At 37.1% G+C, this 72,089-nt stretch overlaps 2 protein-coding genes across 6 annotated transcripts; both read right to left on the reverse strand.

Moving 5' to 3' along the window:
* Window positions 1-9,004: 9,004 nt before the first annotated feature.
* On the reverse strand, window positions 9,005-28,098 carry gpr4 (G protein-coupled receptor 4). Of its 2 annotated transcripts, none has more exons than XM_084419523.1 (2): window positions 27,910-28,098; window positions 9,005-11,928 (listed from the first exon to the last, which is right to left on the reverse strand). In XM_084419523.1, the coding sequence occupies exon 2, from the start codon at window positions 11,520-11,522 to the stop codon at window positions 10,428-10,430; it is 1,095 nt and encodes a 364-aa protein (XP_084275649.1). In that variant the 5' UTR covers window positions 11,523-11,928; window positions 27,910-28,098; the 3' UTR covers window positions 9,005-10,427. The 2 variants fall into 2 exon arrangements, with proteins under 2 accessions (XP_084275649.1, XP_084275648.1); XM_084419522.1 differs by lacking the exon at window positions 27,910-28,098 and adding an exon at window positions 27,170-27,456.
* A 7,727-nt stretch (window positions 28,099-35,825) lies between these two features.
* eml2 (EMAP like 2) lies at window positions 35,826-59,312 on the reverse strand. 4 transcript variants are annotated; one of them, XM_084419514.1, is made up of 23 exons: window positions 58,997-59,312; window positions 57,823-58,066; window positions 51,707-51,892; window positions 51,266-51,392; window positions 50,670-50,774; window positions 46,838-46,866; window positions 45,913-46,042; window positions 45,079-45,228; window positions 43,237-43,306; window positions 42,651-42,761; window positions 42,385-42,480; window positions 41,706-41,840; window positions 41,421-41,520; window positions 41,068-41,222; window positions 40,679-40,804; window positions 40,027-40,158; window positions 39,385-39,452; window positions 39,058-39,146; window positions 37,776-37,873; window positions 37,574-37,661; window positions 37,387-37,482; window positions 37,079-37,209; window positions 35,826-36,464 (listed from the first exon to the last, which is right to left on the reverse strand). In XM_084419514.1, the coding sequence occupies exons 2-23, from the start codon at window positions 57,890-57,892 to the stop codon at window positions 36,339-36,341; spliced, it is 2,418 nt and encodes an 805-aa protein (XP_084275640.1). In that variant the 5' UTR covers window positions 57,893-58,066; window positions 58,997-59,312; the 3' UTR covers window positions 35,826-36,338. The 4 variants fall into 4 exon arrangements, with proteins under 4 accessions (XP_084275640.1, XP_084275639.1, XP_084275641.1 ...); XM_084419513.1 differs by having other exon boundaries at window positions 57,823-58,063; window positions 58,997-59,293; XM_084419515.1 differs by lacking the exons at window positions 57,823-58,066; window positions 58,997-59,312 and adding an exon at window positions 53,463-53,484.
* Window positions 59,313-72,089: the final 12,777 nt, after the last annotated feature.

The raw sequence follows: 72,089 nt of genomic DNA on the forward strand, positions 1-72,089 counted from the left end.
TATATATATATATATATATATATATATATACTGTATATATATATATATATTTGGTTGTAATAATTGTGGTATATTTCTGGTGTCTGAATAATTTTTGTTTTGACTGCATGTGTATTTATACAGAGAGAGAGAGAGAGAGAGAGAGAGGGAGGCTATATATATACACTACTGGTCAAAAGTTTTAGATTGGTAACATTTTTTATGTCTTTAAAAGAAGTCTCTTCTGCTCACCAAGGCTGCATTTATTTGATAAAAAAAAAAAAAAAACAGTAATATTGTGAAATATTATGACGATTTAAAATGACTGTTTTCTATTTTAATATATTTTAAAATGTAATTTATTCCTCAGATGAGAGCTGAATTTTCAGCATCATTAATCCAGTCTTCAGTGTCACATGATCCTTCAGAAATCATTCTAATATGCTGATTTTATGCTCAAAAAAAGTTGAAATGTTGAAAACAGTTGTGTACAAATTTTTTTTTCTAAATTCTTTGGTGAATAGAAAGTTCAAAAGAACAGCATTTATTTAAAATAGAATATTTTCTAACATTATAAATGTCTTTACTGTAACTTTTGATCAGTTTAACTCAGCCTTGATGAATAAAAGTATTCATTTATTTTATTTCTTTCCCCAAAAAATAACATTTAAATTCTTACTGACCCCAAACTTTTGAAGGGTAGTGTTTAATGTTACATAAGCTTTATATTTCAGATAAATGCTGTTCTTTTGAACTTTCTATTCATCATAGCATCATGAAATAAAAATGTAAAAAACTGTTTTCAACATTGATAATAATCATAAATGTTTCTTGAGCATCAAATCATCATATTAGAATGATTTCTGAAGGATCATGTGACACTGAAGACTGGAGTAATGATGCTGAAAATTCATCTCTCATCTGAGGAATAAATTAAATTTTAAAATATATTAAAATAGAAAACAGTCATTTTAAATTGTCATAATATTTCACAATATTAATGTTTTTGTTTGTATTTTTAATCAAATAAATGCAGCCTTGGTGAGCAGATGATACTTCTTTTAAAAACATAAAAAATCTTACCGATCTAAAACTTTTGACCGGTAGTGTACATATATATACAGTCAACCCAAAAATTAGTCAGGCACCAGATATCATTTTTGAGGGTTTTTTTTACTAGTGGGTGCAGGACACTATAGTTAATTCATGAAAGTGAGGATAGCAAGGTGTCTGAATAAATTTTGGTTTGTCTGTATATATGAAGAGTTCAGATGCAAAAGCCTCTAAGTGCCATCTGAAATTTTCTTCTAGAATGATCATTTTTATCAAGCTCGCATATTTAAGTTCAGTAATTTCACTTAAATGACAATTAATAGGTCATTTTCATTGCCATTTAAGTGAAATTACTGAACTTAAATATACGACCTTGATAAAAATTCTAGAAGAACATTTCAGGTGGCACTTAGAGGCTTTTGCATCTGAACTCTTCATAATATAATCAGCTCATGTTTTAAATTAATGGCAATGTAATGCCATCCAGACTTGAAGTAGAACATTTAGGACCTCGATCCCAGTGAGAACTGGAACATTCTGACATTATCTAGACTGGGAAGCACAGCCAGACGACGAGGTGCTTGGTCTGTGGTTACTTCCCATCTTGGGTTAGTGTTGCTCTTACAAGGGGTTATTCACTTAGGGGATGGGAACATGGGAAAATCAACCACATCCCGCCTCGCTTCCTCCATCCCTCTGGACCCACAGCAGTCCAGTCAACTGGGAGCGCGTCATTCCACTGACCCTCTGTCTCGTCCTGGACCCCCAGCAGACGCCATGACATCAGCATTACAGCAGACGAGGCCTGCTAGCGGTTATCTTGCACCTCGCGTCCTCAAACCACCCCGTTCCCCTCACTATGAGGTGTTTGATACTCATCACATGGTAGAGAGGGCAGAAACTATATTCCTTGTGTCAGACATTGTTATACAATAATAAATGATTATTAATAGTGTAATTATTATTATCAATAATACTTTGAATATGCATACATTTGTGTAATATTTATAAGTACGCTAACTTTCAAAAGTTTGGGGTCAGTAAGATTCTGTAATGTTTTTGAAAGACGCCTCTTATGCTCACCAAGGCTGCATTTATTGATCAAAAAAATACACTAAAAACAGTAATTTTGTGATTTTTTAAATAACTGTTTTCTATTTTAATAATTTCTTCCTGTGATGGTAAAGCTGAATTTTCAGCATCATTACTCCAGTCTTCAGTGTCACATGATCATTCAGAAATGATTCTAATACGCTGATTTGCTGCTCAAGAAACATTTCCTATTATTATGTAGACAGTTGTGCTGCATAATATTTTTGTGGAAACCATGAAAGTTCAAATGAACAGATTTTTAATTGCATTATAAATGTTTTTCGTGTTACTCAGTAAAAGTATTAATGTCCTTAAAAAAATCTTACTGACCCCTACATTTCTGAATGGTAGTGTATATTTAAATAGATATATATATATATACACACATACACAGATATAATGCAATGTAACCTGTTACAGTATGAGGCAGATTGAGTTCGGTCTAATACACACAACACAGCTGAAGGTGGACACAAGGTCAAATCGGTGAACCGTGATACAAAGTCCCAAAAAAATCACTTTACCATTGTTTAAAGTGCAGTGAAACACATTTTGATTATAGTTCTCAGCCTTTCAAGCATGAATATGAAAAGAACAAAAAAATCTCTTTGTACACACTGATGCCTTTTCTCGGAATACATCATCTTACGCTTTTCCTAACAACATAAGCCAGACCTCATGCATTTAAAATGCCACAGTACGTTGGCGAGATATACAGTGTTTAACAAATGCATCACCGCTTCGGCCGTTCTCTTGCAATTTAAATGACACTCAACCAATTACATGTTTTAGTGCTGCAAATGTGTCTGCTTCGGTCCTCTTTGCTTAAGTATTCCTCATGAGGATGTCAGTGAGTGGGAGAGAATCTCTCGTGGAAAATAAGGGCTTTGTCTCCCAATTTGCTCTGCTGATTACCAACACGCAAAAGCAAGCAAATACATCATACTGTGAGACTTGTAATGCGCAGATTACACAAGTGCATAAAGTGGGTTCTTGAGGTTTTTATTTTGTATCTACAGCCATTTTTTTGTGCATGGCAAGTGCTTTCTTAAAGGCACAATATGTAACTTTTTTGCTTTAAAAATAGCAAAAATCACTATATCTATGTTATATATATTTTTTTTTAGTTGTATACTTACATTATCCCGACTGTTTCCAACAACTTTCAAACCAGGAGAAATTTGTAATTTAATTCGAAGACACGTCCCGTTTCTTTATTTCCGTTTTGTCGCCGTCAATGGCGTCATATCCGCGTTGTCCCTGGTTTCCGCTCGTACTGCCATAGCAACCAGAGAGCCCTCTGATAGTAACCAAGGCGACAGACGTGGACAACTGTGTAGTTCGCAATGTCTATTTGCAAGCTGTTGTTGTTTCGTTCAAACATTATGGACCATGGCAAGCAGACTTTGGATTAAAAAGGAGAACTAAAACGAGAATCAATATCAGCGCAGTGTTTTCGAGATGCCTAGAGCTCCCATAGACAGTATATAAACGAGAGCTCCACGTCCGAGACTTCGACCGCTACATGTACTTTATTAAACAGGGGAGCACATTTACATAAAACTAATCAATGTTATATAGTTCAACAATGATAAAATGTTAGAATATGATCTGTATGTTATTTTAATGTTGATCTAGCTTACTGCTAGTCTCATACAGACAAACTAACACATACATTTCAACACATTCAAATGCAGTTTAGTGTGCTAGTGTAATGTTAGACCAAGTGAAACAGCGCTGCGTTACCTCACAAGTTTAATTTGTCTAATAAACTGACCTGTGAGTTGTAATTCTGCACTTGTGTGTAGTTCGGTAGAATGAAATGTCCATATTCCTTTTATATCTGCGGGACTCGCGTCGCGTGTGGAGCTGATAGCTGTCTCTTAGCAATCCCGAACTGCTTCATATCACAGTCATGAGAAAAACATCGATGTATTCAGTCATCCATAAACATTATTAGATCGGTCGGCTTGACGCTGTCGACAAGATCCATAATTCTTAGCAAATGTTGCGTCATCAAACTACGCCTTTGTTATTGTAAAGAGGTTAGCGACCCCTAGCGGCGAAAAGTTCCATATTGTACGTTTAAAGGGTTAGTTCACCCCCCCCAAAAAAAAAAATCAATTACTCACCCTCATGTAGTTCCAAACCTGTAAGACTTTCATTCATCTTCGAAACGCATATGAAGATATTTTAAATAAAATCTGAGACCCTGTCCCAAATGGAGCCCTAAGCCCTTGCAATCGTCTTCTGAGTCCACAATCCTTTGTTCGTGACGTAACACCACTTTGACTGCTGGGGAGAAGTTTGCTATGGAGTTCGCAGGCTTGCATAAACCGAACTTGTGTATCACATGAGAACGAACCTCATTGGTTCTCGCACGACAAGCGAACATGTTTGAGCTTCCGTTTACCACAACTGAGGGTATTCCAGAAAGCAAGGTTAACTTACCGTCACATATACCCTGAACTCTCAGTTAATTAACCTAAACCTTGCATACTTGAAGTATGCAGGTTCCAAAACCAAGTTCAGTGATCCTGGAGTATGAAACTCAAGAGTTAACGCTGACCACACAAAGACATTTCTCAACCGAGCGCTGAATCCAGGAGTCACCATGGAAATGGACGCTAAGGAGGCGCTTCTTCTTTTGTTTAAAGGCGATTTACATTCTTTACATTCCACCTACTGGGTGGTTTTGCTATCTTTTTTTAATCTTATCTTTTAATCTATCATTAATCTTTTTTTTATTACTGTGAACAAGAATTATATTGTTTGTTAATATATTATTGTGTGACATCTGTTATGCTCACTGGAGCCTCATCATGTGCTGAACACCTCTGAAGTAAACTAACCCTGGAACAGATCCTGTTATGTTCAGAGAGTAAGTTGCTGTGGCTTCATACCCTGAAAGTTACCTCTGATTTTGGAACTGAAAATTTAGTTTAACTGCAAACGTTATATAACCTGTTTTCTGGAATACCCCCAGATGTGTGTTAAAGAATGTTTATATGTAAAAAAAAGCCTACATTAAATCTGTTTATCATATAAAGCGATTGAGTCTCTCCAGAACATTTTGACTAAAACGCTCAGTTTATATGGATTAGTTTTACTATCTCTTTATGAAATAATTGAAGTGTCAAAGTGATAGTTGTGTAGACTGTCATTAGAGGGACAGAAATGTTTCATTTAAAAGATCTTCATTTGTGTTCCAAAGATGAATGAAAGTCTTACAGGTTTGGAAAGACATGAGGGTGAGTTTTGGGGTGAACTATAAACTTTAAATTACATTGTTTTAGATGATGGTTCATGAAGAAGCCTGTATTTCTGTATGGTCCAATACAGTCTATTGTTACGAAAATGTAATAAATTACAGATGGCATCATACACATTATAATGTTCCAGTGAGAACTTGACCTTTGCCTAGAGAGACACACAATACAGTTCAAGTAGCCTACTTCAACCTCTGCACTCAGTGAGCATTGCATTTATCTGGGAAAAGTCAGTGCAAACATCTGTTATATATCAAGATATTGTCTAATTTATTCATATAGAAGATCCATCACACGAAAATGTTATGTAGACTGGCTGCAAAACATCATTACATCTATATAGTTACAACCAACAACATACCTGCACCACTGCACCAATATTTAAATTAGTAAATTAAAAATTAAAATATAATAATAAAAATGTAATATAATTTGAATGAACGTTTTCTTTCACATAAATGGAAGGTCAAAATCTTTACACTTATATAGTGACAAAACAAACAACAAAGTGCAATTACCTTTATCAGCACTAGTAGTCCAGGCAAAATAGCGTTTTATGACAGACTAATTGTAAAATAATTTTTTGCAGCTTAGATCATTTCTATGAGGTGTCCAGAACAACATACTAAAACTCCTAAGAAATCCTAGTTGAGGAAATATGTTAAATTCTCCTCAATCCGAGATGTGTGCCAATAAGGCCAGGCAACAATACATCCCATGGGGCTATTTTTTTCCTTTACTCCTATCAAAATGAAACTTTACACATGTTTTAATTACAGTCTTATAAACTTACATTGTTTGAAAATATTGCTTTATAAAGGAAATGTTCCTAATTCTGAGTAGGCCTATCTGAATTTTTGTGTAGGCTAGTCCACTGGTAGTGTACATAGGAATTTACTTTTTGAAATAGTCCTAGTTATCGTTCTTGGCCTTACGTTTCAAAAGAAATATGCTTTAACTTCTAATTTCATCTGACATTACCTAGACTATTAACTCTTTCCCCGCCGTGGAATGAATTTTCTCAAGTATAGGTCTCTGCAGGAGAGTAATAGGAGTTACCAGATCAGTGGATCCATGTTTTACTGTTATATGGTAGGGGGCGCTATTACGCGTCTTCTAGTACAGATTAGAATCTCCGGATCAAAAGACAGGTGAACATTGTTGCCAGACGTACATTAAAGGATTAGTTCACCCCAAAATGAAAATTTCCTAATAATTTACTCACCCCAATGCCATCCAAGATATCCACGTCTTTCTTTCCTCAGAGGGAGAGAAATTATGTTTTTTGAGGAAAACATTTCTGGATTTTTCTTCTAACAATGGACTTCATTGGTTACCATCGTTATTAAGTCCAAATCAATGCAGTTTCAAAAGTCTTTGAAGTGTTTAAACGGGCTGTACGCAATCACAGCTGAAGAAGAGGTTGTTATCTAGCGAAACGATAGGTCATTTAAAAAAAAAAAAAAAATGATTTATAGACTTTTTACCTTCAATAGTTCGGATTGAGCTGATCAACAAACGGACAGGGAACTACGTCATCACGTTGAAAGGTCACGCATAATAAAGGTCCCCATATATAAATGTTATGTTCACTTAAAGGTGAACTAAGTAACTTTTTTACCTTAACTGAACAGCTTCGGAGTCATTGGAATGGTTATATTACTTATTTCGGGTTGAATGGTGGTCGTTTCGCACCCCCCTGGTGCCCGTGAGCGGAAAATACGCACTTGCAACTTTGGGGTGGCGGGCTGCCGGCCGCCGCGTCAGGAAGTCTCGCGTGACATCAGGTCTCGCGATGTAAACAATTGCTTTACGGCCAAAAGAAATCTGCTAAAATGCCGTCATTATTGCGCTCCCTCACACTGTTCAAACCCGAATGAAGAAGACGTTTTAAAGAATGTCCCATCTGCTTTGATGTCGTTGATCTACTAGCCTCTGGTGTCTGAGAATAGCCAACGAGTTTTTACAACAGTGTTGTCAAATATCTATTCCGAAGCTGTGGGGGAGCTCTAGAGAGAAACCTGCGAGCAAAAAGCGAGAATACAGCGAAGAAATCCCGAAGTTACTGAATGCAGCTTTAAAGAAATCTTATTAGTATACTTGCAGTATAAAACTACTAGTATACTTATAAGTTCACTTGCAGTACAGATGCAGTACAAACGAGAAACGTAGTTGGGAACTAGTTGTGCACTTAAAGTTTACTACTGTTACACTAACACTGAAACGTATACTTTTATATACTAAAAAGTGGGCCAATTTAGTCCCAAGCAGTATTGAAATAGTACACAAGTTTACTACTAGTACATTGATATTAGTATACTTACTACTTAAAGTACTTAAGTATAGGCTACTTCATAAAATGAACTTGAATTACTTTTTTTTCATAAGGGTAGTGACAATCAACAATATACATATGCCTGCATCACAATTGCACCAATATTTAAATGATTAAAATTAAATATAATTACAAATATAATTGTAATAGTACAAATAATAATTTTAAATAATTTTGATGAATAATTTCTTCCTCTTAAATGGAATGTCAAAATATTGTCAAGGAGCAGTATGCCGACACGTTTGTCCTGTCTGACACTTTCAGATAAGAACCCATTGGCATTACTCCTTTCCAGGTCACTGGACAGCCACACCGCACCGACAAAGAGCTGAAGTGCCAAGACATTGTGTTTCACTCAGGAGGAACGTGACCCAGTGAACACTGACCTTGGACAGATGGGCAGTGTGCTGCAGTACATTGTTGAATGAAGGAGCGTGAAGACATGACTTCAGTCACAGATGTTGAAAGGTAAAAGTAAATGCTGGCATGGCACGTGCTATTGAACATGTCTATTAATAAACACACAGGCCATGCAGCTTAAAGACGATTTCGCATTTTTGCATAAAGACTGTTTTGCATTGTTCTTGTTTTAAATGACATGACAGTGAATAAAATAGTTTTTTATTCAATCTTTATTCCCCTTTTTATTCTTTTTTCTTTTTAACTTAAACAATTTTATTAGGGATGGCTAAAGCACTTAAAGTTTATGTCTTAACAAATAATTGTAATATTTAACACTACCGAGACAGAAAAACAGATTCCAAGTGCAGAAAGATTTAACTTTCTTGTGTACAACACGATGGAATTAGCAGACTTAGCATACATAAATATTTTGGAGATAAAGTCTTGTGTTTACAGACTATGTTAGAATTCCCCCCTGAGCATTTTACTGGCAGCTCAGTTCTGCTCTATTAATCAGCTGACACACAGCTTGAGTCTTCTTTACAGTGACTGGTGGGAATCAGAATGACTCATCTTCACGTGAATGGTCAACGTTGACACATTTGTGACTTTCCTTAACGTTGTATAGTTTTTTTCCACTGAACTATATACGTGACCTTTATAACTTCAGGTTATAAAGCTAAGTGTCAGTGCCCTTGATCACACATAATGTCATCCCAACTAATAGTTCTGTCAAGGTTTTCTCAAAGTTATATATATAACTTTGACTTTTTTATTTACATATCACTCTTATTTCCATTTACAACATCTCTTGCCAAAGAAAGAATTTAACAGAACTATTTAAAGCAAATACCTGCGCAATACACAACAGAAAAATGACTGACATGTGTTTTATTTTGGCATAACAGCAAATCCAGTACATTGCACTTTCTCACTGCTGACATTCAGGACTTACAGTTTGGTAGGCTGAAACAGGGCACCTGGAGACCTAATGAAGAAAAAAATGTAAACAACAGCAAAGCCCATTGTTTGGAAACTGTTTCCATTTTGGGTATCTGTGGGCCACTGTACATAAAGTATATCAAACAAGAGAAACTTGCTCCTCCAGACAGGGTTTTGTTAAAGAATCTTAAGACTTTATACAGCGTATGAAGATGCATATTAAGACATGTCACCAAAAATAGCCTGGCCATTATTTTTGTTAACTGTGGCATTATTGGACTTGCTTAAAATGACCAATCATTTCAAAATAGGGATAGTAGAGTATATTTCCTGCAAAATCTATAAAAACAGACACAAATGGCAGGCATGTATACATATAAAACATTCAAGAGGAGAAGGGATTCTGACATCAACACATCGCTAACATCAGTAATCCTCATCATAAGACAGCGTTTCTGGGTGAAACTTGAGGTACACATAGGTGTTGGTATGGTTATCTTCAGAAAGCGCACCTTCATGTACAGCGGCCCCAAAAAGTATTTACACTTAAAGGGATAGTTCGCCCAAAAATGAAAATTCTATCATCATTTAATCACCCTCATGTTGTTTCACTTTTCTTTTCTTTAGTGAAACACACAAAAAAAGGTAGTTTAAGAAATGCGTCAATTGTTTTTGTCTGAAATTTTGGTTTTGTATGGTTTGTAATGAAAGTAAATGGGGTCCAAAACAACACCATGGACCCCATCGAATTCCATTGTATGGACAAAAACAAAAAACAAAACACAGAGACATTGTACAAAGTACCTTCTTTTATGCTCCACAGAACCTGTTGGTTAAGCCAAAAGTATACTTCAGTTTTTACACGTACACTAGGGTATGTGTATAGTGTGCGTGCCATAAATCATCAGCATAGTATATGCGTATAGGCTATACGCGTAGCAATGTGTACTCTGTATGTGCAGCTTGAACATGAATTTTTTTGCAGTATTTAGTTTTTCCACAAGGTAGCGACACTGCCCCTTTGTTTCACAGTTGAAAAAAAAAAGATGAGACATAACAACAAACTACTGGAGACGACAACAACAATATACGACCACATTGACAAGAGCTTGGTGAGGGGTTTAAGAGATACATGCAATAAACAACATTTTAAAAGACATTTTTATCGGCCATAACTTCTGGAGAGAAATAGCACAGACACTGGACAAAGATGAAACTTTCTAGTGCACATGTGTAGACTAGTGTACACATACGAGATGTGTTCATGTCAAAACTGAAGTATTCTTTGGGCTTCAAAATTGCACTTGGTTTAATATTTTGCTATTGACATTGACATTTACAATTGACATTTAACTTCACTTTTTAACACTGAGAATGGTCATTTGAAAGCACTCGTCTTTGAGTACTTCAATGTCAGTTTTATAGGCATTCGTTTTGACTTCACTGTAGAAATCAGGCTTCTTCATGGCCAGGGGCGTCTCTACGGTGAGGGATGCCCCCATAAGCGCCTCTGGGCTTTGGCCCCGCTGGAAGAGACCCAAGAGGGTGGCCAGGGCCTGGCCCACGTCGTGACGGGCGCCTTCGTTGACAAAGCAGTAGAGGATTGGGTCCGCCACGCAATTGAGGCTGGTGAGCGCCAGAGTCACGTGATAAGCACCAAACAAGTTCTCCTCGGCGCCACAGTCGCAGGGGTTGCTGAGGAAGAGCACGCTGCGCCACAACAAGAGGACGTGGTAGGGAGCGAAGCAGAGGAGGACGATGAGGATCAAACTGAGGGCCAGCCTCTTGATTTTGGCCTTCTCCTGTCGCTCAGTGGAGACGTTACCACGCACGGCTCTCAGGATGCCTCTGTACGCTGCCAGCATCACACCCCAAGGCACCAAGAAGCCGAGAAAAATGCGGTAAAGGTTCATCCCGGCCACCCAGTCCTGCATGGGATACTTCTCGAAGCAGAAGGTGTGGTTGAATCGGTCCTTGAAAAGTTCGTCGTGGAAGAGAGGCGCAGAGTTAGCCACTACTTCGGTTATCCATACAACCGCGCTGACCAGTAAGGCTGTTTTGACCCTGCGGACTTTAGCGAATTTCAAGGGATGAGCCACCGCCAAGTAACGATCCACAGATATGCAGCAGAGGAAGGCGATGCTGACATAGATGTTGGTGTAGAAGATGAAACCGAATAGCTTGCAGGTCTCTTGCCCGTGGATCCAGTTGTCATGGTGAACGAAATAGTCGATCCAAAGTGGCAAAGTGGCTATATACAAGAGGTCAGCCACCGAGAGGTTCATCAAGTAGATCCCCAGCTCGTTCTTCTGCCTGACCTGCATATACGCGGCCCACAGGGCCATGCAGTTGGTGGGTAAGCCAAGGACGATGACTATAATATACAGCGCCGGCTGAAAGAACTGGTCTATGTTCGAGGCAACATTGCACGAGGTTGAGATGTTACACATGGTCTCTTGCTTCCTCAGAGACTTATATAATCATTGAAATTGGCTGAGGTTTCTACGGTCCAAACTCAAGCCATGTTTAAAAATGAGACTAAAAAGTCAAAAGGTTTCCATTTTGCTTTCATGTATTGTATAGGGAGAGTAACACTGTAGCCCACTCTGGTCTAGCATGGTGGGCCTGACATGTCACATGTCTCTACCACATTTCATGGCTAGTGTTTTAACCTCTCGGAGGGCTCAGAGGTCAAATACATGACCACAAGAGAACATGCCATTAATCCTTGTGAAATGATCACCTTGGAGAGGTCTCTGGTAGGGTCAGGGTTTTTTCAGCAGAATGAAATGGTCAACTCCATCTCTGAAGGTCGTACAATGACTAATCTTCTTTGGTCTGTCCAATAACATCAATCTGCAAAAGAGGAAAAAGAGCAATTATGTGAGGTTTAGAAGTCACGCTTCATTATTTATGAGTCGCTGAAAATTTTCTGCGATCTTTGTTGTTGAGAAATGTTCTCTGCAGGGCAGTGTTGTGTATTTGGTAGATTAGATTTGCTCTGTGATACAATGAGCGTATGTTTTCCTATTCCCACCTCTAACCTTGGTCATCCTCGCATTAGCATCTGTTTGTTTGTAGTTCAACTGAATTAACATTTATTACAAAGCTCCATCTTGTTTTTCAAGGTTTGTATCTGCTAGTACAAAATCTCCAGGAGGTTTCTTTCTGTACAGGCATTTGTGTAGGTCTTGGAGGTACCAAGGAGGTATTTTCTCTCCTTAGATCAAGCAGATTATGGGCCCTATTTTAACGATCTGAAACGCAAGTGTCAAAGCGCAAAGCGCAAGTAACTTTGTGGGCGGGTCTCGGCGCTGTTGCTATTTTCCCGGCGGGATAAATGACTCTTGCGCCGGGCGCAAATCTAAAAGGGGTTGGTCTGAAGTAGCTTCATTATTCATAGGTGTGGTTTGGGCGTAACGTGAAATAAACCAATCAGAGCATCATCTCACATTCCCTTTAAGAGCAGACGCACTTTTTCCTTGGCGTATTGCTATTATAACGGCGGATTTGCCAGGCGCGCGTCAAGAGCGGTTCACAGCCGAGGAGAGCAACGCTCTCTTCACGGCCGTAAAAGAGAGAGAAGTGACATTGGGGATGGGAGAAACACACCCAAATTAGCTTCGGCTAAACAGGCATATAATAATGTGGGTAAATGTGTAAGCTAGATGTATGCTTTTATAATAAATTATTATATTTATAATAAATTATCTATCTATCTATCTATCTATCTATCTATCTATCTATCTATCTATCTATCTATCTATCTATCTATCTATCTATCTATCTATCTATCTATCTATCGTTTGTAATAATATGATTTGCAAAAATGAAAACTGCTGCTTCTGTGTAGATTAGAGAATCACAGTGTATGAGCGTTTGTGCACTCTATACATTATGGTCAAGCATGCGCCCTTAAAATGATAATGAACAACGCGCAACGCGCCACTGACTTTAGACTAGGTTTTTTCTGGCCAGTGGCGCAATTGTTTTATGGAACAGTAAAATAGCACCAGGGAACGTTTGCGCCAAAACACGCCTCCTTTTTTGCGCTGAACCGCCCAGAGAGCGCAAGTTCATTCCCTAGTTTAGCGACGTGCTTCTGTGGAGGGAAAAGCGCGCTTTGCGCGGGTGCAAAATAGGAATGAAACATGCGTCGGTGTACAAAGTCAATTGCGCTGGGTGCAAGATAGGGCCCAAAATGTACCTGCTAGCATGAGGAAATTATGCAGAACATTATGACTTGACAGGTGACCAATATGCTCCTTGCACATGCAAGCCTTTTTTACAAAACCTTTCAGTTTATACAGTATTTCTGAGAAAAGCGCCTCAACAATAAGGATTTTTCTGCTTGCCTACCAAACAAACAAAAATATATAAATTATTCATATTTTATGAATTTAAAGTAATAATCTATATGTTACCATTTATCTTTTAAATGTACAATTTTACATTTATTATCTTTTTTTTTATTATGTCATATTTGTTACAAATACTTCACTTTCACTTCCATAATTTGTCACATGTAAAGCACTCATCATGGAAAGTTAAATAATAACTGGTACAAATGGTACAAGGTAAATGGTGTTGTTGTTAAACCACAGTGATGTGGCACAGCTACAGTGTCTGGAGTGAAACCGATTGTTTATAGATTCACATAAAAATTGGCTGTGCATAAGAGATAAATGAGAGATGCTATAGTGTGCAAACTAACTGGGTATCTCAGACAAAAGAGATGTGCATCTCTTAGCATCCATATAACAAAAAAGACTGCACAATATTATTTCACAAACACATAAAAGAACCGAATATTCCCACAAAATGATTCTAGTGAAATTTTAGGTCTTTACTCTTAAAGTAAATGTAACTAATTTTATAACTTCAAAGCAGGTCAGTGTTCAGACTCAAAGGAAATAGCTGAACAATGTGAAGAAATGACTCAATGTGATTCAGGCTCTAGGGATAACGGTCAACGTTCCTAAACCATAAAACATCAGTTTTTTCTGAACTAAAATAATTGTCGTTCTGAAACGTCTCATCCTACGGTTTCCATTTCAGAATACCTAAGATTTAAAGACTGAGTCTTGATGACAACTTGAACTCAGAACTCGGAACTCACAACCTGAACTAATTGCATTATTTAGTTACTTTTTATGGAAAGTAATGCATTACATTTCTTTGCGTTACTTTTTTCCCACCTAGGCTGGGGTTGCGTGGTTTTTTTTAATGACAAAAAAACTAAAACAAACAAAAGTTCTATTTTGGCAAATGTAAAGGTCCTTTCACACCAAAAGTGAAATGAATAGGTTTTAGGCTTAAGGAAATGCAAATTCACACAGGTCTGTACAGCAGAGAGCATAGCTCAAACAAAAGTAAAGTAATTTTATCTTATTCATATGGTTGAATTGGATCATCAAAAGTCAGCAGCAAAGACATTGTTTAATAAAGTGAGATTAAATACATAAAGTATATTTGCATAATTTACAGTGTAATTATTGCAGGTTTGCGTAGTATTCAAAGTTTGCATTTCACTGTTTTTATTATGCATGCTTATATTTAGTCTACATGCTCATTATTTATAACTACAATAAGCATCATGTTATCACAGATCACACAACGCCTCTGCACTTAGTCCTGATTTCTGTCAACATGAGGACTGGACAGCTGTCAGTCAATAATTGGGAAAATAACTTGCATTACTTATTTAAAAAAGTAACTCAGATATTTTGTTGTAAATTTAAAAGTAATGCGTTAAAGTTATTTAAAAAAGTTATATGATTACGTAACTTGCTTTACTTGTAATGCTGCTCATGAATAATAAGTTCAAAATATTTGCATGTATTTTTTCACAAATTAACCATACAATGCTCCTGTGCTTTTAAAATAATGAGTATTAAAATATTTAAAGATTTTAAAAGTATTATAATACTATATTAAATATTTTAATATACTTAACCCTTTAGGCAGGTACCATTGCATCATTTCAGTGATACAAAGCAGAAAAAGATTTTATTTCAGTTGTTCCAGAAATGTCAATTAAACAATCGAGTACAATTTTTTACTCTAGAGAGGTTTGAGATTGAATTCTCTTTCAATGTGGTAAAAACACCTTATCATGTCTTTAACCGACCATCAAAAACAGTGAAACAAACAGATCAGGTACCAGAGAGCTTTCCTAGTGTGTCACCAGTTTTAAGATATTGCTTATGAGCCTGATGCTTTTCAATCAGTAGGAAATATGAGATAACAGCAGAGGACCGCTACCCTGCCTGGGGCCAGAAACGGTGACCGATACGCCAACAGGGGTTTAAAAATCCCTGACCTAATCCAATCTGTCATTCTGCTTCAATATCAATATCTCACAGTGGCAGATAACAATGTATCCTTTAATAGAGAAAAACAGAAAGCACTACAGGGTGAGAAAGATTTAAAGATGATGGAATGTAAACTACTGGAAAGTTGTCAACCCGACTTCATTTTCATTCAGGTTGGGAGATAAAAAGCAAGGGGGGGGGGGCAGAACTGGCTCGTACGATGAAGAAAAAAAAAGAGATCTCTCAGATTTAAATACAGTTTGTGTGCATTTACAACTCTTGATAATATCAAAGTTTGCATTACACAAAAGGAGAAGATCTTTTAACACAGTGTAAACAAATATCTCTGGCCTTTGTCCATGATCACTAAAGCAACATAAAGCACAAAATAAAGACCTGTTTCTCTATTTTCCCTCTATAGGCAGGTAGAGATTATGAACAAAACAGTGAGACGTCAGTCCCAATAACTCTGAAAATGAGGCCATGAATAATCAGGGACACCTGCACAAAGGAAGTGGTCAGTGATACTATCACACTCGTCTCAATATTGACACTCTAAAGTAAAAGAATTGTCCCTATTGTCTCTAATGAGACAAGAAAATGCATCATGGAGTGTCATGGTGGAGTCATTAAAAAAACATATTGCTCAATAGAACTGGAATGATGTCTGGAAAAAACCCCACTGGATACAAGTTAGACTGTGGTTTACAGCTACGACAATTATGTAATCAGGAAAAGTGTTGATTACAGCATTCCATTTCAGGTTACTACCATTGCATAATGGCCGATCAGGGCTGTTTAAATGAGCCTTTACCTATCAGTAATGATAACCGTTCCTATAAGTGTTTTTTATATTTCTTTTGGATTTGTGGTGGCACAAAAAAATAAACAAACTGAAATGCAGGACTCAAACATTTGTGTGAAACTCTACTAATGAAACAGAAGTGTTCTAATAGGGTTGCGTTGTTGGCTTTCTCTAATTTACACAAAATTTGAATAACGTCATAACCTGAAACCTGTTGCACTATGTGTGTTAGACCACCAGAGCGAATACGTTTCCATTGTAACAACGGCCATGGCTCGCAGCTAAAGCTCACAAACAATTTATGGGTCATTTCTTGTACTCACTTTTTAAAGATCTCAAATTATTGGCTCTCCATAAGTTACTCATTAGTTTATGGCTGTAAGCGTGGGCCTGAGTTGAGGGAGGCAAAAAGACAAAAATGTCAGAAGACAGTAGATTCTCCATTCTGTTTGATAGATATGTAATCCAGCAGATACTTGACACTTCTTTAAAATAAATTGAAGCTGTATGGATTCAAATATAACAATATAAGGCATGATTAATGCAGAAGAAACTCTTCTTTTCAGCAAATGATCAGCGAAAGGAGGTGTTTGATTCAACGGAGGGTCTATTATAAAGTAGGGAGGGCTTTATTGTCCCAATAAGACGGCATCCATTTAATGATTTTATTAAATATAAACATTTATACTTATGTTGTAAACATTATATATATGTTGTTATTATTGCATACTGTTTTAAGGTATACATTGCCTGTATCTGCCACTATTTAAACTAAGTATAAATTGCATCTAATAACTTTACACTTACTCCAAAGAACTAACTACTATTTAGTGCAAAGTAAATATTGCTATTTTCACTTAGTGTAAATAGCCGCTGCCATAAATAATTCAAACTCAAACCTTGGGACATGTGTCCAACATGTGATTTGTACAACTATGGCACACTGAGTGTACGATATTTCTGCCAACTGTCAGCATCAGTAACTACACACTTGCATCATATTTTCACCAGAAATAGAGGGACAGTTCACCCAGAAAATGAAACTTCTGTCATCATTAACTCACCCTCATGTCATTCTAAAAAATATGTTTGTTTGTTTTTTTCTGTGGAAGATAGATAGATAGACTGGAATAGTTCATATGTAAATTACTGACAAATACAAAAGCTGCCTTCCCAGGCAAAGATTAAGCAGTAATGTTGAAGGTACAGAACATACAGAACTTATTTAATGACAAAAGTTTCTGATCTATTAGGACACACTGCCCAAGGGTAAAGCATGTTGCATAAGAAACATTAAGTGTGGGCAGTCACCAACTATTGCTATTTCAAAAAAAGTATCTATTACAAAAGCTAGGCAGAATAATATGGTTTTCCTCCATACATAAAAAATGCTAATTAATTCTTGCAAAATGTGATCACGTTCCGAGAAAGCCTGTTTTATAGGTTCAATTTTAAGTGTTTCTAAATACGGTAATTATCTTAATCAAATCAGCCTTATTCCCACCGGCTAAAATGTCAATTTTGTCATCCGCTCCTGTGGATACAGTTTTCGATTTGTTGTGTGAAACACACTTTTTTTGTGTGTGACAGACTGGTACGTGCAGGGAAAATTAATAGGAAAAGGAAGGCTTTGGACACTTGACCCCTGAATGACCTGGTCTCCCAAGGCACTGGCTCTGTCATGAAATGACAAATGTTGTTATTGTCCAGTTCGAAGAATAAATTGAAGGTTTCTGTAAAGAAGCATGCGGAAATACGTTCTGAAACAAACAGTTGCATACATGATGTAACGACTTGCATTTTTCGGTGCGCGAGCATAACTAAGAGTGACAAACTAGTTTTGGACGCTGCCAGATGGATCTTGTCAGAGCTATTAACAGCTTTATGTTTTGTGACAGTCGTCCCTGTGGTTCGCCCTGTGGGGTCGTACTAAATAATGAGTGTAAACACAATGGCCTTAACAAGACCCTTCTTGCCTCAAATCTCCCCCCTTCCTGGTCTGATGGGAAAGACCCCAATGTTATCACAGCACCCTCACAATAACAAATACAGTTAGTATTTGAAGAGGAGAGCCGGCAGCTTTCCAATCAGGAGGTGCTGAGAGACGGGTCTTTCCGCTATTTCTTAATGAAAGAGCTGGAGAGAGACGGGGAGAGGGAGGAAGAGAAAGACAGGGCGAGAGAGAGGCATCCAGAAAAAAAGGCTGAATCTAAAATAGAAACGACTGATTATTCATTTATTCACTCATTAGTGGGAGATCAGATCACGGATACAACAGCCAGGCCTGGCAAAACTCCTGGACGCACAACAGACACCGGGGTCAAATAAGGTTCATTAAAATGTCCACGGGAAGGACAAAAGGACAACTAGATCTAAAGCTAGATAAAACCCTATATGAAGCCCATATCAAAGGTGACAACAGATGTACCCAAGTTTATAGATGCACAACGACACAAATTTCCAATAATACCTGTTATAAGGTTTGTGCAGCTGTGGTACAAGGAAACACCAGAAAATGACCTGTATTCCATGAAAGTGAAAAGTTCTACAACAGGCTGAGTGAATGATTCGACATTGTTCCTGAAATCGCCCAGCAGCAAGAGCTCAGTCAAGAGCAGAGCTCAGAAACCTTATTTTTTAAGAAAAATCATCTTATTAAACCTTAAAAGTCCTCTCCAGTTCTCACTCAAGGCTTACAATCACAAGTCTAACAGGTTGTTTCACCACAGTTATTGCATGCCACATTACGAGGGGAAAAAACACACGTGAAAAATGCAAATGAAGAAATGCAGGTGAGAACTAGCATGAGCGCACGATAGACCGATATATTGCATTTTCAGTGGAAAATAAATCATTCCTGCTTTCACCTTTTTAGTGAATTTTGAGTAAGTAGAGTCAAATAAGTGCTCATTTGTCCAATATGTGTACATCTTATTTGCTGTCATTAGACAGTATGACATACATCAATATATTTACATCTCTATAGATATTGGTATCGGCGTCAACCATTGCAAAAACCCATTTTGGTCAACTATATATAATAAATATGCATACAGTTCAGAAAAGAAGCACATTTGTCCTGTCCTTTAAGACTAATGGATTCACTGCTGTCATATCAGGTTCATGCCTAGCCCTGGAGAATACAGCAAAAGGCGAGGTCAAGTCCTGTGGTTAACTGCTTTTTCTAGATTGTTGACTAGTGAGATTTGACACCTTTCCCTGCTGGTATTCAACCAATTTCTTCATCCTTTGTAACACGGATACATTTCAAAGAAATAAAAATCTCTTCTTGGTAACACACACACACACACACACACACACACACACACACACACACGCACACACTCATGTTGTGTTTTCATGTTTTATATGGACTTTCCATAGACATAATGATTTTTATATTGTACAAACGGTATATTCTATCCCCTTACGCTAACCTTACCCCTAAACATACCCATCACAGAAAACTTTCTGCATTTACATTTTCAAAAAACATCGCTTAGTGTGATGATTTATAAGCTGTTTTCCTCATGGGGACAAAAAAATGTAACTTTTAAAAATGTAGTAAATCTTATGTCATTGAAATATCTACACTATTTGTGATTTATCATAATTTACATACTATTCAATTTAAAACTATTTCAAACAGCACTTTTATAACTATTATTTTCTATGCAATCAGATTTTGTGACCTACATGGAATATATTTACTAAACATTAATTTGTCACATCGCAAAATAAATAAAGATAAAGATGATTAAAAAGATCACTTATCCTTATACATTCATATCACACACCTTTGTGACGAATTAATTTTTTTTAGTGAAACGTTATTTATCTAATAATTTATTTCAGACAATTATTATTAGATAATAGTTTCCTCTCTATTTAAAGATGCTATAATAAAGTATGTCACAAAGCAACTTATATTAAATATATAATATATTTTTTGTAATTTATGATAGACATCACACACAAAGCACAGAGTAAGTTTGCTGTCAACTTATATTTTCCTACTCAAGCTTTCAAAATGAAGCCATGCATTCTGAACTTTTGTAACACCATTCAGATCTGGTTTAGCACCTGCTATGTATTTCCTCAGATATAAAGGATGTAACTACAAAGGCCATAACGGTCGTATACATGTTATGAAACCGAAAAAAAAAAGGAACAGGGACTGTCTATGCTCTGCCAGTACACTTTAAACTAATTTAATAACACACACACACAAACTCGAATAAAAGAAAATCAACTATTGCAAAACGGGTCAATGTGTCAGAATTATATTTAGCGATTAGTCTAGAACAGAACAGCTGAATATATTCCTGATGTTATCCAGACATATTTTCCCTCCAGCAGTCTTTCCTGTCCTAGAGTGAAGTTTTAGTGGAAAAAACGGAATCATTCAAAGATAAATGTAATTACAGACTTACAGCATTCTGGTCCTGCGGTCTGCATTATCCAATAGTACAAAAGAGCTGATGAAGGTGTCATTACCAGTGATGAATAATATGGTCATTTTCTTTGAAACCTGGCTCCTTTAAGTGTGACATGATGACTTCAGTATGATGATAGTGGTGCAAGAAGCCCAACTAAACTTTTTTTACTGCCAGGACCCACCTGGCTGTTTAAACAGCAGAGGCTTTTAACACGAGAACATTGGGCAACTGAAAGGGAACTAATTCAATTGGGTCTCAGACTGCTCGGCATGATGAATAAGCAGGTAGCTAGGCAGGACACAAACTCATGGTGTCTACCTGAGGGCATAACCAGATCATTCAACGCACCATGCTGCCATCTGACAGTTTGAAAACGCTTTCCAATTCAGCAATGGTGTTTGTTGTTCACAGATGCACAACAAGATTGATCGAACTGAAAAATCAAGCTGATCAACTTAAATAGCTCAGTGAGCACAAGGCCAGGCCGCAAACACTAAAATACCTATTATTAATTCATTAACACAATGCTTCAATATTATACATAATGGCATGAGAGTGATAGAATCACTTATTGACCTTGCCTGTGTACATTTAGTCATTTATCCAAAGCGACTTACAAATGAGGACTGAATTAAGCGAGTCATCGTGGCAAAAACAACGCAAGAAGTGCTCAAAATACAAAGTTCAGGCATTGCTCAGAGTAGCATAAGCTAGACAAAGGAAAGGAAAGGAATCCAAAATGGTTCTTCTATCTTCTCTTTATTTTTTAGAGTGTAGGAAAGGAGAAAGTACCCACAAGCAATCACATACATTACCAGAAATGTACAAATGACCTTTTTGCTTGAGGACAAAATGACAGTAAACATTATATCAGTTATGGGCTTCATTTGAATATGCTTTTGTGACAATGTTGTGAGTCTAGAAGCAGATTTTTATTTTTTTCGTGGTGATTTTCAACTCTTTTTCCCTATCCTGACCCTACTAAACTATTTGGCCACTTCACTGTCACATAAACTAATGCATGCAATACTGTAGTTACATCAAATGTTTTCAACTCCAGAAAGGGAACATTTACACGCAACACACTCCACCCACATTATGTTTGTAGTAATAAACTAGAAGTACATGTACCTAGAAAAGTAGTCCCACGTGAAAAAGGATGATTTAGACAACTTTACAGTCAAAATAAATACATAACCAGGGCTTTACTAAATGATTAATTCAAGTGCTTTAACAAAATGTGTGCTTCACATTTCAACTTTTAAACCCTCTGGAATGCCGGCTCGCTATAAATCCATTGTAGTCGCGTTACTGTAACAGTTATTGAAGGATATGGTTTGCCTCCAACAATGAAACATAAGTGGAAAGCACACAATGACCAGGAACTGTCAAGCTCCAAAAAGGACAGCAAAAAAATTGGTTTATAGTACTCATGTGCTATTTATGTCTTCTGAAGCCATTATGATTTATATCCTTTATGCGAGGAACAGACCAAAATTCAACTTCCTTTTCTCAACAGCTCTCAAATGTCACTCCTGCATGCATGGTTTCAAACATAATAGTTATCATGCGTCTCATCACTGCAGCAATTTTTATAATGTGCAAACGAGAGTGAGATTTTTGTGCTGCTGTATATGGGGAGAATTTCAGTAAATAACAATTTCTGTCTTCACTCAAATCTGTCATATAGCTTCAATTTTTTTTATAAAAATAACACATCATTCATCATGGGCTTCTTTATTATATTAAATGGCCTTTTTATGTGTCTTTAAAGAAAAATCTGACTCAAACCTTTTCAACAGTAGTGTATATAAATAAATTTGGATATTGTGAATATCTCTTTTTGTGGATGAACAATCCCTTTTACTTAAGTTATATAGTTATTACATAAGCAAAGAAAAAAAAACTCAACTGACTTCCTTATATGTCTGTTTCTATACAGACGTGCACATATGCACACACACACACATAAGCAATATGCAAACATTCAGAGATAGGCCTACACAAAATGAAACTTCTTAACCTTTGAATTACACACAAATGAACCTGCTTGAGGTCATGATGACTATAAACATCAGTTATGGGCTTCATTTAAACAACTTCTGTGAAAATGTCAGGTTTTTCATTCATATTAATTGAACTAATTAATAGATTAAATTCTGATTTTGCCAAATCGGATCACTACTCACTTCAACCGTTAAATTAAGCGATACTTAACAAAATCTTCCTTTGTAACCACCGATCATTGGTCCTTTTTATTTGTTCTTGTATAAAAGAGAGGGGCAATGTGCTTTACAAGGAACGGTCCATTATATCAGTACACAGCGACCACATAGCAGAATGACCATGGCAGGTGAGCTGAGTAAGAACTGCCTGTCTCCCTTGGTATTGATTCAGGGTAGGTATTTAATCCTTTCCTAACTGTGTTTTATGCTCCATTGGAGAGGCGGCCGTGTGTCTCTAGAGAGACCAGGGCAGGCATCCTGCAAGGCGAATTAATGACTTCAATAAAAGTGCCACATTTTCCACTCAAGTCCCCAGTCAAGAGTTTTATTGGTGAGGTTTAATTTGGCTTAAACTGGTCGGCTGCTTTAGGCACGGTCACAAATGCTAATCACCTTTACCCCGAATCACAATTAGAAGAGGTATCAACATGACGATATGTTTTCTGAAGACAGAAAACATGAAGAACAGGGAGAAACAGAGCGAGAGAGAGTTCAACACTGGCTTCATGCTGTTTTTTTGATAAAGCTCAGAGGAAACACCTCCACATCTCATCTGGTGCATCTGGTCCACTTCTGCTATTGTTCTGTTTAATCTGCGATTGTGTTGACAGGCTGTAACTTGGCAGCAATGTAGCAAAGACGAGGAAATTGCTGGCACCTGCTTAGCAAAAAAACCAAAGCGATGTTTAAAAGGAAACTAGATGCAGTGTCATGCTGAGAAAAACTTCAAAGCAGAGACGGATTAGTTTATGTGACAGTGAAGTGGCCAAATAGTTTAGTAGGGTCAGGATAGGGTAAAGAGTTGAAAATCACCACGAAAAAGAGAGGAGAACTTCAAGAAAAATCTGCTTCAAGACTCACAACATTGTCACAAAAGTGTATTCAAATGAAGCCTGATAGAATGTTTACTGTCATTATGTCCTCAAGCAAAAAGGTCATTTGTACATTTCTGGTAATGTGCTTTGATTGCTTGTGCGTACTTTCTCCCTTCCTACACTCCAAAAAATAAAGAGAAGATAGAAGAACCATTTTGGATTCCTTTCTTTTCCCTTGTCTGGCTTATGCTACTCTGAGCAATGCCTGAACTTTGTATTTTGAGCACTTCTTGCGTTGTTTTTGCCATTTTGGATTCCTCAAAGAACCTTTCAGTGTACAGTTCTTAAAAATGAGGCATGGTCACATTTATCGTTGCTTGGCAAAATTCTGGTGCCAAAATCCAGTCATTTGAATAGGAAACCCCATGATTAATTTTCACATGATGGCAAGTTTTGTTCGCGTTCAAGTTGGTCATGCAAATTTGTGGTGCTGACCAACCGAAAGCTTCTTGGTATGAAAATGACCCTGTGACCCTGTGCTTCATGCATCGCTACCCTGTTGACAATGGACCTTTTTTGGTCAAGAAATGTTACAGAAATTTTGCTAATGCGACTTTGCCTTTAGTGTGAAGAACATTTCAATAATGTAAATAACATTTTTTTCCACTATAAAGAACCTTTTGTGCAATGGAAAAGTTAAAAATGGATGTTAAAAGTTCTTTATAGAACCATAGATGCCATTTTTTTGTTGTTTTTTAAACTATTTTTATGAATGCTGATAATTAATAGACAGGGTTGAGTCCTCCCAAACGTAAAGACACACTTCATTCATTATGTTCTAATAAAAGTCTAATAATAAAAGCTTAATAGGTCCTTCAAAAGTCCTTGTTGATAACAATGCTGATAATGAACATGAACTTGACAATAATTAACTGGAACGTGCATGTGAGAGGAAAATAGGACTAAACAACTTCTGAACCTGAAAAGAACATGCAGACAACAGCATCCTTATTTAAAAATTGTGAATTACACATATAGTTTTAGAAGCTTATCTTATCAATCATCTGCTATCGACGAAAGCCTGATAAAAGCTGTAGTTGTAAGTGCCAAAGGAAAGGTATAAACCCTTTTGTTCTGAGCCATCTAAACTGTCGACGGTGACCTAACCTCCGTATTTTATTCTCACACGTCAATACTGCCAGAAGTGAGTACACCAATAGCTTCACTAAAAGCTTCTACTTTTATCCAGAGGACCACAAGGGGCTGAAGATTACAGCCAATACAGAACGTGTTGAGTTACACCGTCTAATGTGGAGAGAGACAAACAACAATGTGCTTCATCGGAGACCCGCTGGACTGTTAGCGTTTTCACTTTTTACATAACCCATTTGACATGGTGGGAATGTTTGCACAGGATTCTACTGATCCAGCCATTCAAAAATTCAGCCGTGTTAATCATGATCCTGATCGAGCCTCCGGTTCTGAGAAGTGAGATGGGCATGCAAGATAACAAGCATAATGTCCGATGCTGTAATATGATATAACTTTACATGTGGCATGTTTCTGCTGAAGTCAGTCAGGTTGCTAAACAGATCAAAGCGCTCAATAGAACTCACTGATACGCTTAGCACACTGCGCACTTTACATCAGAGTTAGCTTTTTCCATGAAACTGCATTGCATTTATGGTAGGTGAGGGAAAAAAGACTGACCACATAAAGCCTTATACATGCGTATTGTTGAGGCAGTCATTAACCTCAGCCTTCGCTGTGAACTGTTGGCGCAATAAAATCTGCCACTACTGTAGATGTTTCAAACTACAAATTACTCCACATATTTAATTATACACTTAAATGTTATGAGTTCATTAGTAAGTTTGAAAACAGCCACTTGTGGGGCCACCATGCCACTGGGTTATTGCTTTCCTCACACAATCTGGTGCTCAAACCAGACATTACCCTCACAAACACTCTTATTAGCTCAGGCGGGTGGCACTGGAGCAGACACCTCATTGGTTCACGGGAAGATTACTCTTCTCTTCTAGTCATGCTTTTAATGTTAGTTCTTATCTCGCATCCCAAAGAGGGCAATTACTGTTTGCTTAAAAGGACTGATTAAATGTTGCGTTTGTTTCCTAACAAAACCGAGAGGGAGACACCATATCGGCCAAGACATTCCAGAAAACTGTTTCACGTGCCACATGCCCTTTGCCTCTAAAAGACCAGCCACGCGCTGGAGAGAACAAGATGCTGCGCGAAACAAAGTCAGCCACAAATTACAGCAAGGAGGAGAAGAGAATACACACATCTCAATGCAGAGCCACTGTATTGAATTCATATTGTATTACATCTACAGCTACTGAGCTGAAATGAGATATGAAACGCAACTGCTGTGGTGTCATCATTTGCTGCCAAAAAGGGAAATGCAATGACTGTTTACCTGATCCTTTCCTATCACAAATGTGAATGAAAATATATTGCATTGTACACAATACAACTGACTTGCTGTAAACACTGCCAAAGGCATTTTATTGCTTGTTAAATTGCTTGTTAAATCGTGAGAAATGGAGCATGCCATTGCACACAGTGTAACCCACATGTTTAACAGAGGAATTCAGTGGAAAGAACACTCGAGCATCAAACTAAATGTATTAATACATAAGCTATTATAACTACAGCATGACTGTTGTCATTTAAAAATGACCCCTTATTGAAAAGGTTAAATTTATGGCTCATGGAAAACATTTGAAGTTTGCAGTAGCCAACACACTGTAAATAAGTCATTCTACGAAAAAGGTGTCTTTTGTGTCTCTCATGAATAATGACTTTAACAATGAAAAGCTGACACCTGCTTTTACTGTGTGTTATTTTGGGTACTTTAAACAAAAATCCATTAAATGAAGATGCCATTGTGGCCTGTTGCACCCTTTAGCACTTATGTCAATCTTAAATAGTCTTCACTGTAATGATGGTTTTGTACAGTAAGCAATTGCTTACCAAAACCTTGAAATATGTAGAAATATCAGCATTTAATTCTCTTTTTAATAGACCTACTGTAAATACCCTGTAGTAAGCTCACCTCACAAGGCTTTTAATGACTAGCCTAAATGAACTGTAAAACTGTCAACACTGGTGCCATCAACCGTTACTACGTTTCTATTTCCCCATCATATTTTAAAATGTTTACAAAATGGAAAAGGCACCTTGTAGAATCACCCCAATAACTTTTATTATGTCTATGCAATATCAGCCTATAATGTCCATATAGCACACGCCTAAATTACATAATTTTAGATCTGGAGGCATATTAAGACGTGGCAATAAGGCAAAAGTACAATTGTGTTGTAAAGTTGTTAGGTATTGGAACAGTATATAGGTATTGGAACACTTATTTTAAGTAATTATTAAAGAAAACAAGATTTAATAGATTATAGCCTATATAACATAACCATTTATCATAAGACTTACATAACACAAGAAAAATCTAAATGATGACACTTACATGATAGTGTTTCCGTAGATCAATCACTTTACTGACAGTGACAGAGGTGATGTTTTCTGCATCTCCAAACAGCACGCGCAGCGATAAAACCAACACAACTCTCGCTTCCCTAACCAAAATGAAGATCCGGACAAACTCCGAGAACTAGATGCATTAAAGGATCATTATCTTCACATCACACCAGCGAAAAAGCAGAGACAACCGCAAAGTTGCAAAGCGCAAACTGAAAGTGAGCAGCTCGCAGGAGGTTGAGGAGAAATGTGACGTGCGTTGCGTTATCCAACACTGACCGTCCCATTGAAATACTGGCTGGCCATTTGAGATGGGATGCCACTAAACCAAAAGACAACCTGATATTATGAAGCTGTTATCTTACGTTTATCGTTTGCTTTATCGATCCATATCAGTTCATTTAACGTTACTGTTCCTGGCTAAATAACAGTCTACATTTGGCAGGTTCGTAGGCTACTAGCCTAGGCTATATAGGCTATAAAACAAATAGCTCTATAAAATAATATTATAATGTAAAATATGACTAAACATTTCTATGTATTTTAAATACCTGGACACTTGTTTCAGTGGTGATTTTAAGGGAACTGACTCATTTTAACAAACATTTGAAGTTCGTCTCGCTTGCCTGTGATGACGCGTTTTAACGGTCACACACACAAAAAAGCTAGTTAGCACTGCTGTGAATGTGTTTCTAATACAGCGTCTATGGGAGTGATGGTAAAACTTACATATTTCTCTCTTCTGGCTGCCATCATCAATCTCTCTCTATTTTTTGACTCCTTTTGAAAGTTGTGATAACACCACGGTGGAGTTTTCCCTTTGCTATTTGAGCAAATAGGAACACAAAAATAAGTATATTTAATGTAGTCTCTATTCACCGAAGTTTACATGACGACTTCTAAGAAACCCGGAAATGTGAAAAGGGTCAAACAGTGTGTTAGAGTGTAGCCAACAATGCGAGAAGGATAGGGGAGACCGGGGCACAACCTAACGCGCGGGGCTAGTTGTAATAACACCCTTGTTTTTGATACTTCCACACATGCCAGCATGATGAAACTTAGCCTATTTACTAGTTGCCATATCAACACTATATATAGAGAAAAAAATTGCGCCAAAATTCAGAAATCTTTGGAAGATATCACTGACTGAACATTTTATTTAACCATAGCAAAAGTAAATTTCTTACTTATGTTGATTTTTCATCTCTATTTTTGGTGTTTATTTTAAATTAGACAAGTCTCCAATCATTTTTATCTCCAAATTTAACAGTGGAGATAGTTCTTTAATGCTGATCTGACCACCTGAAGACACTCGGGGTAGGCCTATATCAAGAAAAAAGTATACACTTTATTAATAAAACAAAACCACATAATTGTTGTAGACTTGTGGGAAATTAATGTGGGAAAAAATAAAAACTCTGAACCCTAAGTAGATTTACACAAATTGAGAAAGTCAAAAAGCGTTAGGTTGTGTCCCGCTCTCCCCCTACGGCCAGCACTGTTGTTATGTATGTATCTCCTGCAGGCCAACGTGACTTTATCACGAGCTTGTTTTAGTAGCAGATTGGTTTGGTTATGTTAAGAAGTGCATAAAAGTAGGCTATATGTAGCCTACTTTTTTAACAGAATTACAGTAGATGCAAAATGTTCAACAGTATGCGCTTCATCAATGAGAAAAGTAATGTGAAGAGCAAAGTGCTTGTCTTACATCCAACCAACACTAATACGACCATATAATAAATTAATAAAAATCCCTTACATGGAGACCTCAACTATTTTTACTTCAACCACAAAAAGAGAAATAATCAAATGGCCATATTAATAGAGGAAAAAACTCATCCAGACATCACAAGAAACATTGCTAAATTTGACAAAATCCACAACACAAAGGTCAAACAATTCAATCATATTAATATTCATGCCAAGTGCATGCTGGAAATGGGGCAAACAAAATCATTTTTATGGGGAAAAAATATATTGTAAGACACAATTGTGTTTTAAAGTTTGAACATAAATACAGTCGAGTAAATCTTTGATTGTTTTTTGTCAGTATTATTTACTTGAATTAAGAATTATTTTTACCATGCAAAAACATTATGGAATTCCTAATAATCGTAACACAAAATTGTTGTAGCTAATAATTTAACTTTAACTGCTTATAGCATAAACTCACTTAATACAGAACTTACCTGCAAATAGGACTGAATCACCTGCATGTACTTTACATCATGATGGTTTTCCCCAGGGTCAAACAAACACATTAGAGTCCATTAAAACTCAAGCCCTCCCCTAACTGCACTCTCTTGTAGAAAATATGATTAGAGGTATCACAGAGTAAAAAAAAAAAAAATCATGTGCTTGAGTATAAAAGCAGTTTGATTGTTTGATGAACAAACAAAGAATGCATCACTCTCAGGGCGTTGTCAGTCTTGGAAACAGTCATGGAAAATTCACTTGTTTGAGATAACCCATGCATTTTGCTTTGATGACAGTTATTTAGAGAAATAATAATGTTTATATAGTTATTAAATAGCAGTAATGAGCATTTGAAAGCATTAAGAATGTTAGGCTCCATAATCCACAGTCACATAAGGTCACAATAACTCTGTAATGAGGCAGTGCTGCATCAAGCCAACCTACAGTTGTGACAAATGGTGTTTCAAATGCATTGCACAAACAAGTCTGATAAACAAAGCCAGTAAAATCTCCAAGGGGATGAGAGCAACAGAATTAGTATTTGACAGCTTGAAAGAGGAGATGGATTCATTGCACTGGCCTGGTTTAAACTCAAACACATCTGGACCTTGCAGTGGACCTTCCTACTCAATACTTGTATTGTTCAATGACTGCAAATTAGAAAGAGCTAAATTCACCTGCAGAATTAAATTGGTCGTAGCAGAGATAGTTTCCAAACCATAGCCTCTTAATGCTCTTACCTTGACACAGACATAGCCTCAAGTAATTCTTTAAAATGCAAGTTCTGTGAAATGTTCTTAATGTTAATTCCCTTCACAACTATCTATCTGTCTGTCTGTCTGTCTCTGTCTCTGTCTGTCTGTCTGTTCGTCCGTCCTTTTTTTAGGCCAACATTCAAAGCTTGTCGTGCCAAACTTTGCTTTAGTTCAAAATGACATTTGCATGAATTCTTTTGAATTTCCATTTATTTTCATTTTACTTTCTAATCTTCAGTACTGCATCCTCAGTTGAGATTAAGGAACTGAATTGGCAATGATAAGGCATTCTCAATTCAATTCTGAATGGCACACAACCCTGTGGTCTGGTGCATGAAATCCAAACAGCACACGCTCTGTTGTGAGCCGTCGTATTGTTTTCACATATTTTCACCCATTCCATTAATATTTCTGAAAATATCAGTGAAAATCTCACCACTCTGACTTGAATCTATAGTGTAACATCAATCAGCACTGATGTGCTGAAGGCATGCTGTGAAGAAATCCAATTACAATATTATCAACCCTCAGTGTCACATCCATAAAGTATCTGCAGTGTTCAGGCAAAATGCATGAGCAAAAGAATGGTGGTCAATGCCAGCATGGGATGGATTTACATTTTCAGCTATAAGTTGATGAAATCAGGGAGAAAATAACTGTGGTGTCAGCATATCTTTTACAACATATATAAATCAGCATTGGGAATAGGGGAAGTGGAATGTATATCTGCGAAGTGGTCAGAACCCATTACACACTTGCATTAGGACACTGTTCTGCAGCATGTTTAGGGACATCTAGAATTCCCTTCCTCCCTGACGCTGACTTGCAATCCCAGATGACAGCATTGCTTATTTTCTGTTCTGTCACCTCGTCTCCAAGGAGCAGACTGAAAACTGGGTTCAGGATGAGACAAGCCTGGAATGTCAGGTCACAAATTGGAGTCTGGGTGGCTACAACAGTCCATAACAGAAGCCAGTATTCCAGAAACGGAACACATTATATAGTGATTATATTATATTTTATGCCGAACAGACAACAGATCACTAAAAATATTTGAATTATATCTGATATCTAAACACAAGATAACAAAGTAATCCAAATGTTCCTGATATATTAATAAAGCAGCGCTGATACAAAAGATTATATGAAAATTACTTTCTACACCCCTAGCCCTCCTCTCTGTTGATAAACAGACTGAATGCTGCTTTGTTCTGCCTCTATAATGTAAACAGCATGAACAGCGAGGCACAAAGATGGCATGTAATTTATTTAACCCAATAGTCATAAAATTTTTAATGAACATCGTTACTGCTCTTAATGCTAATATAAAGGAAGAGTGTCAACTTACAGTGGGTTCCGATCCGAATGCAAGGAGTCTATTACCATATAATTATATTAGATTGCTTTACACAGAATGCATTTTCGCATTCCACTGCACTGCTTTTACCTTGTATTTATATTCATATGTAAACATGATGGACTCTAGATGGACGTGTTTGACCATTGCGCTCTCATCTCGCAAATAAGTTTAACTTTTTGGCTACAAAAAAAAATCTTCCACATTCCACTGCCCACATCTTGCGTTTTTTTAACACAAAAATGTGTTCTGTGTGAATGGCACCTTAGTATGAATAATTCCAAACCAAACAACAACTTTAGGAAAATCTTTTAGGAAAAAAAGAAAAAAGCTTAAAAAAAAAATAAGTATCACTTTACCCAGTTTTCTGTTTAAAGACTATTCTTATTTTATATGGAATATTGCAGTATTTATTATAAATAACTGGTCCATGTAAATCGTTATTTTGGTTACAATTTTTATTTAAATTGATGTGTCCTAATCGTCTAATCAATGCCACTGATACTGTGAATATGCAAATGAGGATGTTAATCAAGGGATTAGTAGCATAATGTTCAGTGTGAAACATCAGTTTATGAGTAGGCTACCCAATATTAATAAATGTTAACCCACTTTAAAGTATGAGCAGTGTGAAACATGAAGCAAGATATCTCAGGGTTGCGTGGTATTTTTCCCCAAACTCTGCACAGCCAATTCTGAAAATTTCATTTGTCATGTCAATTACAGTGCTGACTGCCCACAGCAAACACTAATCCCTAACCCTATCCGTAGCCAAACCTTAACCAATTAAATTAGCCTAGTAATTACTGAGTAATTCCCAAATGGGGGTATACATTCCCAAGAGGGGACGTGAGCAGGTTCCATGGGGTAGGTACGCAAAAAGATATTGATATTGCTTGGTTTGTTATGCTTAGGCGGATCCAAATTTTTAGCACTTTTTACAGTACCAGTCTATTTTAATCAGAGGTGGACAAAGTACACAACTTCCCTACTTGAGTGAAAGTACAGATACTACTAGTCAAATATTACTCCATTACAAGTAAAAGTTGTAAAGACTGATTTTTACTTACGTAAAAGTACTTGTTTTTAAAAGTACTTATATCAGGAAAATGTCGCCGACATGTGCGCGCCAGTATGAGTGTTGTATGTACGGGGCAGCAGATCTGGAACGGGACTGATGATGGCCTCAAGGTGTTGCCCTCTATCTCCAACTTCAAAAGACAACTAAAAAATCATTTCATATTAACCTATATCTAATATAAAACTGTTTTCTCATGGACTACTGGGATGTATGTGTGTGATTGTGTGTGTATGTAATGTTACGTATGTCCTGGTGCGCTTTTGCGTGCATTTACTCATCATCATCTGGTTACAGGTGGTAACTGTGTATACCTTTATATGTACCACTACCCTTTCATAAACTATGGTCCCCCACCTATAAGCTTTCTTAGCTTCCTTGGGGTACCCATTCACTCTAGCCAATTGATTTTGTGCCCCCAACTGTATTATTGTAATGTTTTGAAATGGTATTGTGAATAAACTCAAACTGAAAACTGAAGTACTTAAGTATCAAAAGTAAAAAGTAAATGTCAATGCATTGTTTTATTATTATTGCATAGTTGTAATACTTACAGTACCTTATGCCTCTGAATATATGCCGCCTACCTACCCTCATAACAATATCAAATTTATTTCTATAACACAATTCCAGTAGTGTGATTGAATGCGAGATTGAATAAGTGCACTCAATAACGTCCACAATGGTTTCGGACACCCAAATGTCTGTTTCCTCAAATAGTGCCTTATTTAAAGTTTTTGGGCTTTTAGCATGAATAGGCTATGTTAGCCTTGCTGCTATAAGCTAGTGTGCTCCAAAACAATGACAAAATTTGCATTTAGAAGACCAAACCAAACGTTGGAAATGAAAATCAGATTGATGTCAGAATCCAACATCAGATTGACGTTAATCTCCAACGTTGGACGGACGTTGTATTGTGGTTGAAAATCGTGTTGACGTCAGAAACCAACATCAGTCGGGTTCTAACCCGACTTTCATTTCCAACCAAAATCCAACGTCTGTCCGACGTAATCTGACGTCGGGTTCTGACATCGGGTGCTGACTTCAACTCGACTTTGATTTCCAACCAAAATGCAACCCCTGCAACCAAAAACATCCCCTGACCGATGTTACTACTTTCTACTTGAGGACCTTGACAGAAATGTAGTGGAGTAAAAAGTACGATATTTGTCTTTCAAATGTTGTGAAGTTAAAGTAAAATGTTTCCAGACAAAATAATACTCAAGTAAAGTACAGTACTCAAGTAAATGTACTTTGTTACTGTCCACCTCTGATTTTTATGAACCACTGAGCTTAGCATATAGGACAATTCACACTGAGCAGCATATTGCGCTATCAGCCCATTTCACGACACGGTTTCTAGGCCGCAACAGAGGATGTTATTGCGGACTTAAGACCTTGATAAGAGATAGGCCTACTGCCCAACATAATCCAAATTTTGAGCAAATAGATCTCTATTAATTTATGCGCATCCATACTCTCGTTTTGTTCATAGTAAGATGGTGACGCACAAAGGAAATAGGTTATAGTATAGGCCTACATAAACCGGAATTTGTAACATGCAAGTAAGTGCGCAAAAGGTTCCTGTGCGCACGCACATTTTTTCTTGTGCACACAAGAAAGTCTGTATATTTTTTATTTGTTGCAAAGATCCTTTTAGGGCTCCGTAATATTCGAAAGCAAAACATGAAAAAAAAAATATATAAGAGCTAATCTGCCACCATCTACTGGTTGTAGTGGTAATTTGACTTTTTTTTTACTTTTTTTTTTTATAAAAGTGTTGAAATAATTAAAAAATATTGAAATTTAGAATGTCTATTTTGCCCAGTCTTTTTTACCCACAACATTGATTATTTGGTTTAATTTCGATGAAGGAGTTGCTACTTGAGCATTACTGATGGGGTTGTGAGGGTACTTAAGGTTAAAAAGTTTGGGAACCACTGTTCTAGAGCCGTTAATATCCTAATAAAACCAATCAAGTTTTGATTTGACTGATTAACGTTTGACATCTTGGGACAAAATTTATTTCTATCAATATAAAGGGCAAAAGGGGATAGAACTAGGCGCAACACATTTATTGGACAGATGCCTCAATTTTTCATGACTTAAAAGCAGGTCTATTTTGAGCTTCCATTGGCTTTAATCTTGGGCTGAAAACACTTGACGTAGCTGCTCATCACAAGCAGTAGAGCAAGCTCCATCCGGCTAATTCTTCTCAAGAAGTGTTTGTCTAAAAAGAAGAGAGAACAGCTTTTCATTCCACTAAGAAGCAGATATTATTTCCCCCTCCATTCAGGAGCTGGAGAGCTGTAGATTAGAGCTCCCACACACAAGCGTTTTAAAAGCCAATATCTACTGTGTCGTTGCTGAGCAACCAATTATCCAAGATTTGCACTTCCTCTCTTTGAATGTTGTTTGCTATTAATGTTAGGAATATATTTTGTTTATTCTAAGGCACTGACTGTGAAGTATGTCGAGATGAAGAAAAGCCAGCTTGTTGCACAGCGGACATCAGATAATTTGATTGCTGCAATGCTCAATTAATTATTAATCGTCAGATAAAACCTTTGATTAAAAGACAGAGGCATTTTCACAGTGTAAACTAATGCCAGAACTCACTCTGCCTCAGTTATGTGCTCAGCTATAACAACGTAGAAAATGGTGGATGGGTGTAACGAATATTGCTAAAACACTTTCCCCATTCAATTCCGACGACACTTACAGAATGATTAGAGAGAAGGAAGGAAGTAATGAAAGGGCAGATGTTCTGCAATTTCATAATTTGCCACTGAAGCAAGCAATTCATGCTTCAAGGAATTACTAGGACAGTCTATTCATGTACCCACACACATACTGAATAAGACTTTGCATGAGGAAAAAGTATGAAATACTTTAATTAACACCAAATAACTATTATTTGCCCAAAATATGGCCAGATATACACATTGCATAAGTTATGTTCTGGCCTGGATGTCAACACTTGAAACTGTAGATGGTGCAGGTGGCTGTTTATGTTGTAAAGTTTTAACCGATGACCTTTCCGACAGTCTCCGTGTAAATGTTGGCTGTAAATACAGAACATATTCCTAAATAAGCCTCAACTAGGAGATAGAAAAGCAAAGCCATGACTAAAGAAACAGCAACAGAGCTTTACTCGTCATTTTGTTAATAGGTCATAGCAGTTATTATGGTATATATATATATAATAGAAACTACTATAGCTTGATATATTTTTTTTAAGACACATTTTAGGAGTAAATTCATTGCTATATGGCAAACTTTATTAACAAATAAAAGGCAAAGCACAGCTTAAGTTCTCCCCTAGATATGCATCAAAAGCCAAGTGCCACAGCATTATGTATTTCCAATATTAAAATACAACCTCCACTAAGTGACAGCATTATATATTTCTATAGGCTTCAGCAACACAGATAAACGTCTTTAAATAGGCTTAAATAGTGTCAACAGTAGATAACATGCTTCTTCTGCACCAGAGCTCCTTCTAGTGGTGATTCAGCAAAGCGTACACTTGACTTTAGAGTTCGCCAATTATCACCAATTTAAGCTCAGCCTCAACCCCTCAAACAATCATGGTAATTACACCCCGACAAGAGAGAAAACTGACTCTGTACCAGCACTTAATGGAAAACCTAATAAAATAGTACACCGTACAGGCAAACAGGACAGCAGGAAAGGGAATTAGGCACAGCAGTGCTGCCCTCTAGTGGGCAGGAGTCTACAGTGAGGTTGCAGCAGGACGGCTCAGATGTGACTAAGCGAGCACCCATTGAAGAATGCTGGTGTCTTTCCCACCAGTAGAAATAAGATGACTGTCATCATGGAGAAAGGCAACGTTGGTCACATGGCTGCTATGCCCACCATAGACATGGCTGGGAGCCTGTGGAAGAAGGGAAAAAATGTTTTACAGAGTATGATTTGATTGTAGGGGTGTAACAATATATCGTGTCACAATATATCACAATACAAAAACGTAACAATATGTATCGTGGATAGTTCACCCAAAATAAAAATTACTGTTTGAGTTTTAGCGTCAGTACTATATTAAACTATTATATATAATGTTGAATATAATTAATAATAATGCAATGGGGGAATATTTGTGGGTCCTGATAATGCCAAATGTCTTATGTTACCAGTAAAAAGTGGCCTACATTATTTTAAATATATCTAGTGAGTGACAAGCATTTTCGTCTAAAATAATTCTGTATTTTCAGCTTCAGAATCATGAATATTTTTTATTCTGGTGTCATCATGGTCCTGTGCATCAGCACAAAGTCCAACCCTATTCATTTACACCCACAATGTAAAACCAAATTAGGCATTTTAATCAACAGTACATTTTTGGGTAACCTTTCATCATATGTCTTGGAGTATCGCAATAATATAGTATCATGAGTTCAGTATCGTGATATGTATCGAATCGTGACATGAGGGTATCTTTACAGCCCTATTTGACTGAGTGACAAATTTAGCAAAAAAGGAAAAACTCACCCTTGGCTGGGAACAGGGGTTAGAGAACAAGTGCACTTTGCCAAAATCATCAGCTGAGGCAAGGAGGTTATTGTCATGTGATCTGCATACAGCATTAATGTCTGTGCCATCAGCACCCTCTGGCCAGATCCCTTAAAATAAAACAAAGCAACAAAATATCATAAAATAAAAAGGAAAGGGACGAGAAGAGGAAAAAGTGTTAATGTGACAATATCCCCAAACTATTATTTCACAGCCATTTCCAGGAAAATAATTAAATGGAAGCTGATCTTTTTTTTCTTTTCTTTTATGTGTACGGTGTGACTTACCAAACACATTGAAACCCAGCACACAGGTGGAGGTGGCCCACTCTAGATTACGCACTGCATCTGCACTAGTTACATGCTTCCCACTGGATGCTTCCCCTTTTCAACAGGAAACATGACACCAGCCATTAAAACAATGACATCTGAGCTCCATTCGCTGACAAAGCTGTTAGCTGAGACAACAACTCACAGTATAAGATCTCATAGTCGCCTGAGTTGGTTACAATGAACTGGCTGTCGGTGGACCAGTCGAGATGAGTGACAAAGCTGGAGTGTCCCTACGGATGCAAGACATGGTATTAAATGAGTGCTAATGGTCCCTAATTGATTACCATTGAAATTTCAGAGAGATTTTTGAAGAGATGCTGAAGTAATTTCTCTCTTAAACTCACAGTGCATTTGCCAACACGGCTGTATTTCCTGCCATTCTCAGTAACGGAGTAGATGTAAACAAAGTTGTCATGGGAACCCACGGCCAGGTACGCCCCATCTGTGAGATAGAGGATGTCAGAGGTGATAAAAAATAAATAAAAAGTATTTCAAAGGTGACAGTTAAGACATTTTTAATGTCAAATAAATGCAGTTCCTTTGAACTTTCCATTTATTAAAGAATCCTGAAAAAAAGTATGACCGTTTCCACAAAAATATTAAACAGCAAAACTGTTTTCAACATTGACAGTAATAGGAAATGCAACCGGTTTTTTTTTTTTTTTTTTTTTGATGGGTGTTCTTAAGTCCCTTGTTTGTCCTGAGCAGTTAAACTGCCCAATGTTCTTCAGAAAACTCCTTCAGGTCCTGCAAAATCTTCAGGTTTCCAGCATCTTTTGCATATTTGAAACCTTTCCAGCAGTGACTTTATGATTTTGAGAACCATCTTTTCACGCTGAGGACAATTGAGGGACTCAAACACAAATCACAACTATTAAAAAAGGTTCAAACATTTACTGATGCTCCATAAGGAGAAACAATGCATTAAGAGCCGGGGGGTGAAAACTTTTTAACAGGATGAAGATGTCCACATTTTTCTTATTTTTGTTTAAATGTGTGTGTATATATATATATATATATATATATATATTTTTTTTTTTTTTTTTACATGTTTCCTGGAAGACCAATTAAGTACAATTTACCTTGATCTTCAAATTAAAAAAAGTTTTCACCCCCTGGGTCTTAATGCATCATGTCTCTCTCTGGAGCATCAGTGAATGTTTGAACTTTTTCAATAGTTGTGTTTGAGTCCCTCAATTGTCCTCAGTGTGAAAAGATAGATATCAAAATCATACAGAATAACCATCACAAAACAAAAAACAGTCGTGGATCACCCAGGTAACGACGACACACAGTATTAAGAATCAAGGGTATGTAAACATTTGAACGAGGTCATTTTTATAAATGCAGCTTTTTTTGGTCTTGTGGACTATATGTAAACATCTTTTATATAAAATATCTATTCAGGACAGTACTAAATAAAAAACAACATATGTATGATCCCTCTTATTTTGTTAAAATTAACATTTCGCAGATTCTGCAAGTTTTATGCAGCTAAACTTTGAGCATGACTGTATGTTTCATATATATGCATGTATTTCGCTAGAGTGAAAATAGGTTTAAGAGCCAAGAAACAGTGAATGAGGAATAGTTGTGACTAATGGCTAAAAGCACAAAAGATCACACCTGGAGAATATTTAACAACGGAGATGATTTCATTGCCGTCTGTATGCATAGAGACGAGATCACGGGTGTCAGTGTCCAGCACTAACCACCTGTAAGATGAAAAGAAAAAGAAAAAAAAAACAGGTTTGAATACTGATGCATCAAATAAGTCAGAATTACAAATATTTTTTAATTAAATGTACAGTTGAGGGAAAAAAACATCCTAATTTGAAAACAGACTTGTTAAATATTAGTTGTTTTTTTTTTGTTGTTGTTGTTGAAAATCAGCTGATTGACATGTAAAGTAAGTAAAAAAAATCATTTTAAAGTTCCCATATGCAACCATACCTTCCTGTCATGGTGCCCACAGCAAGCACAGGGCCATTGGGATGAAATCCAATGGTACGCCCAGGGTCCTAAAATAAAAATAAATCAATCAATAAAAATACATATATATTTATATTTTTATAATTTAATATTTTAATATCAGTATTAAACAATAAAAATAAATACATATTAAAAATATATTTTACATAATGTAAACAAATTAAATTAAATTTTATATTATGATTTATTATATTGGTTTTTAATATTGTAATATGTATTAAAATAAATATTTTACATAATGTAAACAAATAAAATGACATTTTATATTTTGATTTATTATATTGTTTTTTAAATATAATATATATTAAACAAAACTAAATATCAAAAATATATATTTTATACAATGTAAAAAAATATTACATTTGATATTATATGCAGTATTGTAATATAATTTAATTTGCAATATTTTAATATATTAATATTAAACGATACAAATCTAAAATCAATATGCATAACAGCACATTCTAACAACATCTAAAACAAACATTTGTTCCTTAAATTGAACATACAGTATACAAACTAAATCATGCAAAGCAGATGAGATTATTTTTTATTATGATTACATATCACTGGAATATAAGAGTAAAACAGTTTCATACAAACCTCAATGGTCTTGCTCCATAGAGGCAGATGAGAAGATGTGTCCCAGAGATAGACTTGCTTGTCTTGACCACATGTCACAAACTGCTCAGTACTGGGATGCACATCCAAGCCCCACAACTCATCAGTGTGACCCTTTCACAGATGGAAAACATAGAGACCAGGGTAAGAATGGCAACAATGCCCTGTGCTTATTACTTTTGGACAGGTAGAACTGATTATTGGCACCATCCATTTCAGATAAATACCCATCAGGCATGTAAACACACATATCTGTAGTTGGTTGCTTTACATCTGGTCTCTTCCTGTACAAAGCATGTGTTTTTTTGGCCAGTATAAACTACAATATGGTCCAGGGCCTAGACCGTCCTTAGGGGGGTGCAATCGATGCGACTGTACCGGGCCCGCGCTTTAGGGGGCCTCGGCGAACCGCGACGAAACACGTCCACAACCCCCCCACCTACTGAACGGACTGAGGGGGGGGGGCAGTGCGAGTTAGCAGAATGCTTGGGACGGCCCTGTCCATGGCATATGCTGTTTTTAATCTGAGGTCTGACTACATGAGGCTGAGAAAAAATGATCTTGTTGACTTTTGGCAAAGATATAAGGCCAAAAGGCATCTAAACACAAGGTAATATAATCTGACAACTAATACCTGAACAATAGGAGTGAGGGAACCAGAAAAAGAGCCCCGTAGAACAGCGTTTCGGGTTGTTCCCACAAACAGCTCGTCCTGTTTTCCTTCAGCTAGAGTGCGGACGGGGCCGAAAGCCTCAGGAACCTGATTACAGAGAAACTATGTTAACGTGTAATCTGTACATCTCAGCTAAAACATGATTTTAACTGAAGTTAACTCAGTGCTGAAGTAGCTGAATCTAATAAATAAAATGCCTGGATTACATTTCGATACTAGGAATACGATAACATCATAACAATAAAAGTATTTTTTTAGGGTATATGGTGATCATTAAAAATACGTATCCATCTCTGCATTTCATTATGAAAGTCAGTAAAATTTTAATTAGAACAAGACAACAACTTCACCTCAATCTCGCTCTTTTTGCGGTAGTCGTGGTCCCACTGCAGCACCCTGCGGTCTTTCCCTCCTCCTGACACCAGCGTTCCATCCTTCAGCACACACAGAGAGAAGATCCCACCCTCATGGGCTCCCGAAACCACCTGGCTGATCTTGTTCCCCCCTTTAAATCAGAGTTCATCATCAAATCATAGGCTGCACTGAGGGAATATCTCCACTAATAACAGTCACACAGATGAAGGTGCTGTTTTTCTAACTGCCGTTACATAAATAGATGGATTAAATACAATTTATTACTTAAAAATGTGGCATTTGGACAATTATTTTGGCAGAGCAATTAATGGCATAATTATTTGCTGACCTTTAGCCCAGATGTAGATGTTTCCACTAGAATCTCCAGTGATTGCATCACCATTCTCAGCAAAAGCGATGCAGAGAACATACTTGGGTTTTTCATGTTTCTGAAAGTATACCAAAAATATGAATACATTAAATAAAATCATCATAAATGTTTCTCGATTTCTGTGCTATGGGGATTTTGAATGCAAAATAAAATAAAATTTCACATGCAGGCAATAAACTCAAAGATATCACTTAATGCGGATATTTCTCTATTAGTAATACTGAAAAGTAAATGCAACAAAACCTCAAACAGTCCCTGGCGTTTTGTAAGAGTACTCCCTTCCATTGTCCAAAAGTTGATGTGAGACTTCGCGCAGGTGACAATAAGGTTGGCCTCCATGGGGTGGAAGACAGCGCCCAGCACTGAGTCATTGGAACACTGCAAAATTGTGAATGGATATTTGACACAAATCAAGATGCATTCTTTCTTAGTCTAAGCACATATATATTTCACAGGACATCAGTGACCAATGCACACAATTACAATATGTTAAATTTGTGAGCAAACGTGATCATTTTAGCATTTTAAACATTTAAATACATTCAAATCTACCTGAAACAGCTTGAAACAGAATATTCCAAGTAAAAAAAAAACTTGATTTGATACATCACAAAGTTGTTTAATTGTGGAAAGTGGGTGGGAAGGGGTTAAAAATATAAAGACGGATTGTTGATGTAAGGAAAGTAATTTCATAGGCCGCACAAGTCATTGCATTACAAGATTAAGAGGACAAACGTGACATTTTCCAGATGAAAATGCACACGTCAAAAAGATGTCATGGTGATGACTGTACATGTGCGGTCAGGGCTTTAAACCACCTGGTCTGTGAACACTCAGGTTTCATAATCACACAAGACACACTATGCAAGGAAATTGTACAGCGGGTCTAGTATCGCTGCTTTAATACAGGATGCCACCTCACCTTAACCTCCGCCAGCTGCTTTTCTTTCTGCCAGTCCCAAACAGACAAAATGTGATCATTTGCATCGTCAACCACACACAAATGAGCACCACCATTCTGTGAAGAGAAGAGGTATTATATTCATGTAAATACCATTGTTCATTCAGCCATTCATCACTGTTCAAATATTCATTGCCTATACCTATTGTGCACTTTTCTCATTGATCACATGGCATCAAAGCACACAGATTGTTTTATCAAGAACTTAAAAAAGAAAGTTGGCTTACCGACTTTGAGAAGGCAACACAGGTGGCGGCTCGGTCGAACACACCTGCTCCGATCACATGAAGAGTGTTCAGACTGACCGAGTCCCAGACACGGACATGAGGCTGCAAAAGCTGATGGGGAAACAAAGATTCACTTATTATATGCATATGAATGGAGCATCTTTAAATCAGATTAAAGGAATAGTTCATAGTTTTAAAAATGTTCTCTTCTGCTCACCAAGGCCGCACTTATTTGATCAAAAATACAGTAACTTGCAATGTGAAATAACTGTTTTCTATTTAAATATAATTTAAAATGTTATTTTTTTCCTGTGATGGATACCAAGCATTTATTTGAAACAGAAATCTTTTGTAACATTATAAATGTCTTTTCTGTTACTTTTGATCAATTTAATGCATCCTTGCTGAATAAAAGTATATTACTTTAAGGTTAATATACAATGCTAATATACTTTGCAAACTGCTAAAACACTGATGTAAACTGTTATGAGCACAGTAGTTTCGTTCCTGAGCACACAGAAGGCAGGATTAAGCCAAAAGATTAACAAATCTTTAGGCTGCCACACAATTTTAAATGTGAACTAACTTTGCCATCTTTGGATGTTCCAGCAACTTGTCCTGTTGCTATAGTGACCATGTCTGGATGGATGGCCAAACTGCAAAGAGAACATTGTCAGGATCAGTGCTTGTCAGAAAAGATTTCCCATCTCTCTCTCTCTCTGGAACAGTAAATGAATGCAGTCTGATCCCAGAAAAAACAGTAAACAGGTTGCAACAGTTTTGCAAGCAGGGATTTTGACAGTCACAGAGAAAGCATTCCAGTGTTATTTTAATTAGCGACAAATATTAAATAACAACATTTTTGACAAGAGACAGCATGTTGTCGCTCAGTTACACCTGTTTTTTTTTTTTTGGCAACCAAACAGCATAAAAACACCACAAGGCAGAAGAGATCTAGTTTGATTGCAGGTATATTTGAATATACTGCTGGATTCGCTTATCTTGTAGATAAGAGTCTGTTAAGCCAAGCAAGATCTGGTACTAAAAATGCAAATTTGCTCAGAAACTAGCAACACTTCCTGAGTACATTGGCTCTTTTTGTTGAATGATGGCGATACAGTGGTACAATATATTTGTTCATGAAGCTGATAAGCACAATGATAACATCTTTTGGACCTTTGAACAATGACCTAGTTTGAGAATAATCTGCAGGAAATGGGAAATGCTTTTTTCTCAGTATGACATCAACGCTAGACTGATTTCTCTCCCGCAGTAGTTCCACCAGTGCTGTTAATCTTCATTAACTGTAGAGTAAATGAGCAAAAGTATGTAGAAACCATAAAATCAATATACAGGGTGGGCCATTTATATGGATACACCGTAATAACATGGGAACATGGTTGGTGATATTAAAGTCCTGATTGTGGCACATTAGTATATGTGAGGGGGCAAACTGGTGACCATGGTGGCCATTTAGAAGTCGGCCATCTTGGATACAACTTTTGTTTTTTCAATAGGAAGAGGGCCATGTGACACATCAAACTTATTGGTAATGTCACAAGAAAAACAATGGTGTGCTTGGTTTCAACGTAACTTTATTCGTTCATGAGTTATTTACAAGTTTCTGACCACTTATAAAATGTGTTCAATGTGCTGCCCATTGTGTTGGATTGTCAATGCAACCCTGTTCTCCCACTCTTCACACACTGATAGCAACACCGCAGGAGAAATGCCAGCACAGGCATCCAGTATCCGTAGTTTCAGGTGCTGCACATCTCGTATCTTCACACCATAGACAATTGCCTTCAGATGAACCCAAATATAAAAGTCTAAGGGGGTCAGATCGGGAGACCTTGGGGGCCATTCAACTGGCCCACGACGACCAATCCACTTTCCAGGAAACTGTTCATCTAGGAATGCTCGGACCTGGCACCCATAATGTGGTGGTGCACCATCTTGCTGGAAAAATACGATACGAGATGTGCAGCACCTGAAACTACGGATACTGGATGCCTGTGCTGGCATTTCTCCTGCGGTGTTGCTATCAGTGTGTGAAGAGTGGGAGAACAGGGTTGCATTGACAATCCAACACAATGGGCAGCACATTGAACACATTTTATAAGTGGTCAGAAACTTGTAAATAACTCATGAATGAATAAAGTTACGTTGAAACCAAGCACACCATTGTTTTTCTTGTGAGATTACCAATAAGTTTGATGTGTCACATGGCCCTCTTCCTATTGAAAAAAACAAAAGTTGTATCCAAGATGGCCGACTTCTAAATGGCCACCATGGTCACCACCCATCTTGAGGAGTTTGCCCCCTCACATATACTAATGTGCCACAAACAGGACTTTAATATCACCAACCATTCTCATGTTATTACGGTGTATCCATATAAATGGCCCACCCTGTATATTTAACTTACCACTTGACATCATCATTATGGCCTAGATAGTGTCTTTGTTGCTGCTCTTCTACGTTGTATAGCACCACTACCGAAGCATTGAAGTACACGATCTCCCCCGTCGGCAACAGGTAGAGGTTGGAACGGCAGTCTCTTCCCCTATAGCCGTAACTAATGAAGTGTGTTAAGAAATGAAAAGCTTTTTCATTGATACATACTTTTAAAGCTGCAGTCTGTAACTTTTGGCGCTCTAGGGGTTAATAAACAGAAGTGCACGCGTCTTGTTTATGTCTATGACGAGTCACGCAGGTACTGGGCTTCTCCGCAGCGGTACGACAGGAACCAGTCTAAAAACACTTATTATAGGTGTACCGTAGTGATTCAGGATAAGACAAAAACACGGTTTGGAAAATGAATTCATGATGTTCTCACTTATTATAAGTTACAAAGTAAAGATCCGCACACCGGAGAGCTCCCATTCACAAATTATGTGAGTATATTTTATTACTCCCTCACTTATTATACACATTTAGTAAATTTTGAACACAAAAAAAAGGACTGTAGCTTTAAATTAGCACTTTTGTGTCACATTTCAAATGGGTTAATTTGCATTTAATTTCAAACTATTTATGAAATAATCTGAAATTTAATTGAAAATCAGTGATGCGCTTTAATTATTAATTGTACTTGAAATGTTGACAGCCATTAATTAAATTATTGTCAAATAATAAGAATAAAATATACATAAACAACTTCACAATGATCTATCAAAATACATCATTATTCATTAGAATGTCTGCACAATTCACTTTAGTAACATTATAAAATAATTTTCAGCTAAATCACAAAGGATACACCCACTGAAGTTTTAGCTTGCGCTCTGGTAGCGCCACCTTGTGGTCAAGGTTGTAGGCTTCCTTCCGCTGGTCTGGAATATGCATGGTGATTGGACGTCCACGTATGAACATCCTAACGTAACCATCATCTGTTCAAGAAGGACAGAAATGTTGGCGGCCAAACAGAAACAAGCAGTAAACATGGTTTGTTAAGGATGATTTGTCAAATTACCCTGGCCCTACTGACAGAAATATGTTCACTTAGAAACCAACTTGCCCATTACAGAATGAGACTGGCTGAAAGCATTAAGTCGATCCATAATAGTTTTTATCTGTAATGCACACGATAATGGGATCAAGTCAGGCTAATATATAATTTCACATAACACAGGGCTCAGTCTCTCCCTGCACTGCTAGTTAAACATAGCTAAACAAATATTACATGCATTTATATATGAAAAAAAAACAATGAAAAAAAAAAAAACCACATTATTTTTCCTCCACTGGAAAAGGAAACACTGTAATGGAATAAAAGGTTTGTTGTATAGGCCTTTAGTATTATTTATATACTATTTAATAATATTTTGAATTAGGTTTTATTTTTATACTTTTTATTTTAATTTTTATAATTTTATTATACAATTTTGTCGTTTTATTATTCTTTTCTAGATTTCTATGTAGCTTCAATTTATTTTTATATCAGTTTTAGTAATTATGAGTACCTAAGCTTAAACTTAATCATGCAGCATTTTTAATTTAATTTTCTAATACAAGTTTTTCATCATATTTAGATTTTATTTCAGCTTTATTTCAGTTAACAGTTGACACATAAAGCACTAAAGGCAATACCAAACAGCTATTGATTTCTCGCTCAATATAAAAAAGGTCTTTTGTTTTTATTGGGCGATATTCATCATATGACTTCAAAATAGATGAAAACTTACCAGCATTGAAGGAGCACTCTTTGGTTTTGCTGAAAGACCAAAAGAGAAAGAGGTCAGTCATTCATTCATACCTTCACAGACAACAAGCCAGACAAAAACAGCGCCATAAGTTAAACAAAAACTTTCTAAAATCATTTCTGAAAAGTTTTGTTTGCTGTCTTTGACTTGTGTTTTGTATGAGGATGACTAATTCATTGAGCTCATCCATTAATACTGACCCAGCTTTCATGTGGCCTCTCAAAGATCTGTGCAATGGAGAGAACACTGAGCTAAAGCGACAGGAGGAGAGGGGCACCCAAAACTGCTTTCAACTAAATACAGGAAATTTCAGAGCTTGTTTACATGACTAAACACATTTGGTGGGGTGCCAGCACTGGTGGTGATTTTGCTTTGAAAACGAACATGGACAAAATTGTTCTAAATGTCGAGGCCTTGATATATATATATAAAAAAAGATTAAATGTTCAATTTGTGTCTGCGTGTGCATTTTGTAGCTGCTTTTCCAAACCACACAGTTTTCCACTTCCTCTGTGCTGATGCAAGACTGTCATGACTGACAGCCTGTCTTAGACATCTGAAAGTAATAAATTAGACCCATCAATCCAGCATTATTTGCTGGAATACGTTTGCAGAACTCAGGGATCCTCAGAATGGACAGCAAACAGTTTACAAAATTAAATGTTATGTAAAGGGAAGACAGAAGGATCGTGGGTGCCGTCGAAAAAAAAACGCTCCCACAATGATCTGTTTGTGTCCAGGCATGCAGAAACCATCCAAACACTTCATTAAAGCAAAGACTGAACCAAAGCAGGCCACACCAAAGCCAGCAATATTTCAATTAGCCAGTGTGGTGGCAATATATATATATATATAAAAATGGAAATATTGTTCAAATGCACAATAATTATATATAATTATTGTGCATTTGCAGCCTTTGAAAATATATATTTTTTAGGAAAATATGTGAAGAATGTGATGAATAGTTCATATCATTTGGATCCACATAGGGTGTGTTAATTTGTTTTTCTCAGCAAGCATGCTGTTGATTTTAAGCAATTTATGTTGTTTATGGACATTTATGGAACATTTCAGTGCTACACCACACACCTGATTTTAGGTGATGGCACACAAAATGGCAGCTACTGGCAACATTTTCTCAAAAGCACATCCCGGAAAAATCTATTTTACCAGTAATGACCCTAGGCTGTGTAGCAACCAAACTCAATATAATGCAGTGAGTATGCACCACTAATGTGCGCGACCTCATACTAATGCACTGACTATGCACACACCCATCCATACCACAGTGCGGGTGACGATTTATGGATTTTAGACATGAAAATCACCACAGTGTCTTTACAGATACATGCACGCACAGTATCTTTACAGAATAAATCAAATCTCTAAAGGAAGTGATTCACTAAAAACTTCTGTTGAAGTTCTCTGGACATGATGTCCTTCAAACCATGTTATTTCCTGATGTAGAGCACTCACTCTAATTTGCCTTCAAAGAGCTGCGTGTGAGTGTGTCTGTGTGCGTGTGAGTGTGTCTGTGTGCGTGTGAGTGTGTCTGTGTGTGGCTTTCATGTTTAATACATACAGCTGAGCAGCAGTAACAATCAATATCTAACTCAAATTGCCAGCTAAGCAATGCACTAAAGCAATTAGTAAAATGTATGCATTATATATATTACATTACTTGAATGGGAGTTGAATGGATAACAAGGATTCAGCCTGACAATACCAGATGGAAACAAGCAATCAAAACCAGATGGAAACATTAAAATTTTTGCTAAATGACTCACAAAATGATGCAAAATTGCCACAAAACAACAAAACTGAAGGCTTGCAACAGCAAAGTAAAATGCATAAGCAAAAGTTGTCAGATTCCATCAATGTTTTTAAAGTTTGCTCATAGTTTTTTGTTCCCAATTGGGAAGTTGCGTCACCAACTTAGCCCAGGTGCGTTCCCTTTGTTTATCTATAAAACCCATGATGCTATGAATATTCTTGTTTGCCTACCAATGTTTGCTTTGTTGAAGGAAGCTGAAAGCAATTCCATTATCAACCTCACTCACCCTATAACTACCAAAAGTATTTCTTTTGAAGACCTGAAAGAGCTTAACAAGAACATGAGCTTTACCTTATCGACCTCTTCATGTTGTTTTTCCCGTTATTCAGTTTAAGTGCTAGCTGGAGTTTGCAGAAGCGTCAGGCAAAAGACTGAGTTCCTTGTTTGAGTTAACTTAAGCTCTGCAGGAACATGGACCTTGCTAACCAATGGGAGGACACTTCCTCTGTGTGCATGACAGCCCTTTTCTGGGTGACCACTCCCCCCAGTGCTTTAATGCAGTAACATGAAGCACTCTGTGGTCAGGAGACTGTTTCAGTGGTGTGTGTCAACCAAGTGCCTGCGAAGAGCTGCCATGTGCCATACAAACAATCATCATGCCATAAATATAAGACTACAAAGGTGTGGGATTATCTGCTGTACAAACACCCTGCAGGAGCTTGGTGGGAAACCTGTTGGAACTGATACGTAACCCTTTAGTAGGATGAAGCTCTTATTATGTAGTAGTTTGCGACAGCAACAAAGGTTTAATGGACTCATATGATGACAAGCTTGAAGTGTTCTCTATTCAAATGTAATTTTTACCCTCCTTTTCACTATAAAAAAATAGAATAAATTTTTTTATTGAATCGAATTGAACACTATATTAAGTGGTAACCTGGTTAAGAGTTTTCCAGTGGTTGCTATTCAGCTCTGACAGTCAGGATCTTAGTCAATAACACTTTTATTGACAGATGTCTAGTTTGAACATCAGTGTTTACCTTCCTTCCTGGAACTCTGTGTATACTCACCATAAATTATTTATGACTATTTGATCACATTGTTCCTAAGCCTTCTTGGTGTGTGCACAACAAACACACTTAGTAGTTGAAATATCTCACTTAACAAGAAACAAAACAGCATACACTAACACCACCATTCAAAAGTTTGGGTAAAATTCTGTACATTTTTTAGTAATATTGTGAAATATATTTTCAATTTAAAATAACTGTTTTATATTTTAATATATTTTAAAATGTAATATATTACATTAAAATTTTCAGCATCATTACTACAGTCTTCAGTGTCACATGATCCTTCAAAAATAATTCTAATATGCTGATTTGGAAACAATCTTGATTATTGTCAATGTTGAAAGCAGTTGTGCTGCTTAATATGTTTTGTGGAAACCATGATACATGTTTCTTTCAGGATGAAATGATGCAGAATTTATTTGAAATACAAATCTTTGGAATATAAATCTTTTACTGTTGTAATCTTTTCACTTTGGATCATTTTAACGCGTCTTTACTGACCCCAAACTTTTGAACAGAAGTGTATGTTGTCTATGTACCAACATTAAGGTAAGAAAACATGGCTGGCTAGAACTCTGTTTCTATGAACCAGAACACACAATGGTAACCTTTAAAAATTGCAGACCATTTAAATAAATAAAGGCCTAAATAGGCAAAGCTGTGCATTTCATAACATATTTCAAATCAGCAATACAAATACAACAACATCTGATTCAGCTCAAATCATGGTCTAAAATTTGATTTTATAAAATGCTGTCTATAGATGGTCCTTCTCTTCCCCTACTGTCTCTAGTGTCTTGCTGACCAAAAGTCTAGCTTTGTCATCTAATTAGACACTGAAGTAGCCTCTATTCTTAGCTGTGTTGACATCTTGTACTAGTCTCAAGGCTTGGAAGGAAAGAGTTTTCATCTCTGTGTACAGAAAAAATCATTGAGTTTAATGCACTTTATTTAGATGAAAAGGTACCCGTCTCTCTTTCCACTTGTTGAGCTGCCTGATGAGGTGGTTCTGCTGCGGGAATCGGCCATCTCCTTCTTCACCGTGGAAAGGCGTTCTGTTGACATGCTCTTCCTGACACACAGAGACAAAAGTAATGAGTGAGGCACAATGCAGAGGACAGGAAAGAAGGACATCAAAGAAATGCCAGTCTGGGTGGAAGTATTAAACAACACAGCAGGCTCTTTGTAGTGTTGTGGTCCACATGAATACAAAAATGATTAATATCGATTATGAATTCGTATTCGTATTTAACTATTAATAAATCATAAGGAACCATTACAGCTCTCTTCTGTAAAAGTTTTCAGGTACTTAATTATACCGGGATCTTTTAGGCTAAATGTTCCAAATGGTTTATTACTCAATACCGCCATCTTGAGGTCGAGAAGTAATACTGCACTGATGTTGTTGAGCAACAAATGTCTTGGTGTAGAATAAATGCAAATATTTCCACTATGAACTACTTTAATGTGTGATACCAGCATGTCTTTCAATAAAATGGCATTTGAAAATGTGTAGAGATAATATGCAATACAAATGATCTATATCTTGCTTATAACTCTCACCTTTTGATAGACATCAGTACCTCCTTTTTGGGAGAGGAGGGAGAGGAAGGGTAGCCACTCAAGCGTTTTATTTGCACATAGCCATTTGTCAAAGGCTTGGATGGCAGAGCTTGCAGTATCTGACGAACTAAATCAGGAAGGAAGAAACAGAGGAACACAGCGAGATGACATGCAAATTATCTTCACCTCCCACAGGAAACTATTTATGTAACCACTATAATGAATTACAATACACCCCTGTTCGAAATATCCAATAACAGTTAAGAACCTTGAATGCTAACACAAAGGTTACATCTCAGAATGCACCCTTAGGCAAGGTTACCCTCAGATTATCAGTTAAAGTTGCTTTTAGTTTAGATGGAAAAATATCTTCCAATTGTCAGTTTTCTAGGCTCGAAACACGTAATGATAATAAGCAGAGGGCCACGATGAAGCTCTGACCTTTAGTAGGTCCACGTTTCTTGCTGCTGGTCTGTGTGATCTCCTCACAGCAGCCCAGCCTTCTCAAAGCATCCGCCAGCGCCGCCTTCAGCAGCTGAATCTCGTCCTCCTGCAGCTGCACCCTCTGCTCCAGGTGAGAGAGACGGTCATCCATCTCCATCCCACTCCCAGCTGATACATTGTCATCTGAAAGAGACAAGCAGATAGTCATAGCATGAGAATTTGTACTGATTGGAATTTGTACATTACAACTGGTCCAAAGCTGTTAAACTTTCTTCTGTGGGACGAAAGTCAAAGACAAAAGAAGATATTTTTGTGCTCCAACTGACAGTTTTGGACAGCATGAGAACGAGTAAATGATGAGAGAATTGTAATTTTTGAGTGAACTATCCCTTTATATCAGTGGTTCTCATTCCAAGTCTCCCATTAATCCAATATACAATCAAAGGCCCCCCAATATAAGGTAAGATATTTCCTCTGGTATTTCTGATGTAATTATGATAACATCATAATAAAACTGCTTGTTTTCCAAATTTGTATTAACAGAAACTGGGATTGGTGATATATTAATTGCTCAAAATGCTTTAAGCCGTTTTTAAACAATGGACCCTTTTCACAGACTGTGATGACACAGTTATCAACATTGCAAATCTAGTCATATTTAAAAAAAAAAAAAAATGTAATATACATTTATATATATATATATTATATATATATATATATATATATATATATATATATATATATATATATAGTGTTATATTAATGTTTCAGCTAAATTAATTGACGTTTTTAATGCAACAGCTGAGGGATTGACGGCAAATGTGGAAAGTTCATTTTAATTTACACACTCGTTAGACACTTAAAAACTGTACAAATGTCTTTGCATAACAGAATATAAAAACAAATAGCATTTACTTTAATGAATTATATAGCACAACATTTTTTCAGCTAAACATTTGAAATGATAAAACAATGCAAATATTATATAAAATAAAGATAAAAAGTATTTGTACATGTGTACACCTTTCTAGCACACCTGTCACTTGACTAAAATGTCCTGTTGGTTATTGAAAAAAAAAGTGATGGTAGTTCTACGAAAAGCTTAGTCATTTGTTTGCAGTTTGCACTAATAATTTTTTTTTTTGCATTTTTAAGTGTTGGAAAACTTTCAACATGAAAACATCTGTGATTAAAAAGAGAGATTACATAAGCACTTTGAAGAATTTTTACCCAATTTTACTTGACAAAAAAAAATCCAAACATTATTAAAAAGTTGAAAGCATGAGTGGACAATTGAGCACGTTTCTAATGCTGATTCAAAGTGACGGCGATTGGGTGTATTGCATTTAAATATCCAACTTATACACAAAAATTACAAAAATCACACGATAATCAAAACCAGAAGGAAAATTTCCCCAAATGTAGCTCCTCAATTTCATATTTCACATAAAAAAGTGGCTCCATCTCTGTTTCAATCTCAAAAGCAATGCAACGGGCTGCATGCTAAGTATAAACCTCTGTTAGTGCCTAACACATGGAGATCCCATCCATAAAGTGGCATCAGCAGGTGGTGAGCATGTCAACTGAACTAATAAAAGTGAAAGAAAATAGGATTCAAAAGTGGAAGGTGAGAAGAAAGCAGGATGGAGCTAGTGATGCTGGAAGACAAAAGCAGTCTGGAGGAAACCGGATGCTCAGTAACCAAGCGCACTGAAATATTCATCATCCCGCTCTGCTTGTATTCCCCTCCTACCTGCCATTCCAGTCAGTACTATGTCCGCCTGTCAGTCACCCGCTCAGACAGCCTGATCCGCTGCAGCTCTCTAGGGGTTTCCTAAAGGTGCCAAACGCCTGCCTGGCCAAAGATTCTTTCTCCCACCTTCCCCTTGGCTTGCTGGATGGCTGATCCCGTGTCTGGACCTTCCTTCCTCCCCCTCCCCCACCCTCAGTGCTGTGTGTAGAGGAGAAGGGTGATGTTTGTAACAGGACGCTGTTCCTCGTCTCCTATGCGGTAGAAAACTGCTGGATGTGCTGTTGGCAGAGAGAGAGGTTTGGCTCGACTCCAGACCCGTTAGCCAGGCACTATCAGGAAGTGCACTGACCAGCCTCTCTGTTAATAGCACACCGAAGCGCATGTCAGTTTGACAATTTATGACTTGTTGTTTCATACCCCTGGGGCGCATGCTCATTTCCTTATCATTTGAATCAATACGATTCACATCAGGGATTTTAAATGCATTCAACTTGTTAATATCATATCTGACCATAAGATCTTCATGTACAACATTTAAAATCTGTCTAAACCATCCAACTGTACAACATGGATAGACACCCTCTCTGACCCAGTCTCATCATGACATATACTGTCTACCCATCCATCTGTCGTTCAGCCAAACCATCTGTCGCGGAAATGGACCTACTGGAGAACCCAAACAATGACCACAATGTACACTGATACCTATCCTTGAGAGAACCTGTAAGTGACAACAGCAACAAGCTGTGGACAATGGTTGTTAGAATGAAGAAGCCATAGTGATAATATCGAATTCTCTAACAAGACCTTCAGTGATTGACTGAAATTATTATTAAATATTTAATTTTACTCAAGCATTTTAATTGTGCTTTATTTTTTTATGAAATAAAAATATCAATAAATAATGTATATATAAAGATAAATATGTATATAAAATACAATCATTTTATGTGTTTGTTCTTAAAGGTGCAGTAAGCGATTTCTGAAAAAAGTTGTTGATATTTCAAATCACCAAAAACAAACACACCCCAACCAAAACGGATCACACCCCATATCTGATAGCGCCGCCCCCAAATTCGCAAACACACTGGCACAGGCACCTCCCCCTTAATGAGTGCATACGCCCCTTGCTGCTGATTGGCTATAAGTGTGTTTTGGCCAAGCGGCAACCATCCAGTCTCTCTCTTGAATCCAACACGGAAATGACTTATGCTGCAATTAATCGACTGGCCGTTAGAGACACGGTCCAAAAGAGAGTCAATCCCATATACCCTCCATGTTAAAGGGAAGCTATGTAACTTTTTTACCTTAACTGAACAGCTTCGGAGTCAGTGGAATGGTTATATTACTTATTTCGGGTTGAATGGTGGTGGTTTCGCACCCCCCTGGTGCCCGAGAGCGGAAAAAACTCACTTGCAACTTTGGGACGCGGGTCGTGTTCCAGGAAGTATCGCGTGATATCAGGTCTCGCGATGCAACGAATTGCTTGACGGCACTGCACACGTACACGCCCCCATTCAAGCACCGGCTATGTATAAGCAAAGGGCAACGATAGATTGAGTTATGGCTGAGCCTGTAAAAAAGAAGCAGAAAGCTAGGAAATCTTTGTCGGAGGACCAACGAAAGAGGAATCGGGACACTGACCGAGCAATAAGTCAGACTCGAGTAAATATATCGGACCAGCTTTTTCAGAATGGTGAGAACTGAGAGAAACAGAAGCCTGCAAAACGGATGCTGACCTGGCTGCTGTTGCACTTGTAAGTATCTTTGGAATAAACTGTGTTAAACTTCAAGTAATTGTGACCTCAGGATGTTTGCTATTGTCTGTAAATGTTTTTATTATGATCGCTGTCTGTTACGGGCTTACTAGTACGCTTCGTTTGATACTATAACTTTGATGTTAGGCATTGTCATTAGCAAACACGTTTGGTTTCTGTAGTAGTTTGGCCGTTCCTCTGTAGGTTTTATTTGTGTAACTTGCACTTTTATTTTATGTCACTAAGTCAACGCGTCTGATAATAGGCAATAAACATGTAGCACATATCATGATCGAGCTAGAAAAAACGTTCTGAGGTTTTCTTAGACAAGCAAAGGTAAACTGTCATTCTACCAGATGAACTTATAGACCTTGCTAATATAACTTTAGACAAATATTAGCCTCCGATAATATATATATATATATATATATATATATATATATATATATATATATATATATATATATTATGCTCATGCCCACTCTCCCAAAACTCTCTCACTCTTCGTTCGTTCCCAGTAAAAATACTAAAGTTAGTATGCATGACAACCTATTTTTTGCAGTCTATGATGACAACACAATAAAAAAAAAAAAAAATCGCCATCAGTTGGAAATAAAATATTGCCTTACTTGCCTCGGTAGACATAACTGGTTTTGAAATAGCCGGTTCCTCTGCTCAGCTGGATTGACAGCTGATCAGCTGGGTTGCTCGTGGCGAGGGGGGAGGGACAACAGTTCGTTTTTACGACAGAGTGTTTGAAAGCATTTACTACCAGACACTAGGGGGAGCTTCATAGAGAAAAAAACACTCAGACTTGCCTGGTGTCCCTTTAAAATAACCAAATTTACAGCAGAAAAAAATTGTTTTAGCCTACAGCCTGGTACAAAAAGTGGTTTTGGTCTATATAGCTAATTTTGCCCTTCATGACAACTGTGAGGGTGGTGAATTTTTTTCATAACTCATCCGTTTAAATTAAATTAAGCCTTAAAGTTCTGCATAATTAAGGGCGTGGCCACTTGAGTGACAGGTGGATTGCCGCTGCTGTCACTGCTAGCCGCTGCTGTCTGTTAGCCGCCACTTCACCTCAGCTAATCCCGCCTCTTCGCCCATTTTCGGTTATCCGGGAGTGACGCGCTGCCAAGACGGCGACGGCCTGCTACGCCCACTTTGGGCTTCAAAAATGCTCTTTAGAAACCTACGGGTGACATCACGGACACTACGTCCATATTTCTTTTAAGTGGTTTTAGCGCTCGGTCTGATCCACTTTCAACAGCGTTTCTCAAAAATCGATTACTGCACCTGTAAATTGCTTTGAAATATTTGCATCGGCTGTATAGAACTTTCTGTGGTTTTGAAATGTATTTTATATCAAGTGGTTCTCAACTGGTAGGCCACGACCCCAAAATGAGTTGCAGGTCTATTCTGGGAAAAACGATTATAAATGGAAATAACTAAACATAATTATTCAGCTAAGATAGCAGAAATGATAGGCTTATCATCCTTAAAAGGCAGGAGAAATATCAATATCTTTTGTCGTTGAGATCAAAGGACACGTGTTCAACAAACTTTATGATATTTTGACGCACATTCATCAGTTGGTAAAGTGGATAATACTAATGCAATATTTAGCCTAGTGTTTTATACGGGTAAATCACATTTCTGCTGTTGTGTATGCAAAGTTGTCAGACGTGTGTCATGCGTGTCAATTTTGCCTATGCATTGTCATGGTAAAATTCAGTATGATAATCAAGTCTGGTGCCCTGCTGGGTCACCACTTTACATAATTCAAAATATGGGTCCTACAGAAAAACTAGTTAAGAACCACCGCTTTGCAGATCAGATATATTTTGGCTAGTGTTTGTTAATAATTAGGCCTAGATCATTGTATTAATAGTCATGATAATGCTCAAAACAGACATGATGTTTACAACTAATATTTTGGCTTATGTTTGTTAATGATTAGATCTTTAATAGTTATCATGGGGATAACCCTGGTAAATCCATCTTAATAGGTGGGTAATGTTATTCACTAGATGGCTCACAATAAATAAGCAACTTAGTACATTCTTTCCACTAAAACCTTAGCTGAAACCAAACAACAAAGCCCAAGTGAAGCAAGCTGAATCAGGATTGCTGAGGATGAGAGGCTTCAAGCATATCAAAAGCTGATGAGAAAATGAATAAAAAAAATGTAAACAACACATATGTACTGCTATAGCTCGGATTGTAATTCTCATATAGCCTACCTTTCAAGAGCCTGAATTTGTTCATCCTTGTACCATGACACTGATCCAAACCGCAAATATGCGATAAGAAAATATGTTAGGGGAGAATGAAATTTGCCTGTATACAGGATATAAAACTGGTCAGTAATTTAAACAAATAATATTCACCACATAACCCTGAGACAGTTTCTTTTGTTGTGCCCTCGCAGGGCAGTGACGCATTGACAAGACAATACCATTACATTGCTGGAATGTTGATATAAAACTGATTGATATCAAAGACAAGACGTCTGAAATGGAAACGAAAACAAACCATCTCGTGTGTGGCTCTCTCGCGCATTCATTATGAATGCTCAGTCAAGTCGCTGCCAAACTTACCGTTGCAATACCGAAGCAGAAGGGTGTTCGTGTCATACAGGTTCCCACATGAGGCTACTCGCTCCGACATGTCCTTCTTCTGATCAATTCCTTTATTATTTCTCTCTTAATCGCCGGTCTTCCGATCCGCCAGCCTACTTTCCTCACATACGAGTCAGCGCCTTCAACACCTTTCCACCGAACAGCCGAAGTCAACCTGTGCTGCCTGCGTTTCTATAGCAACAGCCTCACCGCTGATCTGCTGCTTTCCAGAGGGAACAAAAGTGCATGTTTACTCTTGGAGTCCCATAATATGCAGTCACTACTTCCACTATTAGCATGATTTAAATATATATATATATATATATATTCAGATATGAGACGAGAGGCAGGTTAGTCAAATTAACAAGCCCCGAGGACAAAAACCATATCGAGATATTTAACTGTTTTACACAGGTAGGCTATAGCCTACATGAGATGAATAGGCTATTTCCTTATTGCCTGTAACAGGTCTAAAGATTTCTATCTTTGGAATTTACTTGCTAATGATGCTGGTGTCATAAAATGTCCTTGACAGTCAAGCAACTGTTATTTCTACTCTTTAACATTAGATGGCAGTGCAGGTCTGACTAAAACATGGGCTATTCGATGTCAAGCTACAAAATGTTTTATATTTGGCACATTAAAAGAATATGCTACACTTTGGCGTCCCATTACGTTTTTCAAGCACCTGAGCAACAAAATCCCATGGTTTTGTTGCGAGACCAATGCTATAACACTAAGAAAAATAAACATTATGTTGTCAACGTCATAAAAAACATCCCCATTCACATGGATCCGCGAAAACAATTAAAGACTAATTAAAAAAGACTAAATAAGACCTACACTAAACACGTAGGCTAATACGTTTTCAAAAGCTTGCATTTTTAGGCCCCCAAAAAGCATAAAAATGTTTTCTCTAGAGGACGCAAAAGCATCGAAATATATATTTTTTCTCATCTCATATCACCATCCTTTCGGGGCTCCGTAGATTTTCTTGAGGTGAGCCAATTTACCAAAAGCCTATGCATCAAACAAAATGTGTGCGTATGCCACGAGCCTGACATATCCTTATCTAATGAGTGTATGCCACGAGCCTGACATATCCTTGTCTAATGAGTGATTTTACCGTATACCGACATGAGAAAATGCTCACATTTTTATGTTGTGTGTCCAGTATTTTCTTTCGGCTGTTTAGAATTAGAACTAACAATATCGATGCCCAATCCACGAATGAATAACAACTCTTTTGAATCGGTTTCAATGAAATGGTCTACTTTATAATGGCTTGAATCGGTTCAGGCTGAATCATTTGGATAGCTCAACTCGTGCTTTCACTGCATCGTTTGAAACTTTTCTCGCTCCACAAAAACTGCAAACTTAAGAACACCGAGAACAAAACGAGCGCTTAATGCAGTCGGATATTGACTGTAGGCTACCGACAATCCATTGAAACAAAATCTGCAAACACTATTGTTTGCCAGCGATGAAGAAAATCTTTATTAGGTTCAACACCTGGCTACAAAACTTATTACAAAATAAGGGTAGGCTTACACTTTTTTTTTATTTGATGGAGGGGGTCGGTGCACCATGCAGTGGACTAAAATCCCCTGGTATGCATATATTTTTTATCTATTATATTTGTAGGTCTTTTTTGGGTGTTGCCAGAGAATGTTGCGTGCACATCGTAGGCTATAGTACGGTGGCCGAGAAGTGCAAAAGTGGTGAGTCCAGCGTGAATTTTGTTCATTGAGAACAAAGGCAACTTCTCTGTTACACGAGATACAATGCTGACTTCACATGCTATTGGAATTATCGTAATATTAGTTTCTAGTTAAAAAATTGTACATGAACTCAAGTCAAAATTTTAATGCAATGAGCTCGTAAGTAATCACGACTTCAGAAGGTGTAAGAAGGCTTGCAAACATAGGAGAGTATGCTAAGCAATCCTTTATTTATATGATGTTATAGTTAATTTTATTTGCAGAGGGTAAAAAATCCTAAATTGTTGCTTATATGTAATGATTAGAGTTGATAGATATTGTATGGGCAATTGAATTTGCGGTCTACCACTTTGCACCATTAATTTAGTTTCCGCTGCCATATTTTGCCTAATCACTGAACATCTATTTATTATTGCATCAGTCAGTGAGAGGTGAATTTAGTTGACATTGAGGCCATAACAGCCTTCTTTGTGTTTGTTTATAATTTTTATTTTCATTAGGCCAAAACAGAGGCGTCTCTTCAGAGAGAAATGCTCACGTTAATTTTACCATTTAATCAGGAAGTGACTTAAGCCAACTGATTCTCAAACCATTTTTGAGTAGCTCTGTCACACCCATCATTCATGAATCAAAAGTGGTTATTGTTAACATTGGCTTAATGGCTTTATTGGTCATGCTAATGCAAGATCATTATGGTTTGCAGTTCCGGCAAATTGATAACTGGTGTATTGACTTGATGTTTGGGGTTTATTTGCATGCAGTTCTCATCTCATCCCTCAGTGGTAACTTGCCAGCAGGGAGAGAGAACAGAGCTTTCATGTGGATGTCAGATGGCAAATGCCCAATATGTGCTAATGTGTAAGGCCCAGAGTTTTAGTGGATGGCTGAATAGAGCAGAAAGTTTTAATTGGTTTGTGGACAGAATGAGAATGATAAATATATGCATTGTGATTTTTATATGGATTTTTCATCATTCTAAAAGGCTCTACTCCGCTGACACTGCAGCATTTGAAGAATTTAAAAAGAGTACTAATTTTGTTCACAGAGTGATAAAGTAAGATAAAAAGCACAAATTGCACTTTTGATTCACTTCATAATTTGAAGTGCACTTCAAAGGCTTGATGAACTTGTTATTTCATGTAATTTTGGGAGGAATACTCTCATCTAATCTGCTAATTAATACCAAGGTATAAAAACAACCTCTTACCACTTCCCGTTGCCAGTTATTTCAGCATCCATCCTCCTCCCCTTCTTCTCCTTTATTTTGCCTATGTAATGGGGGGCAATCGGAGCTCAAGTAAATCCTCTCTAAACCAAGCAAACCAAATCTGTTTACCACTTATGCTGAGATTATATGGGCACACAAACTAATGAACTAAATTTTAAAACTAGAGTGCTTTGATTTTGATGTGAGGATATGATTCATCAGCTGTAAGAAAGAAATATTTGTTTCATGCCAACAAAATCCGATCTGTGTGAGCAGCCATTTGATTATTTCTTTTAATGCTTATCAGAAATATATTTGAAACTTTCTGTAAGCATTCCCATTCATCTTAATGACAGTTGCATCTTCTCAAGTGGTTTGAGGAGCAGTGTGGAACAGCCTTATTATGAGTAGTGAATGTTCAAGTGCAATAGTTGTACATTAAGCATGCATGTCTGAAATTCCAATTCATGTTTATGACTTCCTAATGAATTGATCACACTTTCAATGGAAGTGGTTAGGTTTGTTTGGCACTGTCACACTAGACTAAAGGATGCATTGTATTCTGCAGTGTAGCATCCAGGATCTACTGTACATGAAAAGGTGTGTCAATGAGTGTTTGAATAAACCAATTCTACCACACTACAACAGTCAAACCAAAATTTATTCAGACACCTGCAACATTTCTCACATCATCACAGTTTATTCGCTATAGTTTAGAAAATGGTAATAAAATAGGACAGTAACTCCGTTATCAAATCTGTTGATATTTCACTGGTTTTGGCCATCCTTCTTTTAGACCGTCTCAAAAATAAATTAGGTTGAAAAGCTGTCAGCTGTTAAATTTAAGTACACAGTTAGATAATACCAATTTAAGTCAAGCAATTACCAAGCACTGCTTAATTTTGTTCAGTCTGGTGTAAAAAGGTTGTATTAGCAGTTACTAAACACTTAAGCTAAACAAGGTCAGATCAAAGTGTCTGAATTATTATTTTTTGTCCCAGATTTTTTATTTTTTTACTGGTAGTCCAGTGTATGAAGAATTTGTGGGTATAATATGTCACTGTTCACTTTATTTTGTTATCCTGACTTACATAAATGAACTATAATACTGTCCTACACCCACTAGTAAAAAAATATAAAAAATGATATCTGGTGTCTGAATAATTTTTGGTTTGACTGTATGTACATTTAGCAAAGCTCACACAGCCCATAACAATAAGCAGTTCAGACTGGCATCACTGTCCATGTGTTGTGTTATAGCCCGTGGTCAGCATGTGAGAGTTTCAGGACAGTTGACCTAGTCTAGATCACATTTTCTTTGATTATATGCATTTTTTAGACCTTGCAATCATTTTTATGCTTGTGAACCTTTTTAAACATGCAAGCAAGGTAAACTGATCTGACTGGCTAATATAGAGGTTTTGTAGAAATTGCAAGTATGTCTTGTTATAGTGCATATGGGGGATTTTGGTAGGCATATAGTCTAATATGTGCCAAGATTCATAGTTCTTGCCTAATGCCTTATACTAAAGTAGAGAGAATTTCAATAATCAATTGTTGACTCATTAAAATTGTAAATGTCATTTGAGATGCAACACAGACCAGTTTGGTCAATACATGCTGATTGCTAGCCATTTTTACTGTGTTTTGTCATGTCAAGGACACTGCCCACACAAAGTCTTAATTAATCCTACTCTTAATGAGGAAGTACAGTTGAAAAAGGATGGCATTCTTAATGTTTTTAAATTTCTTCTTCTATACACCTTTCAGGACAAGTTCTTTGAGCACATGGCACTGTTGCCATGGAAATGGTAAACAAACAGACCTGCAAAGTAATGGATATACCTGAACACATTTGCGTCTTACTTCCCAATCCTAACTCTACATTTTAGCAGGGACACATTCCATTAGTAAGTAGGACATGTGAGTTGTCTAGCCCGGAAATCAAGCCTGAGATGGCTTGGAGATCCCTCACATGGAAATCTCGGCTTCAGGGAGCAGCACTCGGATTTTTTTTTTTTATCTTCGTTTGCCAATGTCTTTTCTTAGAACAACGTGCTGCATGACATAACCACACAGCTGTTTCTGCCTGGAGCAGCTCTACACATGCTGTAGGTGGCAACTCTGTGTGTTGAACTGATAATCACTCTTTTGTGTGTTAAACACAATCTACTTAATACAGACAACTTCATTATAAAGAAATACAACAAATAAAATAAAAAAGTAAAAAAAAATATATATATATGCTAATAAATATATATAGGACAAAAATACTATTATAAACTAGATTAGTGGATAATTCAGCAGTACATTTACTCTAGAAAAATCACAAGTTCACAATCGTTTTATAAAATCTGAACATTTTGTGGAAAAAAACAAAGCATTATTTAGCGGGGAACAAATAAGAGACAATTAGTGTAGTACTAAATCTGGTAAACAGAGGTGGACAAAGTACACAACTTCCTTACTTGAGTGAAAGTACAGATACTACTGGTCAAATATTACTCTTACAAGTAAAAGTTGTAAAGACTGATTTTTACTTAAGTAAAAGTACAGAGGTACTTGTTTTTAAAAGTACTTAAGTTTCAAAAGTAAAAAGTAAATGTCAATGTTTTATTATTGTTGCATTGTTGTATGTAATAGGCAGTACCGTACAGTACAGTACAGTACTTACAGCCTGCCTACCTACCCTCATATATCAATCAAATTTATTTGTAGAACACAGTTCCAGTAGTGAGATTGAATGTGAGATTGAATAAGTGCACTCAGTAACGTCCACAATGGTTTCGGACACCCAAATGGCTTTTCCTTCAAAAAGTGCCTTATTTAAAGTTTTTTGGCTTTTAGTATGAATATGTTAGCCTTGCTGTTATAAGCTAGTGTGCTCCAAAACAATGACAAAATTTGCATTTAAAAGACCAAACCCAAAGTTGAAAATGAAAATCAGATTGATGTCAGAATCCAACGTCATATTGACGTTAATCTCCAATGTTGGACAGACATATTGTGGTTGAAAATTGTGTTGATGTCAGAAACCAACATCAGTCGGGTTCTAGCCCGACTTTCATTTCCAACCAAAATCCAACATCTGTCCGACGTTGGATGTTGACGTCAATCTGACGTCGGGTTCGTTGAAAATTAAAATCTTTGGAACATATCAAAGTCTCTGGCACGGACACCACCGTCTCCGGCACGGACATCAATGTCTCCGGAAAGGACACCACCGTCTCCGGAAAGGACACCACCGTCTCCGGCACGGACACTAAATTCTCTGGCACAGACACCAACCGTCTCTGTAATGGACACCAGCTTCTACAGAACGGACACCAATGTCTCTGGCACAGACACCACCATCTCCGCCACGGACACCACCATCTCCGGGTAGGACACCACCGTCTCCGGCACGGACACCGCCGTCTCCGGCACGGACACCACTGTCTCCGGAAAGGACACCACCGTCTCCGGCACGGACACCACCATCTCTGGCACAGACACCACCGGCACGGACACTGCCGTTTCCGGCACGGACACCGCCACGGACACCACCGTCTCCGGAACAGACACCAAAGTCTCCGGCACGGACACCACCGTCTCTGGAAAGGACACCACCGTCTCCGGCACGGACACCACAGTCTCCAGAACAGACACCAACGACTCCCACACGGGGGCCAACTGTAACTACATTTCTGAGCATTTCTTTTTATTAAAAGGCATTATGATATTTTTTTGCATTTATGGCATGCTACAGTATTATGTCACATCATGTTATCTTCCATCCCATGTTAAATGTCAAGCAATTATTATGATTTTCCAGCATTTCAAAAGGCTCTGTCATCTAACACAGGATGTTAATTCTCTCCCTCAAACACACACAAACAGTTCCTCTTTGTCTTTTTGGGTGCTTGTATGGGGAGCCTCTTTGGTCAGCATGCTTGCCTGGAGCAATCCCAGATGAAGAGTATAATCATATACAGATATCTAGAAATGTAATTTTTACAGGTAAGAATAGCTATGGTAATGAGTTTATGAATATTAATGAGAACTGGATTTCCCATAATCCTCTTTTAGTGCCAGTATAGGCCAAAAATGGAGGAAGAACATCCAGTCAGAGAAACGCCTCCTTGTTTATTTATTTATTAGTTTGTTTGTTTTTGTTTTGTCAGTTTCCACAAATCACTTCACTCGATGTTCTCTTTTATTCTGGACGACAAGTGCAGTGATTGTAATATAGAGCGTATTTTGCAGTATTAAACACGTATTTATACCGATTTGGTATACCGACCACCGTCTCCGGAAAGGACACCTCCGGCACGGACACCAATGTCTCCAGAACGGACACCCCCGTCTCCGGAAAGGACACCTCTGTCTCCAGCACGGACACCGGCATGGACACCAACGTCTCCGGAACAGACACCAACGACTCCGGCACAGACACCACCATCGCTGGAAAGGACACCACCGCCTTCGGCCCGGCACGGAAACCAACGTCTCCAAAACGGACACCACCGTCTCCGGCACAGACACCACCATCGCTGGAAAGGACAAAACCGTCTCCGGGAAGGACACCACTGTCTCCAGGAAGGACACCACAGTCTCCGGGAAGGACACCACCGTCTCCGGCACGGACACCACTGTCTCCGGCACGGACACCAACATCTCCGGCACGGACACCACAGTCTCCGCAACGGACACCAGCGACTCCAGCACAGACACCGCTGTCTCCGCCACGGACACCACAGTCTCCGGAACGGACACCAAAGTCTCCGACACAGGAGAGTTGTTGTAGCCTAGTCGATCAAGACGGTCTTAAAGACAGGTTGTATTGTTATTTCGCTGGGAATAAGAAAACTACTGTCTACAGCCTGCCAGTTACTGTCACTTTTCATTATCGGTGCACACCACAATCGACCGAATGATTACGTGGTCAAAATCCCTGTCTTTTTACACTTTTTTTAAATAGAGTTAAAAAATGTACACGAGTCACGACGCATTGCATTATGCACATGACCTGCCAGCTGATGATGTATTTTATTACATCAAGAAAACACGAATACAACACACTGCACTTGATTGAATACATTTATTAGCTTTATTTAATAATATATTACCAGTTCCATATTATCTTTATTAGAAAATAAGACCATAAATGATTTAATTTTTTTAACTTGACTGCATTCTTGTTCATTTTTAAATGTTTTCTTTTTTGATTTATGAATTATAACAAACTGATGAAAATCAGATGTTTTTTTTATTAGTTGTAATTTATTTATAAACATTTAACATTTAAAATAAAGGTTTTACAACAACATCACCATCTTCTGTTATATGTGGGCCTCCATGCTCATCTATTGTACAGTATATGATATTGGTGGAGGGTGGTGGGGGCCCACATCAATAATTTTTCAGCTACGGCCCTGATTCAGCAATACAGCCCAATAAATATTAATTTCTACCTCACATTATTCTATAGAATGGCTTCTGAACACTTATAATATAATGCACAAAAACTGTATGGTGCTTTATAATGTTTGTGTGCCTTTTGTGGGGCTTAATAATAACACAGAATAGTATACGCACAATATCGGATTTGGATCAGCCTCATCTAACCGATACCCGATCTGGTAAAGAATGGCAGAATCGGAGCCGAGATCGATACTGAGTATCGGATCATTGCATCCCTAGAATGAATGCAGCGGAAAAAGTGATTTTCAAAGGGACTGCACTTTCTCAAGAAGAAAGAGTGTCTGAAAGCTGTTCTTCCACCAATACATGCCCCGCATATATTGATAAAATGCCTTGGCAATCAAATAGTAGTCTTAGAGCTGTGCCCTTACTTGTTGGGCTTTGCACTCATCACAGTGGATGGCCATCCAGTGGGCTTTGTGGTGAGTGAGAGAAATGTTGGTCTCTCTGGCTCTAAAAGATTTCAACTTTGCACTAGAGTATGAAGAGAAAACATCTTGAATGGGCCGTTATGGTGTCTGGTGAGATTTTTCTCCTCACCTGATTTTCAAAAGAACTGTCATCTTGTGAATATTTACCTGTTCATTATTGTTCAATTAAGTCATTTCACAAATCATTTTTATCTGTCACGTTATTCTCTCCACAATAACCCCTTGAAAATCAACAGAAAAATCAGTGCTTGGATTTTCAAAGCAAGACTACAGAAAAGGCCAAATGACATCGCCTGAAGGCAGAAATGACATGCAAGAAGTGGGTTCTATGCGCTGAACGGGGTTTCTGCGCATCTGAAAAAGGTCTTAATTTTCCCCTACACAAATTAAGGTCTTCAATCAGAGTAGAGAGTCTTAAAGGGATAGTACACCCAAAAATGAAAATTCTGTCATCATTTACTCACCCTCAAGTTGTTCCAAACCTGTATGAGTTTCTTTGTTCTGCTGAGCCCAAAGGAAGATATTTGGAAGAATGTTTGTAATCAAACAGATCTCGGTCCCCATTGACTTCCATAGTAGGAAAAATATATACTATGGTAGTCAATGGGGACCGAGATCTGTTTGGTTACAAACATTCTTCCAAATATCTTCCTTTGTGTTCAGCAGAACAAAGAAACTCATACAGGTTTGGAACAACTTGAGGGTGAGTAAATGATGACAGAATTTTCATTTTTGGATGAACTATCCCTTTAAATTCATAAAATCATGGCATTAAATGTTGCATGCATTGCAAAAAAGTAATATCTTCAGTATCCTCAGTATTTTTGTCCTGTTTTCCAGTAAAAATCTCTAAATATCTTTAAATTAAGATACATTTACTGGAGATACAAATGTAAAATTAAACTAAATTAATTGAGTTTATGCTTGAAAGAACACTTCACTTTGAATTAAGTAGATTTTTCTGAGAACATTAGCAGATATTTGTTCACTTAATTTTGATAAATTTCTCAGACTCTAAATTAAATGCTTCTTGATTTAAGAATCTTTAGTCATTTGCACTGGAAAACATGGCAAAAGTACTGAGGAAGAACATCGCTTTGCAGTGTGATCAGAAGGTACAGTAAAAGTTTTCCTCATATTCTAGTGGTTGGGAGCAGAAGCATTCAAGCTATGTTTTTTGTAAAAATGAATTAAAAAGTAATAAATATCTATTGGAAGTTGTATTTTCAAGCTCGGAAGTGTTGCTAATACAACTCATTAGACATTAGGCTTCTCCTTAGACATTTACAGTTAAAAAAGAAAATTACGATCTGTATTCCCTTTTTAATATATTCCTTCATTTTCTTTATTTGGTCTTAAAAAGGTCTTTAAAAAGTCTTAAATGTACCTCCAAAAACCCTGATCGAAAAATCCTCGCTGACATTTCCCAAGATGTTAACAGCCATGTGTGAAGAAAATAATGCGAGTTAAATGTTATTAAAGCAGTTGCCATGATCACTAAAAGGAATATTTTCAAAGAATCTAACTGAATTGGCATTTTAATTGTCATTTTATATTCAGGTTATTTATATTTAAGTCCATTTCTGTCAGTTCTGGTGATTATAGGCTGAATATAATGGTGCCAGATACTGAGGTAATGGGAATTAAGAATGCATAAATCTCTGCTGGCAAACTAGACTCGTCAGATCAGCTCACTGACATGTTGCTGGAAGAATCTTGGACTTTGCATCAATTAAGCACATGCAAAATTCTTTCTTAGGATGGTTTGCAAATAGTTCGCAAACGTAGCCTATTATTTTCTGTTCTCATACCAGCATATTTAGATTTTTTTTTTTTACATTCTTTTTGTATGATGTCAGACAATTTCAGGAGATTTAAATAAATCATTTTAAATCATGTAACAAGGATCAGTAGTTATGTAAAAGTAAAAAAATATATATATATTTATATAATCTAAACTTCTATCCATCATGCGGGCCAACTGTAACTACATTTCTGAGCATTTCTTTTTATTAAAAGGCATTATGATATTTTTTAGCATGCAACAGAATTATGTCACATCATGTTATCTTCCATCCCATGTTAAATGTCAAGCAATTATTATGATTTTCCAGCATTTCAAAAGGCTCTTGTCATCTAACACAGGATGTTAATTCTCTCCCTCAAACACACACAAACAGTTCCTCTTTGTCTTTTTGGGTGCTTGTATGGGGAGCCTCTTTGGTCAGCATGCTTGCCTGGAGCAATCCCAGATGAAGAGTATAATCTTCTTATTGATCAGTGAAAAAGACCCATGGATAGTTCATTTGTCAATTTCATTAGCCATCTTCATACAGAGATCTTTGTGTTTTTATTTACTTATTTATTTATTTATTTGAGATAAAGCTTGATTATTGCTATTTCATTATACACTATCTTTAACAATCAAGCCCAGCTGAGACAACATGCTTAACACTTATACTCTGACACACAAGTACAGGACATTTGTCCCTGAAAGATTATTTTGTGGCTGTGTGAATGTTGTGAAATATAAGGAATCACAAAATGGAGAGCACAGTCCACTGAGAGCGCTATAGGGTTTAATTTGATTTGGTTAATTGAGTGTCACTGTTTGCTTACTATGATAATTGTTCTATAAAATTACATTTTATTCTCATAATCAAAACAGCAGATACCACCCAGTGCAATTACCTTGTCTTGCTTGTGTGAGAATGTTGTGAAGTAGTCACTAGTAAAGGCTCGTTTCCAAACCTTTTTTGTCTTAAAAAATTAGACAAAAAATGCTGAGGATAAGTGGAAGGTATTATAGCAATTCAAAGTTGCAAAGATTAAAAAGAGGAATGTTGAGTATTTGGACAGATTTACTAATATTAAGCAGGCTTAAAGCTTTCAACTGCTGAAATAATACCTCTCTAGACATGTTGATCATGCAATATACTGAAGGTTATTATATAGAAGTTTCACATAAGGACAAAAAAAAAAAAAAAAAAAAACACAATATGAGAGCATCAGACCCCAAAATAATTATTATTATTATTTTTTCAGTTGTAAAATATTTATATAGGCCTACATCATTTTTATTATAAGAGAAGAGGAATTTTTGATAACATCTCATTAATTTTTCACTTTATTCTTATTCTTAACTGAAATAAATGACAATGCTCAAATCTCATGGCTAGAGTTCACTGAGGACAACATTTCATAGCTCATCATCTGACTTTTTGCTTAGAGTGAACGTTACACAAATGTTTGGCAAAGTGGTCGTCCCAGAACATCTCTCTGTAACACGGTTGAATAATTTGTTATATAGTATTATAATTTTTTATACTAGAAATAGGTTTGTCAAATGTGCACAACAAACAGCATTACAACATGGCCACCGTCGTCACAGACCTGACTGCCGAATGCGTTCCTAGCAGAATATTTAGCATTAAGCTAGCACTGCCAAGACCAACTCACCATATTGTGAAGAGATTTTGTTTTGTCTTGTTAGTTCATATCCTCTCAAAGCGCTGCTGCTACTTGGCACAATTTGGCAGCCTCGGTAGAAAGTGTCAGCCAGTGTAAAGTAGATTTCAACTGTTGGAGACAAGCACCTGCGTCTGGAACTCATGCTTTTCACCAACACCAGCGAGGTCTGTCTACTAAGGATATATTTGGAAAAATAGCTTTTTCTCATGCTTTATTTCTGTATAGATTTCTTATTTTCTTATATCGATTGTCGTGTGATGATGAGTAGCCCACAAGTGATGCATGGCCAATTTCTTTGTCCAATTGACTGCGGATTTATGGTTCTTTTTTTCTCAGCACCCAAGGTTCTTCTCTGTTGCACCTACTGTATACAGAATGCGCTTTCATCTTCATTTACACCTTTTAAACATGTTGTAAATATGTCAATGGCTGTCATTTCCTTTGAACAAGGACAAAATGCTGCATTGCTGTATTTACTTTGCTCTTACTGATAAGAATTGCAAATGACATCTAGCATAAGACATCATGATGTTTTTCTCTTCCCTTAGAGTTTATATACTGATAAAGGATAAAGTCCTAGTACTTGGAGCTTCACCGCATAAGCGTGCTCCACAAATGTCTCTCATTTAAATAATGGATATGAGTGAAGAAAAACACTTTGCCAATAAGGTTATTGTCATAAAGCCAGCCTATGTACTGTGCAAACGATATGCTCACACCCTCATGTGACAACTGGAAATTTACAGGTATGAGCCACCATCTCGTTTTAAACAAGCCAGGAACAATTACTTGTTTGCGTGCATTTAAAGGTAGGCTAGACAATTTTGGAGAGGCTAGCAATAGCAAGCTAGCTTTGAAAGCATAAAATCTCACCCCCTCCCTTCAGAGCGTCTATAAAGTCACACCTCGTCCAAAACACATGAGAACTGGCATTAACTACCTCATGTCTCAAAGCACATAACATTACAGTAATAATTAACGTAAAATACTTAGAGCTCTGATTTATATCACCTGAAAGCTGCAAGCCTGCAACCTTAGCTGAAAAAAGCATAACGCCTACTAATTATGCTGTACACAGGGGTGGAGAGAATATATATATTTCCACTTCTAGTATTGATTGCTATCAGGATGTGAAGAGAGTTTCAACCAGTATAACAAAAAGTGTTTCTGAAAAACAATGCCTTCAAGCTTTAACAGAGCTTCACTACCATCTTGATGGGAACAGGCAGATTCACGGTTTTATGGATAGCCAATTGGTCCACTTCTATCCCAGACTATTCAGTCTTTTTACCCTTCAACTTTAGATTTGCTACTTCTGACATATCTAGGACACTATGTCAATTGTTCACCCAATAATGAACATTCAGTCATTCACCCTGCCTCGTGCCTGCACTTTAAACTTGTCTGACCTTATTTTGGTGTATTTTTCTATTCTAACTATTCTTTTAAGGATGTCAGAGCAGATGTTTTAAGAAATGTACTTTATAAATGTCCAGAATTCAACTGGTCGACCTCTTAATCTACATTTAGCATGTAGATTAACCTTAAACAAAGTCAATGATTTGAAGATCCTGAGATCCTGAATTACTCATTAACCACTTTGTTCCTATCTGTGACCTTAAAATTGATTTTTGTCATCTTTGTTCTTACTCAACATACTGTAGAAAGTAAATTATTTGTCCACCTCGAGTCTTAGTACATTATACAAGTATGCAAAAATGAATCTACACTGCACCTTTGAACTGAATGTCGCAGTACAGCTTTTTACTGCGCATGCTGTATAGTTTTCTGCAGATCATGTCCCTATCACATATTGTTTTAAAAACCTACCCCCTCAACTGAACAGTTTTGAGATCATTGGCTAATTCAATTTGATGATTCAGTTTATTGTGAAACCAGATAATTAAATGAAAACTATTTATCTTTATATTGTGTGGCCACTGAAGCAGAACA

This window comes from Rutilus rutilus (assembly GCF_951802725.1).
Source record: "Rutilus rutilus genome assembly, chromosome: 9".
Lineage (NCBI taxonomy): Eukaryota > Metazoa > Chordata > Actinopteri > Cypriniformes > Leuciscidae > Rutilus > Rutilus rutilus.

Excerpts from the sequence above, each read along its gene's own strand:
- gpr4 (XM_084419523.1), bottom strand. The coding sequence starts at position 11,522 with ATGTGTAACATCTCAACCTCGTGCAATGTTGCCTCGAACATAGACCAG.
- eml2 (XM_084419514.1), bottom strand. The coding sequence starts at position 57,892 with ATGTCGGAGCGAGTAGCCTCATGTGGGAACCTGTATGACACGAACACC. Across the intron at positions 37,662-37,775 it reads GCCGTGTTGGCAAATGCACT|GGACACTCCAGCTTTGTCAC; the intron begins GTGAGTTTAAGA and ends TTGCATCCGTAG. Across the intron at positions 36,465-37,078 it reads ACCCCTGTTCCCAGCCAAGG|GCTCCCAGCCATGTCTATGG; the intron begins GTGAGTTTTTCC and ends CTTCTTCCACAG.